The 72,089-nt window shown below is 44.1% G+C and overlaps 1 protein-coding gene across 3 annotated transcripts; it reads left to right on the forward strand.

The window, feature by feature from the left end:
* The first annotated feature begins 7,556 nt into the window (after positions 1-7,556).
* Positions 7,557-28,421, forward strand: LOC125458366 (T-cell leukemia homeobox protein 3-like). Of its 3 annotated transcripts, XM_048543605.2 has the most exons (4): positions 7,557-8,187; positions 10,903-11,140; positions 27,175-27,398; positions 28,284-28,421. In XM_048543605.2, the coding sequence occupies exons 1-3, from the start codon at positions 7,785-7,787 to the stop codon at positions 27,383-27,385; spliced, it is 852 nt and encodes a 283-aa protein (XP_048399562.1). In that variant the 5' UTR covers positions 7,557-7,784; the 3' UTR covers positions 27,386-27,398; positions 28,284-28,421. The 3 variants fall into 3 exon arrangements, with proteins under 3 accessions (XP_048399562.1, XP_048399561.1, XP_048399563.1); XM_048543604.2 differs by having other exon boundaries at positions 27,175-28,421; XM_048543606.2 differs by having other exon boundaries at positions 10,906-11,140; positions 27,175-28,421.
* The last annotated feature ends 43,668 nt before the right edge of the window (positions 28,422-72,089 follow it).

A 72,089-nucleotide genomic window follows, 5' to 3' on the forward strand; every position in this document is an offset into this window, starting at 1 on the left:
AAAATGCAGGTTCGCCCCAGAAAAGGCTCAGATATACCTCAGCGCGGAAATCAGATAAAACTTTCGGTTCCTGTGGCTGCTAACACAAGCATTAAAATTTGTCACTGCCTGTTCCTGAAGTAGGATTACTTTCTCAGAGGCTGACGATTTCCTGTCAACATTTTCACCAACAGACCCTTTACAGAATAATACAGATATCAGTTTAAATACATTCTAATAAAAACATACTAAAGTCACTTAAATATACTATTACTTACCGCTGCTTTTTGTGATATTGTCCTATAGCTGACAGTTTAAGATTCGTTTTAAAGCTCCTCATTTATTATTCAAGCTCTTTTTGCATATGACTGGTAATGTCTGCTAGGGCCAGTGTGAAATTTTACACAGTGAAAATTAATATCACCAGACGCATGCAATAAAAATATAGCCCGGGGCAGGCGTCCCACCATAATACATATGCCGCTCTGTGCTCGCTTCAATTATCTCTAACAAAACCTCTTCTTTCTCCGGGCTGTCTGTTTGTGTTTGTTCTTTATTATTTTGGCATTCGGAAGCTGCAGCCAGAGCCTGGGGCTGCTTCGGGACCTCTCTCCGAAGGCAAGAACCGTTGGCTGCTGCCCGCTAGGTTGCTGGTCCCTCTCTGAGAATCCAATTAGCCGCGGCCCAGGGCGGAACTAAAAACCACTGATCCGTACCTGACACTGTAGCCGACCCAAGACAAGCGGAGCAAATCTAATCAGAGCCGGTTCCAATATCCCTCCAGTCGGGATGGCTCTTTCCACGTTCGGGACTGAGGATTTCATAACCCTGACCTTCCTTGCTCCTGGCAGCTGCCCTCCCTCTTCACTATAACATTACCCAGAGCTTTCTCTAAGTTACAGGCGTGTCACCATTTCTACATCGAATGGTTTGACGCTGAGAATCATCATTTGTGCTGGGCCGGTGTGAAGTCGGAGATGTTGTGGAAATCCCAGTGAAGGGCTATTTGATTGGAAGCTCAGCAGGACAGGGAAAGGATCGTCTCTTGGTCAGTGCTCAGGACGAGCTCAGTCGATCCATGAGGACGAGCTGAACGCTAGAGACAGCAGTGAAAATTCCTCTCAAAACTACTTGAGACACTCGACTCACACTCACTCACACACACACTCTCACACAATCTCATAATCTCTCTCACACAATCGCTCATACACACTGACATCATATAAACACTAATACACGCTCAGGTTTACAACACACATTCATACACAATCAGTCGCACTCACGTTCACACGTTCTCAGTCTCGTACTCACACGCACACACTCAATTACTCATTCACATTAACAACCATAAACTCATTCACTCACACTCACTCATGCTCGCCATTCACTGTCTCAATCATTCTTAGCTGTTCACACTCCCCTTTCTCATAGGGTCATGGAGGCACATAGCATAGAAACAGACCCTTCAAAACACGTTCTCAAACTAAGCTAGTCGCACTTGGCTATGTTTGGGCAATATCCCTCTCAACCTTTCTTATTTATGTATCTATCTAAATGTCTTTTAAACATCGTAACTGTACCTGCATCTGCCATCTCGTCGTGTACAACATCAAAATGAGGTCTCAACTCTTACATTCAATGGTCGAGCAATGAAGGCAAACATACTAAGCCGTCTTCACCATCCTGTCTACCCTATCTAAACCCTGAGGTCTCTCTGTTCGACCTTACTATTGACCGAATTAGTCTTGCTGCTGTTTGTTTTACGAACATGCAGTACGTCGCATTTATCTAAATTAATCTTCATCTGCCACTCCTCGGCCCATTGACTCAATTGATCGAGATCCCTTTGTAATCATTCAATAAGAAACTCTGAGGTGGTGAGAGCAATGTATACTCAAGGCGAGGCACAGCCTACTGGACGCCTAGCCATTCGCTTTCTCTACCGTGGGTGTACTTCTCTCCCACTATTCCACTGCTGTCCGCTCAATGGGCGCCATCCAGCCCTGTCCTGTGCTGTTCCCGAGGATAGGGCAAGACGAGGAGGCGAGACTAGCGCTCGGGCTAAGGGCACAAGTCTGTGCCACCCAAACCACCCACGCACCCCACCCGGCCCCTATCCCACTACTGTTCCCCCCTCTGCTCCCCACATGAATAATATCGGGAGCTGCTGCTAAATTCGCTAGTGTCGTGGGGCGCAAAGGGCAAGTTCTGGGGTCTGACTTCACCACCCCCCCCCCCAACTATTTGTGATGATTCCTACAAGTAGATTCCCCCAAAGTTTGGTCAGACCTGAAGCTAATTATAAAACTAAAATGTACAGACATGGGGCACAGGTTTGTAGATTGACTCGGTGTGTTCGCATGGGGCCGGGGTTTTTTTTGGGGGGGGATCCCCTTAGTCTCTGCCGACCCTTTGAACATCAATAGATTTACTCAAAAGAAAACAAAATGAGAACACAGGGACAGTATTTTCAATGAACTTTACTAAATTGTTTAGAATCTACAAATCCGTTTGTAATAAAAAAAACGAAGGAACGATATTTCATCTAAGCTCTAGGATTTCTCCCGGTTAGTCGGTATCTCGCCTCCTGGCGCTGCCTCTAACTTCTAATACTGTCCTGTTTCAAAACCCGTGAGTTTCGTTGTAACTTCTTTTTAAAAAAAACCTTAGGACCTTCTTTTCTTTTTTTGGAAATGTTGAGAGAATCGCCCGCTCGCCATTCTCTTTAATTTTGGTTCGTACTCGCCTTACACTTTTCTTTTCGTTCCTGCCGTTTCTCTCCTGCAGATTTTAATAGTTACTGCGGATTCCTCAAACAGTCACTTCTGAAAATAATCATTTAAGAAAACGACTAGCGCCGCAGGCTCGGAGAGCTCGGTAATAACTTGTTTCTTAGCTGCTAACTCTTCGCTATAACTATTTTTAATGTGTGTTAAATTTTATGTTACGGCTGGGACAGATAACAGACAATGAGGTGCAAAAAAAAGCCCAGATTTATCCTTATGGATCAACAGTAAGAAAATGCTTTTAATATCACCCAGATATTCAGGGATTCGATACAGCGTTTCGTCAAAACCAAAACGGCATTAACTGAATAGAATGGAATACACTAAACTAGCAATGCAAGCCTATTGTAACGAAGCACCAGGTGCAGTTTGTACATAGCAACGTACATTAAGATGGATTTATAGACCTGATTCAAATGTAAAAATGCGTTTAAAAATGCGCTAAACTGTAACCACGGTGTGTCATGATTTATGCATCTCGCAAGTTGACTGTACACGCTCTCTACAATGCCTGTCTGCAGACAGTCTGAGTTTCTGTTTGTATACACTGTAGATGCATTTTTTAAACATCCAATTGCATTACATTCCTTCCAGTGGCTGGAGTTAAATGTACAAAATTAAATCTAATGTCTAATGTTGTTTATAGGCGCTAAATTAAATCCACACATTAACTGTAGTGCCCCTATGTAAATGGACATAAACAATGCCTTTGTACATTGTAAACTAATGATGTGTAGTCGACACAATGTTGGTAAATCTGTGCAAAAATAAGTAGTATTTATGTACACAAATGTATAAACACATCACAAATATTGCTTACTTAATTGTACAATATCAAATGTACACCATAAATATTGTTTATTTTAGAAAGCACTCTTCTTGTATTTTCTTCAGGCAGTGTTTACATATATACGAAATATGTACGAAAAACAGTGTATAAATGTCTGTGAGATAATGAGTATTTGTTGTACATCGCGTTTGTAATAAGAATAATGTCACCATGCGCGTAGTGGGTTTTATTTTCTGCTTTACGAATACAAGTGCACTAATACTGTCCACTTCTTGTAAAACACTGTAATGTTTCCACGTGTAACATCACTCCACGTAAGGTTTATGGAAAATGCAAGTACATCAAATACATACGAGATGTAACTAACGATGCAAATACAGGAACAATTCGTGTCATTTTTTTAATAAGACTGGGTAACAGAGCTCGCGCCAAGTGAATCTTACGGCGCCGGAAAGTTGTGCTCCCGTTTAGCAATTTGAAATTAGCACGGGCTAACGCTTGCTCATTTGAACTTGACATGTTCAAAGTTCCGTGAGTTGAGTGATTACGTTTGTCCGACGGCCCAATATATGTTTTAATTAACCTCCCTTTACAAAGTTAAGGCCAGTCGGTGAGGCTGTGAGGTGTGAATTTTTCTAGGATTTCTCTCCGCAATTGATCCGATTCACAACAACAATATCGCTGATTAATACAGACCCAGCATTTTATGTAGCCGAGTGAAGGTGTTCTGCGTCCAAAGATATTAAAGTCCTCTCTCGATGGTCTCCTCGGTGGCTGAGCGAGAAGCAATCTCTCAGCAAGAGCCCATTAGATAGTCAGACAGAGAGCGAGAGAGATCAGTTCTCTGTGGCTGGTGTCAGGAGCTGAGCGATCCTTAGCCACAGCCTATAAATCCCCAAGATCTTCAACATCACTCTTATATTCACCTTCAGCGAAAAGTTCCATGCTGCAGCAGCAACACGCGGATCACGAAAGAGTCGCTAATTTTAGTTTTGTCAATGTATTCCGCACCCACCGCCCACTCCCACCCCATCCACCCTATCCCTTTACAGGGAAATTAAGTTCTTCGTTGGAAATCTCCGATCAAATATTTTATTAAAACAGTCCTGGGCTCTGGCTGCCGCTGTGAACGGGGTAACTTTTCGGAGATATTGTGGGCCCGGGCTATGTCGTGGACAACGGTGTGAACCTATCGGGATTTGTTCATGCCTAACGCAGTTTGTAAGCAGAGCCTGTTCTCCGACTTTAACAGTCTGCTGTTAACAGCCCAGGAAGAAAATAAAAGATTCCTCCGGAACTTACTCCGATCTCGGTGCAGTCTAGGACTAGCGGAGATAGTCGAACAACCCGGGTCGAAATGCTCTGCTTGTATTAGTGATAATGGGAACTGCAGATGCTGGAGAATCCAAGATAACAAAGTGTGAAGCTGGATGAAAACAGCAGGCCAAGCAGCACCTCAGGAGCACAAAAGCTGACGTTTCGGGCCTAGGCCGGAAACGTCAGCTTTTATGCTCCTGAGGTGCTGCTTGGCCTGCCGTGTTCATCCAGCTCCACACTTTGTTACCTCGAAATGCTCTGCTGACAGCCACCATCTTCTCTCTGTGACCGAGTGTAAAACACCGCTTGGTGTTTTCCACTTTTCCGTTTTTACTCCCAATGTACCTTGAATTCGTGTACATTCTGTGTAAATAGTACATGAGATGCTGTTTATGGAAACAGAGGCTGTGCCTTGTCATTTATACTGTACACATCCAAACCCTGTGAATTAACTCTGTAAAAACATACACCTGTTTATAATAGTGTGGATGTAATCGCGCCTTATACTGTACATTTAATATGGTGTACATGCTAACCTGAGAAGTTTATTCTAGTATTTAACCTAGTGCATTTATAGAAAATATTCAACTCTCTACGTATCCACAACACTGGATTTCATAAACATTGCACTTAATTTAGTAGGCAATTAAATAGGCGATTAAACCATCGAACATTTGGAAAAGTTGCTTTAAGTCACTACATAAAGGGGAGTGAGACTAAGGTGATGGGGTTCACCGACATCAGTTGTAAATGTGTTTATCCGTCATACGCAGGGTATGTTCCAGTACGTTTTGTGATCTGTGTGTTTTCATTGGAAAGGTCCGTACTCCCCGAGATTTTACTTTTCCGGGATCTGCATGTGTTTCTTTTTTGTCGTTTAGCTGACTTAGCACCAGAAACGGTGAAAACGTTTGAAAGGTAAAACCGTTCATCAAACTGTTTCAGATGTTCGGAAAGCGGGTCGTACTAAAAGGGGTGCTTTACAACGATTCAAGGCAAATACAGATCAATTTCTGGAAAAAAACGAGTAAACCTAAATGTCGCCCTGACTGTAATGAAATGTATCATGAAAAATCGCAGTTTAAAATTCCTTGTAAGGAAATTATTTTCAATGGGAGGAAGTCTTTCCCTTGATTTTTGCTAAATATCCAGCATTTCATTCAACTATTATTTTTAATTGTTGAAATGCACTAACTGTGACATTTCAGCAGTATCTAACCGGTTCTGAAGCATGCACTAAACTGCAATCAGCCAAATAACTGTGATCATTCCTGAAGTCGCCTCTATTTGCCTTGCTTCTTTTACCGTCGTTTAAATGATTCAACCCGTTTGTATAATTAAATAGGAAGGTTCTGAAAAACTAATAAACCATCGCCTTGTTGCTGTTTTTATAAAATCGTCAAATGATTCTAACACGCGCTGATAAAAGGCTAACTTTATTGATGTAAAATTGTGCTTCCTCTTTCCATTTCTCTCCGAACAAAGATACCTGACTCGAACGTGGCGCTGGGACTAACCTCATTTGATTCTCAACACTTCGGGTGTTTCTTCTAGCCTGGGCGTGCCTAGGGACCGTTGTCAAATGCCACTTGTCTAATATAAACTCTACATGGATATAAACTCTATCAACTGATTTACCGGCAAGGAAAGTTGTGGGATGTAGAGATTACTCGGGCAAATCTATCTCTCTGTCTTCCGTCCTTAATTTAAAAGAAACTGAAGCCCTTTCTGCTTGTTCCTCCCTCCCTTTCCATCCCCAAATTCCCAGAAATCCGGGAGTCTCCCCGTTCCCCTGCCCCGAACCACCGTCGCAAGCTTCTCCAGCATAGAAATTGGAACAACTAAATGGGTGATTGCTGGAAACCCTCTCTGGAATGCCAGACAGTTTTATTTTAAACAAAACGAATTGCGCTTATAGCTAAACTTTTTTTTAAAAAAAGAAACTGGAGAAGTTCAGCAGATCTGAGGAAAGGGAAACAGCGTGAATGTTTCGAGTCCAACATGACTCGGAATTGGAACTGACACAGTATTGTCTCAGCGGGCCTGGGAAAACGGGGAGCTGGACCGCAGCTTCCTCTGGAGAGCGGACCCGTGTGATTGTCGGCTTGTGATTTATTTTCGAACTTAGTTCTACCCCTTTTTTGGTGCAAGACAGGAGATATTACTTTCATTTCGTTGGGTGGGAATAATAATAATGCCTTAAAACAACGGACAGTCTAGGAACGATGCCGAACGGCCTCTTGTGTCGAACTTCTTAGCTTCCGTGAGATTTCCCTGCGCTCGGCTCAGCGGGCCTGTCTCAGACTCTGGGACAATCTGGAGTCCACGTCGAAAGAAGCTGTCAGACCGCATATATACCCAGAGGAATGAAGGGCTGGGGCCAGTGGGGAGTCCTGCCAGTGAACCTGGAGGTGGGGGCTTTTGGGGTAGGGGGAGGGTATTACAAAGGCGGTTGATCGCCGAATACAGAGCTCATTTGGGAAATCGCTAGCGTTGCCCGGTTTTGTTCGGCACTGAATTTTGTCTGGTTAAATATTCTAGACGAGTCCACACTCTTGAGGCTCGGACCTCGCCCCTCGCTGTGGATTTGCTAGCGATTAGCCAATGACAGGGGGCAGGGAGGAGGTCTTCACTTACAGCCAGTGAGGGGCTGAAGAGGAGGAGGAGGAGTGTGGGGAGATGAACACATCCTCCAACCCAATGGAGAGCCGGAGAGATGATAGCTCCCACCTTCCTCCTCTCTCAGAACTCACCTTGACTCCACAAAGTCCCGATTACCAACATGCTTCCTGGATTTCCTAAACTAACCAAGATTTTCTTGTAAAAAAAATTGTGTGGGTCTCTCTCTCTGTTGGGGAAGGAGAGGGGGACAATTATTTTGGGGGGCTTTGGGGTGGGGTCTCCTTTCAGCGATGGATCAGTCTGGGACCACGCAGACCCAGCCTCAACACGAACCCATCAGCTTTGGCATCGACCAGATCCTCAGTGGCTCTGATCAGGAGAGCTGCCTGCAGCCCAGCGCCAGGGTCTCGGAGGCCGGCTACTTGAGCAGTCCGGTTAGCGGCGCCTACCCGGGCTTGGCCACCGCTTACCCGGCCATGGGGGCCACTTACGAGGACAGCGTGTCGGGATCTTATAGTGTTAACCTGAGCATGAACGTCAACAGCCTGGCGTCCGCCGGAGTCATCCGTGTGCCCGCTCATCGCCCAGTCCCTCAAACGGCCATGCCTACCGTACCTAGCGTGGCCGGTCTGAGCGGCCTCAACTTCCCTTGGATGGAGAGCAGCAGGCGGTTTGCTAAGGACAGGCTGACAGGTAAGGGGAGGGGAGGGGTGGAGAGGGGTCTGACTGAAACCCGCTGTCCAGAGGTGGTACATCATAAATCCCCAAGTCCTTCATCCCAATAATTCCAGACACCTCTCCGGCAAAGTACCCCTCCCCAAACTCACACAATGTTAGCGAACAGCCCCAACACTGGTGGCAAAGTTTGCGCATTTTCGTCCAACTCTAGCGCACTTTGCAAATTCTATCTCGTTCGGTCATTCTCCACGATCAATGTTTAATTAAAATTTAAATATTAATCAAAGACCTGCGGATGCTGGAGATCTGAAGCAAAAAAAAACAGAAATTACTGGAGAAACGCAGCAGATCTGGCGGCATCTGTACAGGGAGAGAAACACGAGTTAACATCTCGGATCCAGTGACCCGTTGCCGGAATTCGATTAGTATACAATTCGTCAGATGTTGCATATATTTGTTCGAAAACGCTTAGTGCTAGCACGGAATGACATTGGCTTGATAGAGATTGGTTTTGGTTTTTTTTGGATTTGGCGATACTGATGAGAATTTCAAACGGTCAGCCAAGGGATCTAGCGATGTGTCCAAACTGAATTAGTAAAATGTAATAACAAGCCTGACTCAGATTTAGGCAGCGGGGTAGGAGACCGTTCATGAGGGTTTAATGTGATCTCTGAAATCGTCAAGACTAGGATCCGGTGGTCATGATTGACATGTGGTCATTTAGAATGGTGTCAAATCAAAACAGAGACAATCCTCTCGACTCCATTTTAAACAGGAGACCCCCGACTTTTAATCTGCGCACACCATCCCCCTGCACCCCACCTCACAAGTCCAAGATCCCTCCCCCAACCTTTCCCCTGTCAAAACCACTCAGAATCTGATTTGCTTCAGAAAAATCCTCCGTCATCTTTCGAAACCCCAAATCAGTACAAATCCACCTGGATTAAACCGACTTCAAAATACAGCCGCCCCCAACCCCGCCCGCCCCCACTGAGGGAATGAGTCTGATATCCGACGCTCAAACTCTGGTCCAGCAGAATACAGTCCTGTTCCAGTCAGACCAGCTCCGAGCAGTAAGAGAGATCATTGTATCGACAAATCGCCAGCGAACGTCTTTATTGTAAATCATTTCCCTTTCCGTTGTAGACTAAGTTTTTATTTTAAACACTAATCAGTACGATATACAAGATGCATCTCTTTCCCAAATAAAACGACCCATTCAGTCCTCAACAATCTAGGCAAGAAAAGCGATTTAGACTGTTCCCGCTCATCGCCAAAGAGCATCTCTCAAAGCTGACTGTTTCTATACTAACGCTGGAGCTCCCTGAGGTTTAGAAACGGGGAATCGGCCATCCACACCGTGCCCTCGCTGCACTTTCTTCTGGATCATTTCCCAGCAGCTCCTCCTGAAACACTTAGAGAGCCGAAACCGTCAACGTGACAATCTCTTGTCACCACTCAAGTGTTTGACTTCCTACCAGTCAGGCTCTGTTCTTTGAAAACATTTCGAATTGGTCAAAAAAAGTTTTGTTTGCAGTTTTCAAGTAGACCCTTAGCTGTAAAGAATCCATTTGAAAGACTATATTTCAGACACAAGAACTTACTATCTGCTATATTTTTCAGAAATTCTACACTATAAATGCAAGACATTAAATTTCATTTTTGTTTGTTTTAAAATCTGTTAAATTCAAAATTGAAAGACTTGCAATCGCTAATCGCTTTAGGAAACAGTGTATATGTGATTATGGCTGGATTCAATAGTGTTTGCGGTGAGCGGCCGTATGTGCGTAGGAGTGTGTCCGTGTGTGTGTGTGTCTGAGGGGCTGTATGTGGTCGAGAGTTTGAGGGAGTGTGTTTGAGTGTGAGTTTGAGTAATGTGTAAATTGTGAGTTTGAAGACGAGTATGCTTGTGTAATTTGGAGTTTGAAGGAGGGAGTGTATGTATGAGTTTGAGTGTAGGTCTGTGTGTGGTCGCGAATTGGAACGAGTTTGTGTGTGGGTCTGTGCGTGAGTCTGAAGGAAGCGTCTGTGTCCGTATGTAATTGTGAGTTTGAAGGAGGAAGGGTCTGTGTGTGTGTGTTTGAGGAAGCTTGTGTATGCGTGTGATTGTGGGTTTGAGGGAGTGTGTGGGTTCTGTGATTGTGCGTTTCAGGGAGAGAGTGCGTGTGTAAATGTGAATTTCAGGGAGGGAGTGGGCGTATGATTGAGTTTGAGGGAGTGTCTGTGTGTGTTTGTGAATTTGAGGGAGTGTCTGTGTGATTGTGAATTTGAAGGAGTGTGTCTCTATGTGATTGTGAGTTTGAGGGAGTGTGCGATTGTGAGTTTGAAGGAGTACGTCTCTATGTGCTTGTGAGTTTGAAGAAGTGTGATTGTGAGCTTGAAGGAGTGCGTCTCTATGTGATTGTGAGTTTGAGGAAGGGAGTGTGTGATTGTGAGCTTGAGGGAGTGTGTCTCTATGTGATTGTGAGTTTGAGGAAGGGAGTGTATGATTGTGAGTTTGAAGGAATGTGTCTCTATGTGATTGTGAGTTTGAGGAAGGGAGTGTGTGATTGTGAGCTTGAGGGAGTGTGTGTGAGAGAGAAGCGAGTCGTTTAAAATTTCTTCCTTCGAGGTGTTTACTTCTTCTGGGAAAGAGTCTTATCTTCAAAAATATTTGGGAGCGAAGCCGGTGTCGGCTCTGCCAAGTCTGCTGGAGTTCACTGAGGCGCCTGTTCCCTCTGCTTCTGTTAGCAGCCTTGACTCCATTCACGGTGACACGGCGGATTGGCCACCCTTACCAAAACAGGACCCCCCCGAAGCGGAAGAAGCCCCGAACCTCTTTCACCAGGATTCAAATCTGTGAGCTGGAGAAGCGCTTTCACCGTCAGAAGTACCTCGCCTCGGCAGAAAGGGCGGCGCTGGCAAAATCCCTCAAAATGACCGATGCTCAGGTCAAGACCTGGTTCCAGAACCGCAGAACCAAGTGGAGGTGAGTGGGGGCAGATTAGAGGGAGGGGATAGAGGCTGTTAGGGAGACAACGAAAGAGAGAGAAATACGAAGGGGGAGAGAAGGATAGAAGGAAGTAGAGAGAATGAGGGCTCAGTAAAACTTGTTCACTACTAAACAGGGAAGATGTGATAGTGGGTGTAATTCTCACATTTAAAAATACAAAAGGAGCAGCAAGAATTTAGGCTTTGCCCGCATTAGTTATAACAAAGGAGAGAGAGAGTGTTAAATTAATTATTATAATAGGAACAGAGGAGGGGATTAACATTTATATATAGAGAAGTAATGAAAAGCTAACTTTAAATGAATCTACATAAAACATAATGCAAAATACTGCGGATGCGGGAAATCAATAATAGAGATTGCTGGAGAAATTCAGCAGGTCTGGCAGCATCCATGGAGAGATTCTGACCTGGTGGGTATTCCCAGCATTTTCTGATGATGTTATTTATTTAATAGCGTTTAATAATAAGGAGATCAATTGTACTTATATTTTAAAGTGTTTGGAAAATGAAACAAAGTTACTCAGTTGAAAATAGAGTGGTGGCAAGGACTGAAACAGTAAAATGTCGACATTTAAACGCAGCGGGGAGCGATAGGGAGAGTTACATCAACACAGAACGAGATACCCGTGACCCGAGAGAGTAAAGTAGTATAATTAAAAGACAAATCTGGAGATGTGGAAAATATTGAATAAAATGCAGCGAAACTATCTAAAATTAACGCATTTAAACTCGGGGTAGAAAATAAAATGAATAGAATTACACAGAGATGGTTATAGCCTGTTATTGGAAACAAAGTCAATATAATTTACAAAGTGAGATGTGAAGATAAGGAATTGAAACTGCAGAGATTGAGAGTGAAATTATAATACGTAGAATTAATAGTTAAAATAGAGAGAGAGGCAGTGAAATCAATGTAATGAAATATGGATTTCGATTAAAAGTGACATATTTAAAATGCAGGAATGGAACAGAAAATTAATCGAATTAAAAAGCACAGATTGAGTGTCACGGTAACCGGAATTAAATTACAGGGAAAGAGAACATAATTAGTCCAGTTAAAATATAGAGATGGAATAAAATTATTACATTTAAAATGCAGGTATGGAACGGGCAAAGACAGTATAAATAGAGCTTGAGTCCAGAGAGAAAGTGTCACATTAGTAGAGTTAAAATACGGGGATAGAAAGAATTCTTAATGGAGTCAAAATAAAGGGATAACTCATTAGTGGAATTAAAATATATGAATTGGGATTAATGTAACCAGAATTATCAGAGAAAGATTGGGAATAACAAAACCAGAATTAAAATAAAGTTTTACGTTAACAGAACTAAATTACTTGGTCCGTGAGTAACATTAGCCAATAAAAATACAGAGGTAGAAAATAACATTATAGAAATAAAATAGATAGAAAGAATGAAATATTAATAGAGATTTAAAAGGTCTTAAAATTAGAAAATTGCATGATAGAAACTAACAAAGACAAAATACAGCAATACAGAGTAACATTAACAGCATTAAAATACAGGGACAGAAAGTATCATTAATAGATCGAAAATACAGACGTAGAACAATGTTAATAGAATTCAAATGTGGTGTCAGGATTAAAAGAAGAACTAATTTCCAAGGATAGAGTAACATTAGCAGTGTTATAATAAAGGGATACAGAGTAACAGCAGTATTATAACAAAGGAATACAGAGTAGCATTGATAGAATTACAATATAGAGATATAAAGTAATGTTAACATAATTAAAATTCAGGAATAGAGAGTAAAGTTTAATATAATTTATAGGGTCGGAGGGTAAGATTAAATGAATTAAAATTCAAAGGTAGAGAGTAACGTTATTAGAAGTAAACTCGATAGATTGTCACAGAGTTTGAATATATAGACAGAGAGAGAGATTGATAGAATTAAGATTCTAGGGCGTAAAATTAACGAGAGAACCTTGTTTAAATGTGGAGCTATGCTTGTAACAAAGTGAGTGACACAGTGTGAACTTAATAAGGTAAATGATTTGCAGAGAGTAACATCGACTCAAAATCGAGTTTGATAGTAAACGGAGAACACTTGAAAAACAAAGAAGTGATGTACAAGTTGTTAATTATACAATTTAATAGGGAGTGACAAGGATCGAGGATAAAATTGTAGCAGAGTTCACATAGTGCGGACTGATGTGAAGACAGGCGAATATTAACATATTTTAAAGTCCAGGGAAGTGACGGAGAATAAGTGATATGAACCAATTTTAACGTAGAAACTGAGAGCAATCGAACAAAACAATGGAAATGTGGGTAAAATTCACAGTAACAAATCGTGAATGACGCCGGGAATGTCGAGGTTCGTGAGAAATTATCCGATTTTAAAACCGCGTTCCAAAGCACTGAACTGAGACAAGGAATCGCCGTGTTTTGAGCCGGTTTTAAAATTCTCCTTTATCTATGATAGGAGAGCGGCCTGTGTTCCTGAATTCCGGAGCTAGGGTCCATCACATAGGGTTTGCAAGAATTAGGTTTGCGGCTCGTATATAACGCCAAGTAATCCTGTAATAACTTCCATATTATAGGAAGATAAGTACAAAGATCTTTTTGTTGTCAGCGTTGTTGCTGGACCCACAGTAACGTATCTCGGCGTTATTGGTGTCTGTTCATTGCTGAAGCCTTTCTGGAATATGGAGATAGAGGATGTTTCTGTGTCTATGCCAGAGAGGGTGACGGACAATGGATAAAGCGGAGACGACAGCTCAGAGGTGCGCGGTTAAAAAATAAAATCGCCCATTTCTCATGGGCTATGGGAAACTGAATCTGACCCCAGCTTTTGTTTTCACAGAATGTTATTTTTGATTTATGTAATTTTCATTTTATTTAATAATTAAGCTAGACTCGGCTGACCTTGAAATCCGATTTTTCACCGTAGGGCTATTTTAATAAACTTTCTCAGCAGTAATAACCCCTCTTGTCGGCGAAACTATGACTTAAGATGAGTTGGAATAAGAACGTTGTACTTCAGCCGCGAGGAGTAGATCTACAACACAATCCAAAGAGATAAATAAATATAAGCAAATCAGGACATTTTCATTATTTAAGCGACGAACATCGGCCAAAGTTTTTATTCAAATTTATTTTTGAACAAGAAGCCATTGGGTGAGCAGGACTGCTGTGTTTACATTCGACTGTTTTCTCTCCCTGTTAAGATGTTGATTCGGAAATTGGCTGCACCATTAGCTTCCCTTTATGTGGGGATATAAAGTTCTGGAAAGTGTAATGAGGAATGTTTAAAACTAATTGTAAATGGGATTTGCAAGCTGGTTTATTTATTTTCCTGCCCTAGGTTTTGTTTATTCAAAAGGAGGAATAATCTGGGCCAGAGAGACGGCAACTGTGCAGAGACTGACACTAATGGCTTGTTAGCGGGGACTGACCCATTTACAGCTCTCTGTCTGACGAAATAGATTCTGGACAAGATGATAACATCTGTAATAACATCAGCAAACAGCAGCAACAGGATTATAGACCAATCTGTTATCGGAACTGCAGCCTGCAGTTCTCCGGCCGCCGAACAGGGGACTGAGGAGCTGGGAATGGGGTCTGTTATTCTCCACCTGAAGGCCAGGGTGATAGAACCGGTAATTCCAGGCCCCAAGCACAGCGTCATTTCTTTCTGTCTCACCCTAAAATGGGAAAATCGCCCCCAGTGAATGTTTGCATGCATTTTGCTGCAAAAATACGACGGCTCAGGTGCATTACCTTTCCTACTCCTTCTCAGTTTGAACGGGACGGAAACAACAGAAATTGCAAAAGTGACTTGCAAAATCAGACAGTTTCTATACAGAGAGAAACAGTGAACATTTCAAAGGCTAGGCTTTTCGAAATCACTGTAGATTCGCTGAGAATTCTCTGCACTTTCTGAGTTGATTTCACATTTCCACCATCGGCAGTGTATATTATTAGTTAGATGACGGCTTTAAATTGAGTGTTCGTACGGAAAAAAAACCGGAACAATCGGAATGTGAGCGTGAGTTTGACAGTGTATACCTGCTTATGTTAAACCAAGTGCGTTAGTATGTGTGTCAGCGAATGTGTTAGTGTCGGGTTTTAGAGTGTGTGTGTTAATGTGGGTGTGTCCGAGTGTGTGTTAGTATAGGGTTTTAGTGTGTGTGTGTGTTAATGTCGGTGTTTCAAGTAAGCGTGTTAGCGGAGTGAGCTAGGGTGACAGTATTAGAGTATGTACGTGTCGGCGAGTCGGAGCGATGGTGTTAGTGCAGTGTGCCAGTGTGTGTGTCAGTGTGTATGTTAGTGTTTGTGTGTGCGTGAGTCAGTGTGATGTGTCAATATGTGTATTACTGTGAGAGTGAATGAATGTTCGAATAACAGTGTTAGACGCGTGTTTGTGTGGGCGTGTTAGAATGAGTGTGTTTGTGCAGTTTGTGAATGTGGGTGTGACAGGGTAAGTGATATAGTGTAGTGTGTTCATGTGAGTGTGTTAGTGGACTGTGCTAGCATGAGTGTGTTAAATTATGTTAGTGCTTTGCATGAGTGTTTGATATAATGTGTAAGCATTTGTGTGTGTAAGAGAGAGAGAAAGAAAGTGTCCATTAGGTACAAGAGTGCACTCCAGTGTGTAAGAGTGTTTGGGAAATAGAAATAGAGTGAGACTTTGCTCCCATGTGTGCACAAGATATTTAAGTGTGCATGTCAGTGTGTACGCACTAGTGTATATGTGTTTGCACATGACAGTGTGCTCCTTTGCGTGTGTGCACATGCACATGTGAGTGTCCTTATGTGTGAGTGTTTGTATGTCCGTGTTTGTGAGCGTGAGAGAGTGTGTGTGTGCATACATTTGTATGTATCTGTGTGTATGTACGCACACAAGTGTGTCTATATGTGTGAGCACGTGTGTGTCTGTGTGTGAGCATGAGAGAACAAATGTATGTGTGTGAGCACACACACATGTGCTGTGCTGTGTATAAGTAGTTACATGTGTGAGCCAGAGTCTGCATGTGTGCATGTCTGAGAGACAACAGTGTGCTCTGGTGTTTTGTGTGATTGACAGAGAGAGAGAGAGAGAGAGAGAGAGAGAGAGAGAGAGAGAGAGGAAATATGCTCCAAAATGCACTTCAGTATATGTAAGTTTGTTCTCTGGTGTGTATCTGTCTGTGTTTCGGAAAGTGCATGCTCCTGTGTGCATGCATGTCTGTGCTGTACTGTTGTGTGTGTTTGTGTGTGTGTGTGTGTGTGTGTTTGTGTGTGTGTGAGAGAGAGAGAGAGAGACAGGGAGACTGACTCTGGTATATAAGTGTGTGTTATGTGAGGGTGTAGCCCAATGTGTATGTGGGTGTGCATAAGGGACAGAGCAAATGCTCCTGTGTGTGTGTGTGTGTGTGTGTGTGTGTGTGTGTGTGTGTGTGTATGCGCGCATGTGACTGAGCAAGCTCTACTATGTGTGCGTATCAGTGTGCATGGTTGTCTTTGAGCATGTGTGTTAATCATAAGCAGGAGCAGACCATTCAGCCCATCAGCTTGCTTCACCATTCAATGAGATCATGGCTGATCTGATAATTCTCAATTCCAATTTCATGCCCTTTCCCCATAACTCTCAATTCCGTTACTGATTTTCCTTTACTGTCTTCCTCTATTTGAATAGTATTTAGCTCCGCTATTCATCCTGCCAAACTGCTTAAACTCACATTACATTCATCTGCCCAGGTTTTTGCCCACTTGTTTAATGTGTCTATACCCCTTGATAGACTCCTTATGTCATTCATATCACTTGTTTTTTTTGTGTCACCCACAGACATAGTAATAGTACATTCACTTTCTTCATCTAAGTTTTCAAGGACTTCACCTAGTCAGCTGGTTTGCAATGGAAAGCCATGGCAACAGCACACATTCAGTACCAGCTGGGATCACCATGAATGTCCTGCGTTCTCAACCTCACCCCTTCCCTGAGGTGTGGTGACTCCTGGTTTAAACACACCAGCAGTCTTTTATATATGGAAAATAATTGTGGTCTCAGCACTGATACCTGAAGATTAGGTTGCTGTTCTGAAAATGCCCTCCTATATCCAAATGCTCTGTTTTCTATTTGTTAGCCAGTCTGCTATTCATGCCAGTGCATTACCTCCAGTTCCATGGACTGTTACCTTATTAAGTAGTCTAATATGTGGTACTTTTTGGACACCTTCTAGAAATCCAAATAGATTCCATCTACTGTTCCCCATTTATCCATCCTGCTTGTTACCTCCTCAAAGGATTCTAGTAAATTTGGCAGGCACGATTTCCCCTTCATGAAGCTATGTTGATTCTGCTTAAGGGAACATGTGGGTGGATTTGGAGCGTTAAAGTCGGTGTCTGTGGCTGTGTGCATGGGAGAGGTTGGGTTAAAGTACTTGTTTCTGAGAGCATGTGTTTAGCTGGTTGTGTGTAAATTTGTTTGTGAGGCATGTGTCTGTTTCAATGGGCTGGAAGTAACTAATGTTTATTCTAGTTCACTGTTGAATGAATAAACAACATTGAACCATATCCTTACAGGACAGGTGTGGGTGCAGGGTGGAGGTATGTGATGGAATATTTTACCTATGATAGTGTAAATACAGGGTTTTGTGTTCAAGATTGTGTTCAATACACCAGGCATCTCACACATTCCAGGATTCGCCAGTATATTGAGGCAATATACCTGCTAATCTCTCTCCTTTATTACCCTCTCCTTTATATCTAAATAGGCTAATGAAGCATTATAAAACGACAGGTGTCAGATTAATACTCACTAACTTGCCCCCTTAACTCTTTATCCTAAACAAGGAGTATTCCAGCTTAATAAAACTGTAAGAACAGTGGATGCTGTAGAATCAGAAACAAAAACAGAAGTTGCTGGAAAAGCTCAGCAGGTCTGGCAACATCTGTGAAGATAAATCAAAGTTAACATTTCAGGTCCAGTGACCCCTCCTCAGAACTAATGATAGCTGGGAAAATGTCAGTTTATATGTAGAAGATAGGATGGGGGAGGATGTTAGGAGCAAACAATAGGTATAGAGCCCAAAGAGAGAGAAGAACAGTTGGACAGACAAAACAGTCGATAACACTTTGCCTAGGATCTAGCTAGGCACCCTCCTCGCCAAAATGTCATTGCCTCGTTTATCTGTCCAACTGTTCTTCTTTCTCTTTGGGCTCTATACCCATTCATTGTTTACTCTTTAACCCCTTCCCCACCCTATCTTCAGCATATAAACTGACATTTTCCTTGCTACCATCAGTTCTAAGGATGGGTCTCTGGACCTGAAACATTAACTTTGATTTCTCTTCACAGATGCTGCCAGACCTGCTGAGCTTTTCCAGCAACTAGTATTCCAACTTACATCTGCCTGATTTACAATTCACCCTTAGTCTTAAAACTGCCAAACATTTTGTATTTATTCACAAACCCAAACACCACATCATCCCTGATATCCAATTTCTGACCACCCCACACATCCCAATTACTGACCACCCACACCTCAATTATTGACCATCGCCCATGTTCCAATTATTGGCCATCCCCACATCCTAATTACATCCTATTCCCATGCCACCCCCTGAATGCTGGCTAGCTCTCTGCAAACCCAAGGAACAGACATGCTGGTGAAATCTCTTTCAACCCAATGGGTTGTGAGGTAAATTACTGCACAAAGGTACAATAAAGATAGATAAATCATTGAGAATTCGATGGAGGGGAGAATGAGCAAATGCAAATGGAATCATTCCATATTCAAAGCAATGACAGAGGAAGAGGAAGCCTTGCAGAATTTCAAAGACAAAGGAAGAAGTTGTAGAGTTACATTTGAGGCAGTGTGAGTGAGTTTAGAAATAATAGAATAAATTAGATAGTTGGATCATCTCATTTCTAACTGGAGAAATGGACAGGATGGTTCAGACTCCTGGGAGATTTGAAACAGATCTAGAGCAGATGGGCATCCATTTAAGATGGATAGATCTGACCTCAAAAGAGTTGGGTTAATGTCTTAATGAGATGTTTATCTTGTGTTATGATGGAGAACTTTATTTTAGGAGGGGATAAATGGCAGAAAAAAAATTAAAGATGATGACAAAGGTGCACGGAGGACTGAGGGAGGCAGAGTGTACCAATGTAAAAAAAAGTTCAGAATTGTGAATCATCAAGATGTGAAATCAAGTGAAGAATTAGTGTAGGAGCAGAGAATTGGGACAGCACAATGGCTCAGCGGTTAGCACAGCTGCCTCACAGCACCAGGAACCCATTTTGATTCCACTCTTGGGCGACTGTATGTGTGGAGTTTGGACATTCTCCCTGTGTCTGTGTGGGTTTTTGCTGTATGCTCCAGCTTCCTCCCACAGTCCAAAGATGTACAAGTTATGTGGTTTGGCCAAGCTAAATTGCCCATAATGTGCAGGGATATGCAGGCTAGGTGTGCTAGTCATGGGAAATGCAGGATTACAGCGTAGGGGGATGGGTCTGGGTGGGATGCCCTTCAGAGGGTCAGTGTGGACATGTTAGGCCGGCTGGCCTTTTTCCTGTAGGGATTCTATGAATTGCACAGATTGTGAGCTGCAGGTACAGGTTTTCATCCATAATTATGGCAGCAGCAATAGAAGAGAGTGCTGTCTCAAAAAAGTGGAGGATTGAGAGTTAATTTCTTCGCCTCAAAATATTCAGAAAAGAATAGGGAAGGGGATTAAGACGGAATGGAAGGTCTATCGATTAAACAAGGAGAGTACTGCAAAAGAATGTTGTACTTTAGGATTCAAAGTAAAAATCTGTTTGGTTTGAATTGATGTAAAATACAGGAAATACTATGCTGTGGAATTACATGTATCCAATAATGGTGAAAATGAGTTACTGGAGGAAATTTACTGGACATTGAGAGAAAGATGTAAGAAGTACAAAACAGTGATCATGAGAAACCTCAGGATGGTACAGAAGCCATGTAGAGGACAGAGAGTGGGAGGAACTCCTGAAGGATGTAAAAGAGAATTTTGTTGACCAGTATGTGTCCAGCTCAGTGATAACTGCTGGATTGAGAATCACGTTGAATGACATGGAAATGAAGTTTGCATGGAATGGTCAAAATATCATTAGACTGATATTGTTATGGAGAATATGTCATAAACCAGACCAAAGCCCCTCCAAATATATTAAGAATGTAGTCTAGACCCTAACATTTGCTATTTTAAAGATATGGTGTTATGTTCCAGATTCAATTTGATTAGTCAAACTACTCAACGTTAAGCAAAGCACAATTTATTCATACACTATAGATAAAATACAACAAACGAAAGAATAAAGAAAAGAATTGGCTTAGCTATAACTCTGTTTTAAAACTTAACAGAATAATAGATTATTTAGCTACTAAACAGTAACTGTTCCAATATAGTAACATCCCGTAAACACATCCTTGGCAAACAGCAAATTCAGAAAACAGATTGTATCACATGCAATTCCAGCAGTGCAGGAGGAAAAGCATCAAGAGAACTCTGAGAGGGTATAGCAGGCAGAAAAGTATTGAAGCAACAGACCCAGCACAAACCACTGCTAAAAAACTAAGAAACTAAAAATCTTAGTTCTGTGAGACCTTGACCACACCTATTCAGGTTACTTTTATTGTTCCAACTTTAAAAACAACTAGAGACCACACAAACTGTTTATTCCAGTGATTCTCTGGAAACTGCCTGGCACCTCTGCCTTCAAACCTCTCTTTAAAAAAAAAGATAAAATAACCTCTTAAAGCCATAATATAATCACATATGGTACACACCATAAAGCACAAAAACTATGAACCAGCAGAAGACTAACTTAAGTGAGTTGAGTGGAAATATGGGTAATGTCCATTGGAATCAAAACTTGGCAGGCAAAACAATAATTAGTATTGTAGACTGATACAGTTCAAAATTGGACCATGTGAGACATTCAAACAGGACACAGTTCAGGGCACCATAATCTAATTAGCCAAAGATATAGAGGGTAAAATGAGACAGAGCTGGAGGAAAAATGTCACATGTAAGGCTGAAAATGCAGAAGCTAACCAAATTTTGTATAAAAGGTAGAGAGGAGAGCTCAAATGTAAGGAAGAGACAAAAAGAGATTCTATGACTAGAATAGCGGGTAATGTGGAAGGAAAATCTAAATATTGCTTCCCGATCAATAACTTAAAAAGGATGGTCAAAGGTAGACTGTGCCAGATCTTATGCAGTTAGAGGACATGATGTGAAATGAGTTCTTTGATCTAGCAATCAGAGAAGGGGACCATAATACCTTTAGAAAATAGACAAAGAGAAATATTTAAAGAGTGACCATTCCACAAATTAGAAAATTCATCTGGCCCAGAGGAAATAATAGTTACTATTGGAAATGAGGATGCAGATGATGGAAGTTCTGGCCACAACTTTCCAACATTTCTTGAATTTTGTGTGGTGCCAGAGGTGGTCGTGAGGCAAATATTACACCTTGGCTCAAGAAAAGGGAAGAAATCAATAAATCTTGAAACTTCAAGCCAACTAACCTCACATACTTCAGTGGAAACTTTCAAAACAGAGGTTTGAGCCAATATTAATTGTCACATTGAAAGACATGGGTTAATCAATGACAGTATTGTATTTTTAAACTGAATTGTGTTTGGCTAACTTGATAAAGTGTCCTGATAAGGTAGCGCAGAGGATTAATGAGATTCATGCAAATGATCATGAGCACATGGACTTTCAAAAGAATTTGACAAGGTTTCACATAATAAACTTAATGACAAAATTAAGGTCCATGGGACTAAATGTACAGTGTCACATGATTCCAAAGTGAGTAACAGTGCACAGGGAATAGCGGTGAATAGTTAGATTTCAGGCTGGAGGGTACTGTCAGTGATAATTATCAGGGCCTTGAATTAGGGCCACTTATTTATTAAATGCACAAATATATATTACAGATATAATATTATTCTGGATAGAGTTTGCAGATTGTATGGAATTCATAAATGGAATAGACTCCAGGAGGACAGAGGCTGGTAAATTGGGCAGATAAAATCTGGATGAAATTTAATACGGAAATGTAGAGTGATGCATTTTGATCACATTCATGAGAAGTGGCAATATGAATTGATGGTACAATTCTAATGAAGATGCAAGAACAGAGAGACCTGGCAATGTATGTACATCAACCGTTGAAAGGAATCCTCAAAGGAAAACCTTTTCCAGGAGTTTGGACAAAGATCAGGGAAATGAAAATAACATAGTGGGGGATGGGAAAATGGCATAGCAGAGGACTGGGATCAATGGGACAGCAAAGGAATAGGATCAGTGAAGCAGTAGGGGAATGAGATCAGTGAGGCAGCAGAGGAATGGGATCAATGAGGTAGCAGGGAAATTAGATCAGTCAGATCACAGGAGAATGTAATCAACTGGATAGTAACTCAATTGGTAAGCAGAGGAATAAGATCAATTGGATAGCACAGAAATGGGATTAATCAGAGAGCAAGGGAATAGGAAATATGGGATAGCAGAAAAATGGGATCAATGGGACAGCAGGAAAATAGGATCCATGAGATCATTGGCCAATGGGATTCATCACGTAGCAGGGAATAGGATCGAGGCAGCAGGTTTATGTGATTAATCAGATCACCAGAGGAATGAGATCAATGGATATCAAGAGAGTGGATCATTTGAATAGCAGCAGAAATGGGATCAATGAGCTAGCACGGGAATAGGATCAATCAGATTGTAGGGGAATGGGTATAAGTGGATAGCCAGGAGTGGGATCAATCAGATAACAGGGGAATGAGAACAATTGGATTTCAGGGGGATGGGATATTAGAGGAATGGAATCAATGTAATTACAGGAGAATGGGATCAATGGGATAGCCAAGAAATATGCTCAATTGGATTGTAGGAGAATGGGGGCAATGGGAAAGCAGAGGAATGGGATCAATGGGACAGTGGGGGAATGGACTCATTTGGATAGCAGAGGAATGGGCTCAATCAGCTATCAGGAGCTTAATTGAATAGCAGAAAAATGGGATCAAAGGAACAACAGAAATAGGATCAATAGGATTGCAGGAGAATGGGATCAATGAGATAGCACAGGAATGGGATCAATGGGGTAGCACAAGAATGAGATCAATCAGTTGCAGGGGAATTAGATAGTAGAGAAATTGGATCAGTGAAATAGCAGAAGAATGATCCCAATGGGATAGCAGGGAATCTGTAGGATAGCACAGAAGAATGGGGTCAATGGGATATCAGAGGAAGAGAATCAATGAAATAACACAGGAATGGAATCAATCAGATAGCAAGGGAATGGGATAACAGGGGAATGGGATCAATGGCTAGGAGGAGAATGGGGCCAGTGGATAGCAGGAGAAAATGGTATGAGAATGGGATAAATGAGTAGCAAGAGAATGGGGTCAATTGGATAATAGTAGATTTAGATCAATGGGATCCCAGAGGAATGGGATCAAAGAGATAGCAGAAGAATGTGATCAATGGGATAGCAGGGGAATGTGTTCAGTAGGATAGCAGCATAATAGGCTTAATGTGATAGCAGGAGAATAGGATCAATAGGATGCAGGGGAATTGGATGAATAGGATAGCAGAAGAATGGGATTGATCAAATTAGAAAAGACTGGGATCAATTTGATAAGAGAGGGAAATAAGATCAATCAGATCACCAGAGGAGTGGGATCAATTGGATAGTAAGAGAATGGGATCAATAGCTTAACAGAGGAATTGGGTCAATGAAATTTCAGGAGAATGAGATCAATGGGTTAGCGGGGAATAGAATCAAACTAATTACAGGGGAATGGAGTCAATGGAATAGCAGAGAATGGGATCGTTCAGATAGCAGAGGAATGGGATCAATAGGATAGCAGAGGAGTATGGTCAATCAGATCACAGGGAAATGAGATCAACTGGATATCTGGGAATGGGGTCATTCAGATAGCAGAGAATGGGATCAATAGGATAGGAGAATAAGGTCATTGGGATAGTGTAGGAATATGATCAATGTGATAGGAGGGGAATTGAATTGCTCAGATAGCTTTTGAATGGGATAAATGTGACAGCTGGATCAATTGGATAACAGAGGAATGGGATTAATCAGATTGCAGGTGAATGGATCAGTAGGATAGCAAGGGTTCAATGTGATTGTATGGAATGGGATAAATTGGATAGCAGAAGAATTGGCTCAATGAGATAGCAGGGGAATGGGAATCAATCTGATCACAGGCGAATGGGATTCATGAGCTGGAAATGGATCAATTGGGTAGTATGGAATAGGATAGTAAGAACATAGGGTTTTGAGATTGTAAAGGAAGAGGATCAATATGATAGCAGGAGAACAGAATTGATGAGTTAGCAGGGAAATATGATTAATCATATAGTAATTGAATGGGATAAATAGGATAGCTACGGAATGAGATCAATGCAACAAGAGTGGAGTGAGAGCAATCAGATTGAGGGGCATAGGCACAGAGGAATGGCATCAATCAAATCACAGAGGTATAGATTCAATTGGATACCTAAGGGAAGAAATCAAATTAATTGTAGGGAAGAGGATCAATGAGATCACAAGAGAATGCACTCAGTGGGATAACAGGAGAATGGGATCATGTGCTTAAAAGAAGAATGGTATCAATCAGATGGCTGGGGAATGGAATCAATCAGATTGTAGGGGAATGGGATCAATGAGATAGCAGGGGAATGGGATCAATCAGATTGTAGGGGAATGGGATCAATGAGATAGCAGGGGAATGGGATCAATCAGATTGTAGGGGAATGGGATCAATCAGATTGTAGGGGAATGGGATCAATGAGATAGCAAGGGAATGGGATCAATCAGATTGTAGGGGAACGGGATCAATGAGATTGTAGGGGAATGGGATCAATCAGATTGTAGGGTAATGGGATCAATGAGATGGCAGGGGAATAGGATCAATCAGATTATAGGGGAATGGGATCAATGAGATAGCAAGGGAATGCGATCAATCGGATTGTAGGGGAATGGGATCAATGTGATCGCCGGACCAAAGAAACAGCCCGTGTACAGTGCTCTGAATGATCTCTGACTTACATGGATCCATAAGATAAGAGCTTCACCCTCTCCAAACCACCCTGTGTTCAATCACTGATACTTTATGCCAGTTAACAGCAATGCAGGTATCAATTAAATCAAATCAAATAAAAATTAAACACATATAAATTTCTAATATGGCAGAGTCAGTGGGCCACATTTACAGCAAACGGGGTTTGAATACAGGGGTCCGCCTCCCCCTCTCTCCCTATTTATTCCAGTTCCCTCTCCCCATCCCCCTCTCTGATGAAGGGTCTAGGCCCGAAACGTCAGCTTTTGTGCTCCTGAGATGCTGCTTGGCCTGCTGCGTTCATCCAGCCTCACATTTTATTATCTTGGAATTCTCCAGCATCTGCAGTTCCCATTATCTTTGAATACAGGGGAGCGTTTTCCCCCAAGTGGAAATCACCTGGTAATGTTACAGCACTTTTATCGATGCTGTAAAAGCTCTGTCTTGATCGCTGCAGGCGATTTCCAGGATACAGTAACAGGCACAGACTTTGGTGACTATGTAATACTTGGGATCCCTGGGACATCGAATCCCTGTGCTTGTGCTTGTGTCTTTCGAAAGAGAGGAACAGAGTGACAAATAAACTAAGGCAATGCACTGACAGTTCTAAAACAGTGTGGAGCTGGAGGAAAACCGGCAGCATCAGAGGAGCAGGAAAGCTGATGTTTCGGGTTATGACCCTTCTTCAGAAAATGCACTGAAAGTGATTGGTATAAAAGCAGGAAGTGCGAGTTCAATAATCCATGATCTAGAATTGTTTGTCCCTTGGAAACTCACTGTTTGCCTGGGCTTTAGAAACCACTCTGTGTGGCAGGAACCCGTAACAGCGTGCGCTAACACAGGGACACACGCAATGGGCACATCATTTACAGCGAAATATTGACGTGTTTTTCCATGAGTCTTTACAGCCGAGAGTATCATGCATCCAGGCTCTCAGCCCCGTCTGCAGTGTTAAGCTTTTGAAGATAGCTTGACATTCGACCTTTCCTCCTGCCACTCTGATTCTGTCGCACCCAAAGCAGGTTTTCCCTGCAAAAGAGAAATCGGACTGTTCTCAGTCCCCAGCAGTGAACAAGAGCTGCTTCCTCTGCAAGTACTGCATTCAGCAAAGACGAAATCTTTCCCTATCCAGACCGAGATCTGACGCTCTTGGGGGTTGGTGGTTGGGGGTGGAATATGGAAAAAGTCCTGCCTTGGAATCTGTCGCCTGGCTCGATGGGAGACCTCGAGCCTTTCCCTCCGTTATCCGCACGGTCACTGAGTCGGAGCTTCAGCCCGTTGCAGATATCTGTGTTTGTGTACCTGAGCAAAACCCGTCTCGCTGTCGGCTGTAGAGGTGGCAGAGCTGAGCTAAGGAGGAGGGAATGAAGAGGTTAAGGAGGATGAGGGAGTTCGGGAATGTGGAATAGAGGAGGAAGGGGATTCACGAGGATGGAATTTGATGAAGGTGGTGTTTTGAGGAAGATAAGGGTTGAGGAGGAGGGTAGTACTTGAGGAGGGTGGGAATCTGAGGAGGGTGGGGAAGAGACTGGATTTCGAAAGGGCCCGGGGAGAGTGGTCAGGGACAGTTCAGAAACACCTGAAGGACAGATTGGCGGCTGTTAATCTGCTCACCGGGGACTCACTGGACCCCTTTTGAGGGGGATTTTCACAGGAGGAGAGTGAGTGAAGAAAGATCCCAGTCTCATATCTGGGAGCAAGACTGTAATGAGTGTTATAGCCTCTCCCGGTGTGTGTCTTGAGCGCTTTGAATGAGTTTGAGAGTTGGAAGCGGCCTTTTTCGGAAATTCGGAATCATGTGGAGGGAATATTGTGAGGGACACAGTCAGTGAGGAGAACGAGCTGAACCAGGGGAGGTAGCCAGCCCTGGATTTCCTTTGAGCCCTGAGTGAAGAGCTTGGCGTCTGATTTAACGGGAGTCTTGTGTGTTTATCTCACCCAGGCGGCAGACAGCGGAGGAGAGAGAGGCCGAGAGACAACAGGCCAACAGACTGATGCTACAACTACAACACGACGCCTTCCAGAAGTCTCTCAGCGACTCCATTCAGCCAGATCCTCTGTGTCTGCACAACTCGTCTCTGTACGCGCTGCAGAACCTACAGCCCTGGGCTGAAGATAATGCCAAGATCCCGGTTGTCACATCGTTAGTGTGAGACTGAGAGTGAGGTGAGCAGCGAATCCGAGCCCGGCTCTCTCCAATAAATTGATTTGTGGGTTCGTTTTAATTTTGGCCTTTCTTTAAAAGTTGAACTGGAGAGAGCAGCGTATCAGAGAATCTCACACCAGGGATCAGGAAACCAAGGGGGTTAAGGAATTTTTTTTGAACTGAACAGAACTCAAAGGCGACTACGTGAGGATGAATAAACAACAAGGCACTACCGAGAAACAATTAAACAGCGAAAAAAAAACTCAAAGACTGCTTGAAAGCTGGAGAGGGACAAACCTGCAGCAAAACTGCCTGTTGCTCAATCTTCGATGAGATTAAGAATATCTTCGTTTTGCTTCGTTAATAATTATACATTTTAAAATAACGCCTCAGGAAAGAATGAAAACAGGAGCATGACATATTTATTGCTGACATGAAGCGCTGGCCTTTGGACAGAGGAAAGTAACTATATTTTATTGGGAGAGTCACTGAAAACTCTTTTGGCCGCTCTCTTCCTACAATTTAGGATGAGTGTGGGCCCCTTCCAGAGCAGGTAAAGGGGAGAAAGGAGGCCTCACCGGTGAAGCTGAAGATTTACTCTTGGCTCCCTGGATTGCTTATCACATCAACTGACGGGGAGTGCCCGTGCTCAGCAGGTTATGATAGGGAGCCTGGGAAGAAAGCTTGAGAGACTGACGAGGCGAGACAAGGGGGATCCTGAACTAGATCAATCACTGGTGTGTGTGTGTATGTGTGTGTGTGTGTGTGTGTGTGTGTGAGAGAGAGAGAGAGTGAGAGCTCACCGAATGTTATTAACGTGCTTCATTCACCGAGCAGAACAGCGGTCATATATTATTGCTCAGTCTTGTCTTTCTTTGAATTCCCTGTTATTCACTTTACTCCAGCTGCGAACCCACCGCCAGGGAGAGGAGTTGTTCTTCCCGCTCTGTTCGAGAAGCATGCGCCAGAGCATTTTTAAAATGTATGGATTCATGTACGAGCCATCGATTATAGGTTTGACTGAAGGTAATATAATGTATATAACAAGCACTGTACACTATTAATTTGTACTTACAAATGTGTAAATAAAAGTTGGCTTTCTTTACATAAAAAAGCATCTGTATCAGAGTCCACATCCTAAATGTGACCAGTATTATTATCACAGCATTCCAACCTGAGCACTGCGACCCCAACTGGCTTCTCTGACCCCCAAATAGGAATGAGCGAATAAGACCTCAGTCTAGAGCAGCTGTGCACATGAATGCTATCAGAGATAATCGGAACTGCAGATGCTGGAGAATCCGAGACAACGTGTGGAGCTGGATGAACACAGCAGGCCAAGCAGCATCTTGGGAGCACAAAAGCTGACGTTTCGGGCCTAGGCCCTTCATCAGAAAAGGATACTGCTTGGTCTGGTGTGTTCATCCAGCTCCACACTTTATAATCTCACATAAATGCTATTCTGCTTAAATACTCAACCCATTCACTCTTGAAATGAACAATAAACAAAAAAGGGCTAATAGCTTTGCAGAGATAGTAGGAACTGCAGATGCTGGAGAATCTGAGGTAACAAGGTGCAGAGCTGGATGAACACAGCAGGCCAAGCCGCATCAGAGGAGCAGGAAAGCTGACGTTTCGGGCCTAGAAAAGGGTCTAGGCCCGAAATGTCAGCTTTCCTGCTCTTCTGATACTGTTTGGCCTGTTGTGTTCACCCGTCTGTACACCTTGTTATCTCTAATAGCTTTGCACTTGCCTTTACCTCTTCAATGTGGCTAGGCACTTTCACAGTGACGGTAGAAGTGTAGCCGCGGATATGCACACAGCAAGATCGCATAAACAGCAGTATTTATTTGCTACGTTACTACAAGTTCTGATGCTTTTGGCATCAGGGATCAATATTGCTGGAGGCACAGGGGAGAACTGCCCACCTGTTAGTTCAACAGCTCCCTGCGGTTATTTCATGACATGCCTGTTACAGTACAGTTTCACCTGGAATTTCCGTCCTGCGCTCATTAGAGTTTGGAAGATTGGAAACTGTTGTTATTGAAACTTAAGATCCTGCGGTGACTTGACAGGATGTGTCCTCTGGACGGAATCTAGAACCAAGGGGCACAGTTATAAAATAAAGGTTTCTCCCACGTAAGACAGAAATGAGGAGGAATGTATCCTGTCAGAGGCTCCTTAATCTACGGCGTTCTTATTTCCATAGATCACTGCGGGCTGCGTTATTGAACATGTTTGAGGCTGGGTTAAACAGATTTAGACAGATTAGACGGATAAATCCTGAGGAAGAGTCATCGGACCCGAAAAGTTAACTCAATTTTTTTCCTTCACAGATGCTGCCAGGCCTGCTGAACTTTTCCAGCAACTTTGTTTTTTGATCTTGATTTATAGCATTCGCATTTCTCTCGGATTTTGTTTAGACATATTTCTGACTGACAAGTGAGTTAAGGGTAGGAAGGTAGGCGCGCCGGCGGGAACGTGGAACAAAGAACCAAGAACAGTATAGCACAGAAACAAGCCCCCCAGCGCACCAAGGCTGCGCCAGCTCATGACTCTTTTTCTAAGCCAAAAACCACTTGCCTTCACACAATCTGTATCCCTTTTTTCCCTACCTTTTCATGTATCCGTCAAAATACCTATTAAATGTTCCTAAGTATTTGCTTCTACCAACTCCTCTGGCAGTTTATTTTATGTAACTGCCAATTCTTGTGTAAAAACCCAGCCTCTCACATCTTTAAACTTTCCCACCTTTACCTTAAACCTATATCCCCTAGTAACTGACGTTTCTATCCTGGACAAAGGACTCCGACTATCCATTCTATCCATAAAATACTCCTATTATCCCTTCTATTCGGTGATGGCTCCGATCAGACTAACCACGATCTAGGTGCATCAGGTGGATAGCAGCCTGTACTTCTATTACTTCTGTTCTTACGTATTACCAGCCAGGACTATTTGCTGTAATCCCCGGAGTGCGATTTTAATCCATAATGCTCTGCATTGGATAAGGTGAGAGCAACTGAGCTGGGGTTTCTGGCCTCACTTGAGTTCTGCCATCCATGACATTCTTCAACTCCTCCTTGACCTTCCAACTCCGTTTTCTCCCGGCCTAATCCTAGTCAAATCCGCTCACTGTATATTTCATGATCTTTGTAACACCTGTAGTAGGGTGACTCACTAAATACTAACATCAACAAGACTTTGGGTAATGGAGATTTTTAGGTTGAGTTGGTTTTGAAGGGGAGCCTTTCACCTCTTTCAGCATCAACATTTGCACCAGCAGCTCAGGGTCTGAGCTCAGCCTGGGGCTGATAGCAGCACCTCTGCTTTCCACATAGTGGCCGAGCAAATCCAGTGTACTTGAAGCACTGGCAAGCAAACCAGTAAAAGAAAGCCAGAAGACTAGATATTCAAAGATAAAAAAATTGGAAGAGGGTGGTAGGTGAGAGAGTATCTGTGGAAAGCAAGAACTTAGTTTATATTAAACTTTAGATACATTTTGTGTCATTGTTTCCCGCATATTCGGGCCATCAGTATTAGTTTCTTCCCTCAGCAGGTATTTTGCCATCTTTCCTTTTTGGTGAGGGAATTTTTTTTGAAATTTTGTTAAGGTCAGTGATTTGTGCGAAATTCTGTTGTTTTTCAGTGAGATGCTAGCTTGCTCCTGCATTGCCAATCACACTCAGCAATGCACATTATTAATATTGTGCGAGAAAAGGTTTCTAATTTGGAACCTGGAACACATTAAGCAGTGGCTTGAATCCAAGCGATTACTTTCCATCGCTGGGTTCCTCCGGGACTCCATCTCTGAGACAATGGAAGTCAATCTCCAACCGGTATCAGGGAATAAACAAAATCTGAACCAATGATAAATGACTGCAATAATCCGACAGGCGCAGAGCAGGTAAACCTGGGATCAACCCAGCAATTCGGTGTGGGGTGTCGGGGGAGGCGGGGGAATGGTGTGGTGTAAATGGTGCCAGGGAAAGTTTCTGCAGCAGAAAGACTACATTTATATCTGACCTTTCCATTTTCCGTTCTGTTTTTGAGGGTAGGGTGTTTATTTGTTTGAGTCTTCAGTAGAAATGTGCAAACGTGTTTTAGGCTGCCAGATTTTATTTGCATGAGGGCTGTGCAGCTATGAGGCCTGATGAGGTCCAAACCAACGCCCCGTCTCTGCATCGGAAAAGAAGACTATCCCACCCTGCCATTCCAAGTCACGGCTGATCATCTCCTCACTGCCATTTTCGAGCACCATCTCTATATCCCTTAATGTCATTAGAAACTTTTCCGTTTCGGCCGTGAGCCTGCTCAATGATTCTGACTGTCGCTGGGGCTCCCTGTCAGCTATCCTACTACGTACACACAGACACACACACCCAGCCAGCGCAAGCACTGTGAAATGCCAGGGATAAATGTTGATTGTTAAATCATTTAATTAAAATAACACTCAGTTCTCTAAAACAAGCAATGTTGACGAAAGCAGTGGGAACAGTGAAACATTTCAAGTTTATTACCATGGGAACACCAGGGAGATTTACATTTATCTAACTCCTTTCACAGCCCTGTTACAGCCAATGAGGTACTTTTGAAGTGTCTCAACAAGAAGCTAATCTTCACGTAGCAAACTCCCACAGACAGTGATGACAAGCAATGTCAGCTCCTACGATGGGCACCGATGGGACCAGGAGGCTACCTACTAGAGATGTCCTGGCTGTGGCAATAAACAGGAAAACAAACAATCAAATATTCACCTAGACCAACGAACCTAACACTCCAGCTCCCAGTCGTGAACCATTTCAACTCCCCCTCCCATTCCTGAGATGAAACCCCACCACTAAAGACATTTTTCTAATCCCACCCTGCCTTCCAGACAGACCAGTCTCTCCGCGACTCCCTTGTCCGCTCCACAGTCCCCTCCAACCCCACTACGCCTGGCACTTTTCCCTGCAACCCTTGGCGGCATGTTGGCTCAGTGGTTCGCACTGCAGCCTCACAGCACGAGGGACCCAGGTTCAATTCCAGCCTCGGGTGACTGTCTGTGTGGAGTTTGCACGTTCTCCCCGTATCTGCGTGGGTTTCCTCCAGGTGCTCCGGTTTCCTCCCACAGTCCAAAGATGTACAGGTTAGGTGGATTGGCCATGTTAAATTGCCTGTAGTGTTCAGGGGTGTGTGGGTTATAGGGAGATGGGTCTGGGTGGGATGCTTCAAGGGGCGGTGTGGACTTGTTGGGCCAAAGGGCCTGTTTCCACACTGTAGGGAATCTAATCTAATTTAAACCGCAAGAAATGCTACACCTGCCCTCACCCCCATCCCAGGCCCCAAGATGACTTTCCACATCAAGCAGGTGTTCACCTGCACTTCCGCCAAAGTGGTATACTGCATCCGCTGTACCCGGTGTGGCTACCTCTACATTGAGGAAACCAAGCAGAGGCTTGGGGACCACTTTGCAGAACACCTACACTCGGTTCACAGTAAACAACTGCACCTCCCAGTCATGAACCATTTTAACTCCCCCTCCCATTCCTCAGATGACATGTCATGCCCATCCTGGGCCTCCTGCAGTGCCATAATGATGCCACCTGTAGGTTGCAGGAACAGCAACTCATATTCCACTTGGGAACCCTGCAGCCTAATGGTATCAATGTGGATTTCACCAGCTTCAAACTCTCCCCTCCCCCCACTGCATCCCAAAACCAGCCCAGCTCGTCCCCACCTGCCTAACCTGTTCTTCCTCGCACCTATCCCCTCCCCCCACCTCAAGCTGCACCTCCATTTCCTACCTACTAACCTCATCCTGCCCCCTTGACCTGTCTGTCCACCCCAGACTGACCTATCCCCTTCCTACCCCCCACCCATACTCTCCTCTCCACCTATCTTCTCCTCTATCCATCTTTGGTCCACCTCCCCCCTCTCTCCCTATTTACTTCAGAATCCTCTCCCCATCCCCCTTTTCTGATGAAGGGTCTAGGCCTGAAACATCAGCTTTTGTGCCACTAAGATGCTGCTTGGCCTGCTGTGTTCATCCAGCCCCACGCTTTGTTATCTTATAATCAAATATTCTCACCTACTGCAAACCAGGAAATGAAAAAATAACACTTTCCGTTACAATGTGATTGTTCAGGAAGTAAAGTGTATTCCGATAGCAGCCAAAATCAGGGTAAAGTGAATGGTCACTGGACTTGAAACATTATGAAATCCTTGATCAAACCTCCTTTCAACATTGTCATCAGTTATCATCAGGGATAGCGAAGGCATTTGCAGTAACTTGGAAGTGACAATACATTACTGAGATAACAAGGTGTAGAGCTGGATGAACACAGCAGGTCAAGCAGAATCAGAGGAGCAGGGAGGCTGATGTTTTTTGAGGGTTTTTTAACATCAAAACCAAGTGTACAGAAAGGGAGTTTTTTTTGTCCAAAGGGACGACACGGTGGCTCAGTGGTTTGCCCTGCAGCCTCACAGCACCAGGGACCCAGGTTCGATTCCAGCCTCGGGCAACTGTCTGTGTGGAGTTTGCACATTCTCCCCGTGCCTGCATGGGTTTCCTCCAGGTGCTCCGGTTTCCTCCCACCATCCAAAAATGTGCAGTCTAAGTGGATTGGCCATGCTAAATTGCCTGTAGTGTTCAGGGGTGTGTGAGTTATAGGGGGATGGGTCTGGGTCTGGGTGGGTTGTTTCAAGGGGCGGTGTGGACTTGTTGGGCAAAGGGCCTGTTTCCACACTGTTGGGAATCTAATCTAATTCATGGTTACAAGGTATTTTGCAGTCTGTAGGAACCTCTAGAGTGCACCCTCTGGAGGAGCATACACTCACATGCAATAATTCTGTAAATCATCCTTACCCTGCACATGGCTGAAATTGCAGTCAGTTTCAGTGGAGCAATGACAACCCACACTGACAGTTTCACTGTTAATATCCCTACACTGTAAAATCTGAGAGATCTGTTTCAGTGTTAAAACCAGTGCTACTGTACTTTAATGCTTCAAAGTATTGCTATTATTAATACTGCTATTGAATAGCAGTTACACAATAATGAACGTTTTTAGAAAACTTATTGTTATCATTAATCCTACCTTTTAAAACACAATAATGCACAGTCTGGTTGGGTCAGGTGATGTACCTGTAATCAGAAATAGCACTGTCTGGGAGTAATACAGGAATAATAAGCAAGTTAGAGTCAACATGATAAAAGGAACAAAATACCACTGTGTGGGTGGGAGCCATCTGAAATGTTAATACTGTTTAGATACCTGTTTAGAAATGTTAATACTGTTTAGATTACTGTTTAGATAGAGTTGACAGCCAGAGACTATTTCCCAGGGCAGAAATGGCTAGCACGAGGGGTCATAGTTTTAAGCTGGTTGGTGGAAAGTATAGAGGGGATGTCAGAGGCAGGTTCTTTACGCAGAGAGTTGTGAAAGCATGGAATGCGTTGCCAGCAGCAGTTGTGGAAGCAAGGTCATTGGGGTCATTTAAGAGACTGCTGGACATGTATATGGTCACAGGAAATTTGAGGGTGCATACATGAGGATCAATGGTCGGCACAACATTGTGGGCTGAAGGGCCTGTTCTGTGCTGTACTGTTCTATGTTCTATGTTCTATGTTCTATACCCATCAGAGGGTAGAAGGGGTTAGCTGTTCGGTTACAAGTCAATGTGCACTGCAGTAGTTTTTGGGGGAAAAGTAAGTTTACTTGTTTATAAAATACACTTTAGTTCAAAGTCTTTCACTCGATACAGTTTTATTAGTAAGATATTAATTTAAAAAAAGATGGTCTGGATGCTCTCTTTCTGCACCATAACCATTGATAAATTCAGTAAGTCAAAACTGGGATGGTTAGCCCATTTGGTTTGATAGCTAGCACATGATTCAGAGTAATGTCACCAGTGTACATTCAATGCTTGTTCTGGCTGAGGTGGACTGAGGACCTGCTCTTTGACCAGGCCCTGGGAATGCGAGGTGATGGCAAACCATTACTGACTTAAACTGTCAAGAAAATGACTCAAATTAAAGAATCAACAAGAATCAGCTGCCTTCAAGTAGACACCACACATGAATGAATAAATGCCAAACTTTAGTGGATTCACCAGATGGTCCACTTCCAGTTATACTGAGAGGAATATTTACCCTTAACACATACACAAAAACCTCAACATCTCAGCCATTGCCTGGAGGGAAGGAATAAGATCATTAGTTCTCTGTCAGTCCTTGCACATGTTCCAGTGTTGATTGTGGGTTATTGTATTTCAATTATTGCAATGAATAATGTTAGCTTTAGCTAGAGGATCATCCAATCATTGGTGATAATAGGCATTGCACATAACTATCTATTTTTAAATTTACGCACATACCTCCCGGTTAGTTAACCCAGGCTGCTATCACCACCTCAGGTAGCTCTAAGGCACTTAAGATCCAATGAAATGTAATGTAGCAAATTTGTACACAACAAGGTCCCACAAACAGAATGAGGTAATCGTCTGATCACTTCTTTAGTCCTGTTTTCCGAAGAAGAATTATTAATCAGATCTCAAGCCATTTGAGAAGGATATTGGTTTGATGTCCTATATAAAATGGTACTTTGAACAGTATGGATCCATTTCATGTGCTCAGATCTCTAATGTCAGGTGAAAATCCATAACCTTCTGACAATGAAGTCATGCACTTTGACAGGTAGAATCAAAATGCAGACTATTATTCGAAAGAAGAGAGGGAAAAGTGCCGAGGCATTTGTAGGCTTGTTAGCATCAAACGTAAAACATTAGCGCGTAGGTGCAGCAAGTAATTAACAAGGCAAATTGAATTTTAGTGCTTATTGATAGGCTGCTGGAGAGGCCAAACCTGGAATGTTGTATAAAATTTTGGACCTTGTACTTAACGATATACATGCATTTTGAGTCAGTTCAAAATAGATTCACTCGGCTGATTGCTGTTATGAAGTGATTGATTTATCAAAAACTAGACAGGGTAGATCTTTATTCATTAGAGTTACACAAATGAGGAGTATAACATTCAAGATTCTGAGTGGCATGGAGAGGGATTGGCAATAAATTCTCCTCCTTGCTTTCAAATGATCCATCCCATCTCTGGAGCTTCTTCCAGCCTCTGAGTAACTCTAACCATGTCCATTTGCACATTCCTGATTTTCAATGCTCCTTCAGTTGCTTAGGACCTTAGCTCCTGATTTGCAAATCTAAACTGCTCTGGCTCGGCAAGTCACTTTACTCTTCTAAGACACACTATACAATGCATATCCTTGACCAAGCCAAAATATATGCTTAGGTTGCTTGGTCAAAGGTTGCTTACTTACCTGTTCTGTGAAGTGCCTTGAGATATTGTATGACATTCATGGTGCTGTTTAAGAATAACTTGTTGTGAAAGAACAAAGCATCTCCCACTGAGACTATTCTTAAACTCACCAATTGATCTATCTCCTCTTGCCTACAAATTATAAAAAAGCCACCAACAGCATTACAGGAATCAACAATTCAAAATGTTCACTCAAGGGTTAAGAACCTTTTGGATTTCTGTTTCACAAAAAGCTCAGGATGCTGCACAATTTCAGCTCAAAAGACAGACTGATGTTATTTTGTGGGTGAAATATTAAGGAAATAGAGCAGTTATCAGGTCAAAAGCAATAATTTAATTCAATAGCTGAACCAGCTTTAGGAGCTGAATGATAATCTTCTGTTCTGAGGACCTTCAGCTATAGAACGGGACAGCAACGAGAAGGAGTTCACCAATACTGAAACTGGATATGGTTCAGCAATATTGAGACTTGTTGTGATTTAACGATATTGAGACAGGATGTATTTGCATCATATTGCAACAAGATGAAGTGGGTATTGTTGGCTCTGGGAGTAGCTGATCAAAACTGAGTACAGTTGGTTGATAGTGTGGCTGAGAACAGTGCTGAGTCTTTGGGATTAGATGAAGTGGAATATGTGACTAGCAGCAGGTGGATGTAACTGGGATGAGTGGGAAAAATATTGAGAGTGGGTGAACTGCAATGACACTGTGATTGAATAGATAACAGTAGTATTGGGTGGGTGGCATTTAATAATTCTGGTACAGGATGGAGTTTAACAGTGTTGAAACTGCATTGAATGTAATAATGTTGGCATTGGGTTGTATGTGATAATATTGAGGCTGGATGGAATGCATTTAATTTTGGGATGGATAGTGTGTAATGACATTGGGACAGGTTGGTTCATAATAATGTTGGGACTCGATGGAGAGTATTACATCCATTCAGCCCCAACATAGTCACTGCACTCTAAGAAGGATGTGAAGGTTTTGGAGAAGGTGACTCAGTGGTTAGCACTGCTGCTTCATAGCGTCAGGGATCCGGGTCCAATTCCACCCTCAGGCATTGTCTGTGTGGGTTTCCTACGTGGGGTCCAGGTACCTCCCACAGTCTAAAGCTGTGCAGGTAAGATAGATTGGCCATGCTAAATTGTGTCAAGGGGTGCACAGTCTAGGTGGATTAGCCATGGGGGAAGTGCAGGTTACACAGATAGGATAGAGTAAGGGGTTGGGTCTAGGTGGGATGGTCTTCGGAGGATCAGTGTGGACCCAATTGCGTGCTTTCACAGTGTAAGGATTCTAAGAGGCTTACCAGAATATTGCCTGGATTGGAGTGTGTTAGCTATTGGATAGACTGGACAGAGTCGGCTTGATTTTACTAGAGAATCAGACAATGAGAAATGACCTGATAGAAGTATATAAAATTAAGAAAGGCCTGGATAAGATGGATCGTTGGAACATTTTCCCCATAGTGGATATGTCAATTGTGGACAAATAGGTTTAAGATGAGAGGAGTAAAGTTTAAAGGAGATGGGCAAGGTATGTTTTTTATAAAGAGGTAGGTGCAGCAACATGCTGCCATGGGAGGTGGTAGAAGCAGACATGCCAGCAAAGTTTAAGAGGTATTCAGACAGACAAATGAACAGGCAGAGAGTAAAGGTAAATGGGATGAAGTTAAAATTACATCATGGTCAGCATAGACATGGTGGGCCAAAGGGCCTGTTTCTGTGCTGTACTGTTCATGCCTTATGGATGGAATGTAATAATTTTGGGATGGCTGAAGTGTAAAATGTTTGGACTGAATAGAATGTAATAATGTTTAGGCATGATTGAGTACAATGATGTTTGGATTGGATAGCGTGTAATAATAATGGGACTGGATGGAGTGTTAGAACATTGGGACTGTTTGAAGAGTAACAATATTGGAACTGGATGGAATGTAATAATTCTGGGACTTGATGGAGAGTAATCATTTTGGGATGGATAGAGTGTAATAACAATGGCACATGGTGGAATGTAATAATGCCGGGACTGGATGGAGTGTTATAATACCAGGACTGGATCGAGAGTAATAATTTTGGGATGGATGGAGTGTAATAATATTGGAGCTTGGTGAAGTGTAATAATGTTAGGGTTGGGTGCAGTGTAATAATATTGGGTTGGATTTTCTCAAAAATTATCTAAATGTTCGTTTCAATGAGTTTCATGGAAATTTGCTCCCTGTGAGGTCTAACGAGCTATCTCATGATGATCTGTTTCTCTCTTAATTACATTTATGCCCCAACACTACAGCCACCACATTTTGCATTATCATGGGCTCACTGCAGTGCAAGTACTCGCCACTATTGGGATCTTCTGGGAGTGTAGCTTCTGGCACCCTATTTAAAGCCCATCTGTGCATCAGGTCAAGTATATCCAGCCAGGAATGTAGAGGAAAAGAAATGAAAAAAAAAAGACTCTGAGGGCACTCAGGTGACATTTCACTGGAATTAGAATTGCATAATTGCAATTTACATATGTACACAATCATCATCATACACTCTATATATCACTGTGTGACTGGTTGACTATCCTATTCACTATAGGCATAAGAATGAAGCTACTTGTCCTTAGGACCATACCAATGTTAGAACCCTGTCTGAGGGAGTGCTTCTCTTTCCCTAAAGTGTAACACTTCAGCAATGTTCAATGTGGTGGCATCATAGGCTTTAGCCTCCAAACCATCAAAAACATTCACTTTTATTGAACAGCGAGAAAAATGAACAAACAAAAAAGCTGAATTTCCTTCTGGGAATTAACAAGATAACTTGCTTTTCAAGCAATAACAGAGTTACTATCAATGACTGATTACCTCACCCAGCTCAGATCAATTGGACTCAGGTGACTGGCTTGTAGCACCTGACACTGCACCAATCTGTCTTGCTGAAGGGGATGCTCCTTCTGATCAATGACCTAATCTTCCTTAGAAGAGTGTTGCTAATTTCCCAGTTCAGTGTCCATCACACTTCTTCTTTGCCTGCTCTAGTTGTTCAAAGCATGACATGCTGGTATTATACAAGACACTCTGTCTGATCTGTCCTGGAGGCGCTTCCAAGTCTGATTCCAGCATTGGAGCCTCATCTTCAGGAGGCCTATCATCTGCTCCATGATGACCCTGGGGGAAAAATGGGCTGATTCTGTTTGCATTCAGTCAGGAAGCCATGTAACAGAGTCAGCAGTTGTGGTACAGCTGGTAACCCTGTCCCCCAGTAACTATTCTGGTAAAATATCCAGCTCTTGAAACACGGCAAGAACCTGAAAGTTATCAAATGATATAGGCACTTGGCAACTTTGAAGATACCTGGCACAGATGATCATTGCTCACTTGTATATTTATTGATTGGTTAATACATTCGTCACTTTGATGCCTACTGAATAACCTGGCCACATGTTCAGGTTTTTAGGCTGGATATACCACAGTTGGTATATTTGGTAGAAGGAAGCAGTTGGCACAATTGTGTGATTGTGTCCTAGGACGGGCTCAGACTGAGGTAACAATGTGTGTTGCTCATCTGGAGGAAGTGGCATTGAGGTTGATCGATTCTGAGCCTTGTGTACCTCCTCCACATCCTGAAGGACCTTTCAGCTGTGACTTCTTCATGTGGAGACTGTGCAGTAGTCACTGGAAGTCCCTGTGTTGGCTGGTGCATCTGATCCTCCTCTATTTCTCTGCACCTTCATAACACCACAGGCACAGTATTGCTAACATCCTCTGTGGCTGAATAATGGGTCACTGTTCCTATCAATCTGTGTAGGGAATATCAGAAAGAAAACAGAACCTTACTAACATGAAAAATATAAACAAAGGATTATGGAACTAGAAATCTGAAAAGAAACTCACAGAGAATACTGGAGAAACTCAGCAGGTATGGCAGCATCTGTTTCGAGTCCAATGAACCTTTATTAGAATTGAAAATAGCTAGGAGAGGATTGTACTTATGTTGATGACAGAGTGAGTGGTAGTGAATATAGTACATGGAAGCAGTCCCCAGAGAGACAAAGAGAGAGAGAGAGAGAAAGAGATAAGCCAACAAAAAGTTTGCTAATGATAAGCCAAGGGTGAGGGAAATGCTGGGTGAGGCGCTAATGAGAAGTGTAAATGCTTGACAATGAGTTGGCTACACTGAAACAGCTCATACAAAACATGACTCATACAAAATAGGGGTATGGTATGGGTAAAAAAGATGGAGAAGGAATATTATGTTCTGACATTGTTAAATTCATTGTTGAGTCCTGAAGTATGGCACTTGAATGGAAGATCATTCATAGCTCTTTGAAGGTTGAGTCACAGATGGACAGGATAGTGAAGACGACATTTGGTATGTTTGCCTTTATTGGTCAGTGCATTGATTATAGGGAGTTGGGATGTCATGTTACAGCTATACAGTACATTGGTGAGGCCACTTTTAGAATACTGCATTCAGTTCTGATCTCCCTGCTATAGGAAATAAGTTATTAAATTTGAAAGGATGGAGAAAAGATTTACAAACATGTTGTTGGGGTTGGAGGTTTGAGCTATAGGGAGATGAATAGGCTGAGGCTACTTTCCTTGGAGTGTCGGAGACTGAGGGGAGACCTTATAGAAGTTCATAAAGTCATGAGAAGCAAGGAAATGGTGAACAGCCAAGGTCAGGATAGTAGAGACCAAAACTAAAGGGCATGGGTTTAAGGCAAGAGTGGAAAGATTTAAAAGGAACCTTAGAGGCAACTTTTTCACACAGAGGGTGGTGAATGTATGGAATGAGCTGCCACAGGAAGTAGTGGAGGCTGGCATAATTACAGGATTTAAAAGGCATCTGGACGGGTACAAGAATAGGAAGGTTTTGGAGGGATATGATCCAAATGCTGGTAAATGAGACTAGATTAATTTAGGGTATCTGGTCAGCATGGACAAGTTGGATCAAAGGGTCTGTTTCCATACTGTACGGCGCAATGACTCTATGAGGGGTTGTTCTTTCAGCTTAAGTTCCCTCCCCTCTCACAACATTGTTAGGATCACCCTGGTCCTTCCTTACCATCCCACCAACCTCTGTATGCAAAGGATCATTTCTGCCACCTCCAAAGGGATGCCACCACCATACACATATTTCCCTCCCCTCCCCTGCCAGTATTCCACAGGAACTATTCTCTCTGGGACTGTCTGGTCTGCTGTCCTCCACCCCTCACACCTCCCCTCATCCTCATAGCACCTCCCCATTTAATTGCAGAATGTGTAAAACTTGCCCATTTGCCATCTCTCTCCTTACTATCCAAGGTTTCAGACACACTTTTTCAGAGAAACAGTGATTTACCAGCACTTCACTCAATCTAGTCTACAGTATTCATTGCTCACAATGCTGAGTCCTTTGCCTCGGTAGATGAAACACAGACTGGGTGACTGTTGTGTGGAACATTTATGCTCTGACTGTAAAAATGACCAAGAGCTTCCAGCTGGCTGAAACTTCAACATACCACTATGTTCCCATGTCAACATTGCTGTCTCAGGCCTATTGCAGCGTTCCAGTGAGGCTCAACACAAGCTGGAGAAACAACCGCTCATGTTCTGCCAAGGCACCTCACAATCTTCAGGGCAGAATAATGTGTTTAATTGTTTCAGAATGAGAGCAAACTTTCATTTTTGTTTCCCACACTCACACAACTAGGACCTATTTCAGATGAATATCTCCTGGATGATCATCAGCAATCTCTTTTCTCTCTTTCTCTGGATATCACACTCAACACCCCCACCCCAGCCCACCACCCCACCCCATCATTGCACCATCAGCATAAAAAAACACCTTCCTAGCTACTTTCAGTTCTGACAAAGAGTCACTGAACGCAAAACGTTAACTCTGCTTGTCTCTCCACGCATGCCCTGTAGATCTGCTGAGTTTCTCCAGCACTTTCTGTTTTTGTTCTTAACAAAATGAACAATTAATATTTGTAACACGCATAATGAAATCTTGTCACATCCCATCCCCACATCACCTAAGAAAACATAGTATATCAAAGCATGTTGTCAAACACCTACAGTTCAATGTGAGAGTAAAGCTGCTCCATCTCACTGTGCAGCCTTTGAGACCTTAGATTGTCTTCATGAATTGTGGCCTACACTCTGGCATCAGACAATATTTAAAGGGCACCTGTGATGACTGTGTTCAGTTTATAATGACCAACAAGATTGCTTGTAGCCAGGATTTTTAATTGACAAGAATTGGTTCAGTTGCAGAATTCTGTGACTACCGATGTCTTCATCCTATTCTGTGTAAGTGTCTGGCTAATGCAATTGCTCCTCAAAGGTCCTCACATTGCTAACTAATTGAACCCTCTCCATCAGAGGAAAGCAAACCCTCATCTGGCTGACACTGGGTGTACTGGCAGTAATATTTCATTTCTACCACACATTTGCAATTCAGATGAGGATGAACAATAATCCAGGTTATGCTTTACAAAGTGAGTCACAGGCTCAGCTTCTAGTCTAGGCAACCCCGCAAACCTTTATCAGAGATGGTAAGAACTGCTGTTGCTGGAGTCCCAAACAACACAGTGTGGAGCTAGAGGAACACAGCAAGCCAGGCAGCATCAGAGGAGCAGAAAAGCTGATGTTTCGGGTTGGGACCCTATAGAAAATTTTCTTTCCTGCTCCTCTGATGGCGCCCGGCCCACTGTGTTTCTCCAGCTCCACAATATGTTATCCCTCAAACCTTTATTCTCTTTTCTTCCTTGCCCTCTCTGTTGACCCCTCAAGTAAAGTACCATAAGCGTTTTTGCTATTTACACACCCCCATCTTTTTTAGTACCCTGAGATGCACTCCATCAGGGCCAGAAAATTTACATAGAACATAGAACATAGAAAATAGAACAGTACAGCACAGTACAGGCCCTTCGTCCCACAATGTCGAGCCAACCTATTATTCTACTGAGATCAAACAATCCTGCATACTATCATACAATCCATTATACTATCCTCCATATGCCTATCCAAGAGTCACTTAAAAGTCCCTAAAGAATATGACTCCACTACCACCACCAGCACCTCATTCCAAGCACCCACCATTCTCTGTGTAAAGAACCTACCTCTGACGCCTCTCCTATTCTTTCTTCCAATCACCTTAAAATTATGCCCCCTTGTAATAGTCATTCCACCCTGGGGAAAAAGTCTCTGACTATCCACTCTATCCATGCCTCTCATCATCTTGTACACCTCTCATTCTTCTTCACTCCGATGGAAGAAGACCCAACTCCCTCAATCTTTCGTCCTAAGACCTGCCCTCCAGTCCAGGCAGCATACTGGTAAATCTCCTCTGCACCCTCTCTAAAGCTTCCACATCCTTCCTATATTTGTCTTACTCCTAGCCCCATTAGCTTGCTCAACCACTACCTCTTTGGTGATAATGATTATTTCGAGATCCTAAGCTGCCGTAGCCTCCTTATCAGACAGTAACAGACTATAACAAGGGCCACACTGCTCCAGGGATTATACAATACTTCAGATTTTCTGAAGAAGGCTGTGGACCTGAAATATCAGCTTTCCTGCTCCTCTGAAGCTGCTTGGCCTGCTGTGTTCATCCAGCTCTACACCTTGTTATCTCAGTTTCTCCAGCATCTGCAGTTCCTACTATCTCTGAAACAATCTGTAGCCAGTTACAGTGTGGACTCTGTCACAGTCTGAGCCTTGTAACAGTCTGGATCCATTATAATCTTTGGCCTGTCATAATCTGAGCACTGATGCTCTAGACCCTGTGACAAACTGGAACCTATCACCTCCTGATGCCTGTCACAGTCTAGACCCTGTCACAATATGGAAGCTGTTAAACCTGGAACCTGTCTGGGTCATGTTACAGTTTTACTTTGTCACAGTAGCAAACTGGATCCCTAATGGACTAGATGCTGTCACAGTCTAGATCCTGTTGCAGTCTGGATTCTGGCATCATCTGCAGTCTGGTTCTGCCTGGACTCTGTCACAGTTTGAACCTTGTTACTGTCTGGTATTGATCACCATTTAGAGCTGTTACTTTGGGAACCTGTCACAGTCTGAACTTCATACAGACTGGAACTGATCACTGTTTAGACTCTGTCACATGTCTGAACCCTGTCACACATTTTACCCTGTTCCAATCTGAATCCTAGTACAGTCTAGACCCTGCCTCCATCTGGATCTTGATACAGCCTAGAACCTACCACTGTCTGGTCTCTGTTACAATCTAGTCTCTGCCAGTCTGGATTTTCTTACGGCCTGAACCTGTCTCTGTCTGAACTCTGGTACTGTACAATCCCTGGAGCAGTGTGGACCTTGTTACAGTCTGTACTCTGTTATAGCCTGGAAGCTGTTACTGTCTCGACTCTGTCACAGTCTATTTCCCTGTCATTGTCTGGACCCTTCTACAAACTGTCCCCTGTTACAACCCAGAACCTGTTACATAGAATCATAGAATCTCCACAGTATGGAAGCAGGCCATTTGGTCCATTGAGCCCACACTGATTCTCTGAAAAGCATCCCTCCCTGATCTAATTCAAGGGCGAACTATACAGTAAATGGAAAAGTCCTGGGGAAAATTGATGAACAGAGAGGTCTGGGTGTTCGGGTCCATTGTTCCCCGAAGATGGCAACGCAGGTCAATAGGTTGGTCAAGAAGGCATACGGCATGCTTTCCTTCATCGGACAGGGTATTGAGTACAAGAGTTGGCAGGTCATGTTACAGTTGTATAAGACTTTGGTTCGGCCACATTTAGAGTACTGTGTACAGTTCTGGTCGCCACATTACCAAAAGGATGTGGATGCTTTGGAGAGGGTGCAGAGAAGGTTCACCAGGGTGTTGCCTGTTATGGAGGGTGCTAGCTATGAAGAGACGTTGAGTAGATTAAGATTATTTTCACTAGAAAGACAGAGATTGAGGGGGGACCTGATTGAGGTCTACAAAATCATGAGGGATATAGACAGAGTGGATAGCAAGAAGCTTTTTCCCAGAGTGGGGGACTCAATTACTAGGGGTCATGAATTCAAAGTGAGAGGAAGAAAGTTTAAGGGAAAGTTCTTTATGCAGAGGGTGGTGGGTGCCTGGAACGCGTTGCCAGCAGAGGTGGTAGACGCAGACACATTAGTGTCTTTTAAGATATATCTGGACAGGTACATGGATGGACAGGGAGCAAATGGACACAGACCCTTAGAAAATAGATGACAGGTTAGACAGAGGATCTCGATCAGCGCAGGCTTGGAGGGCCAAAGGGCCTGTTGCTGTGCTGTAATTTTCTTCGTTCTTTGTCTTTGGTCACACCCCTACCCAATTCCTGTAATCCTGCATTTCCCCTGGCTAACCCAGAAAGTCTGCACATCCCGGGACACTATTGGGTAATTGAGCAAGGCCAATCCACCTAACCTGTACATCTGTCAACAGTGGGGGGAAACCAGAGCACCTGGGAGGAAACCCATATAAAACACAGGAAGAATGTGCAAGCATCACACAGACAGTTACTGGAGAGTAGAATCAACCTGGATCCCTAGTACTGTGAGGCAGTCATGCTAATCCCTGAGCCACCTTGCCGCCCCAGTCACAGTTCTCAACCTGTCAAAGTCTGGAACCTGCCACAGTCCTGAACCTATTACAGTCTGGGACCTGTCTCAGTTGGAATATATTACTTTCCGCTCCTGTTCACAATCTGATGATTCAGATTTAAGAGGTGTCAGGAACAGGAACATTTTTACGGAGTAAATTGTATTAATGTGGGACCTGGTGATAATGAAGAGGTGGGAGTGCAACCAATGATTTTTAAAGAAAATTAGAAATAAACTTGCTAGATAATGGAATCTGACTAAGCAAGTGGGTCTGAATGACTTGCTGCACGAGGGTAAGGCAGGGCTCAAAGAGATGAACATTCTCCTTCCAGGCAATAAGTGACTCTAATAAGTGCATGATCGCTATCACAGTTTAGTCTCTGCGAAAATCTGTCAGTGATCTTTCTGTTCACTGTTACTAGCTGCCTGTTGTTGCTTTTTCTAAATGCTAGACAGGGTGGCACATGTAAATTAAGTTTCAGGCCATAATTTAATTTCACTTGTTCCTAATTGTGACGCTTGAAAAGCAGAGGTTTTTAAAAATGTCTGTTAAATCGGATATTGCCATTTCAACTACAGGACATCACGGAAATTACACAGAGTTACGTCCTTGAGGAAAAGATCCAAGATTTTGTATCAACTCCTAATACTAATGGCCTAGAAATGCTGACATTTTCCATCAAATAATAGGCAATAATAAGTTATTTTAAAACACATTTCACTGTCCCTGTGTAAATCATCAATACACTAAGGTCCACAGGGATTAGGGAGAATTTGAATTATAATAGTCGTTAAAAACCGGCTGTAGATTTGAGAGATAATAAATGGAGCTATAATTCACAACACTTTTAACATAAAATCTTTGTAATGCTTTTAACAACCTTTACAAAGCTTTGTATTAGTACTTTCAACAAATGGCCTTATTGACAAGTTTATTTGATTAAAACTTGTGTTTTAAAATCAACTGGGTCTTCGATGCCATTCAAAACTGCAAAATAGCAGTTCCCTTTTCTCCTGGTTCAGATCAGAACCAGTTATTACAGACACAGGAAATGCCTTCTAGTCCATCTTATTAATTTGCTAATAATCTTTGTTCAGTGCTCCATCAGAAATAAAATACTGTTTTAATTTTAACTGATCTCAATTTAAAGGATGTGGGTGAACTTTGCCTACCAGTTCCATCTACAAAAATGCATTTCGGAAATCAAATTTGTATAATTTTTGAAAGGTCGGATATATGACTTATTGCTATTCCACAACAGTATCTATCCCTTCTTTTACATCAATGAATTTCATCAATCCTTGGTTTCCGGATGTATATTCAAACAGAAAAATTAAAACCTGTTTCCAAGGAATGACATTAACGCGGTGCTTTCAAGAATCAGTCTTGATGTTGTTAAAATGATTGAATAAATCACTTTGTGCTTTAGATGTGGGAAAATGTAACAAAGCTACAACAGTCGCAAGTCTCAAAGTAGTTTGTCAACACCAGGTCATCACAAAGTTAAATTGCAGCTGTTCCCAACAATATTCCACTGTAATAAAAACCAAAAGAACTGTGGATGCTGTAAATCAGGAACTTTAACAGAAGTTGCTGGAAAAGCTCAGCAGGTCTTGCAGCATCTATGAAGAAAGTAGCAGAGTTAATGTTTCGGATCCAGTGACCCTTTCTCAGTTCTGCCAGACCTGCTGAACTTTTCCAGCAATTTCTGTTAATGTTCCACTGTATACAGTCACAATATCATTCCAATCTTGCCGTAAAGGGAAATATCGTTAAAATGCTATCATCCATAGCGCTGCTGTCCTATTAAAGGGAAGACAGCTGGTGGTGGTTTAATCTGATGGTCACCACAGGCAAGGCTAGAGGTTGAAGAATTAGCGGACTTCCATGATAACCTTAGCGAGTGCAGGAATTGAAATTTTCCTGTTAGTTTTACTGTAGCATCACAAATCAGCCATCCAAGCTAAGCAGACCCCTTGATCTAAGTTGAAACACTGGCATCTACCTGACGAGGTAGAAAAATGCCCTGTACACAAAAATGTTGGATAAATCCACCTGGTCAGCTAACGCCCAATTAGTCTACTTTCAATCATCAAAGTGATAGAGCAAACTATTGACTATCCAATAGCAAGTGTCGAGCAATAGCCTGCTTGTGATGCTCAGTTTGGATTCCACCTGGGCCACTTAGCTCCAGACCTGACTATGACTCTGGCTCAAAGATGTAAAATAAAGCTGCATACCCCAGGTAAGGGGAGAGTGACTGCCCTTGATATCAAGGTTGCATTTGACGAAATGTCACCACAAGGAGTCCTAAAAAAATTGAAGTCAATGAAAATCAGGTGGAAATTCTTGCATTACAAGACATAAGCAATATTTACGCTTGACCTGATAAATGATTAGTAATATTCATGTCTCAGAAGTGGGTTGCAGGAGCTGGGTGATGACCCTATATAATATGATGAAATTGCACCATCACCCCTTAACAGTCAATGCCATTAACATGAATTTGAGGGATTGGGTTGAGAAACATCCACCATGAGACATAATGACTTTTCCTGCCATATCATACCAAACTTTCCATGATATTACCCCACTCCATGGCTTTGATTGTGTCTGGTTCCAGCCCTGTCACTAAACCGGCACAACCTCTGCACTGCCCACTCTCTCATTCGCGACACTTCACCGCCATTCCCACACCTATCCCAGCACTATCAGATGTGGCCTCTTCTATTCACTCAGTTCCTCCATTTAGTTCAGTCCAGGAAAAGATAGCCCATAGTGGGTGAAACGAGCCTATACATATAAAGAGATGCAGGACATTAGAATCCTCAACTCACACAAAGAAAGAACACTTGACTCAGGAGATCAGAACAGCTCCTACAGGAATTCTGAGACATCCATGTCCTGTCAACTAAGTGCCATTCTTCATTCCACTGCGACCCTCATAGTAACTCTCCCACTATCAGTAACATTCATTACACATCACTACTAACCATTGCCCATGACACCTTCTCTTCCTTGTGTCTTATAGGCATTGATGGGATGCCCATGGTCTCTGTGGTTAAACAACCAGCACTTCCAGAAGTCACCTCCTTGACTTCTGAGGATGGGATTACTGAAGCCTCAGAGGAAACGTCAGCATGGCTACCTCCTGCACCCCTCACCAGCTCAGATACTCAAACAACAGTGGTAGTGTTAGGTTTAGAGAATGTGGGAGCACATGCTGGTGAGTGCCTCACTGGGACAGCTCTGTGGCTGGCCAAGGAGGAAATGGCCCAGAGCACAGGTACTTGGAAGTCTGCTGGAGACCAACCAACCTCTCAGCCCCATGCAGGAGATGATCATGTGGTGTCAGCAACAAGGGACTTCATCCACATGCACAGGGAGGAACACGAGCAGCAGGCAGGAATGTGGGCAGCAATGGCCCTCGTTGCCCAGAAGCTGCAGCAGTGTAGCAAATCATGCAACTGTCCGTCTGCCTCCATGGGCAGGTTGGCAGTTGCCATGGAGACCCAAGTCCTTTCTACCTGCGCCTTCTCTGACCTTTGGAAGTTCATACCAGTGAAAGCCAGCTAGCATCTGGCAAATAGATTCTCAGGCACAAGCTCCTCAGGGAGTCACCCCATCAGACTACTGCTGGACAGGTTCCCTCCATCCTGGCTGCAGAAGTAATTCTAGTTCTAGTGGAATGGAGAGGTGGAAGAGAACCTTTTCAGAGCACTTTAATGGCATGGATGACAATTCCCCAAATGTAACTGTGCCCCTTTTTCATCAATGTCACTAATTTTACCTCACATCTGGTCTCTCTGTGTGGTCCCAAATGTCATTGCCATAACATCCAGCAGCACTTCATGTCCATACAGGATGCTCCATAGATCAGTGGTGGCTCAATGGTTAACACTGCTACTGCATCATGCCAGAGACCTGAGGTTCAATACCAGCCTTGGAGTGGAGTCTGTATGGAGTTTGCATGTTCTCTCTGCGACTGTGTAGGTTTCCTCCTGGTGCTCCGGCTTCCTGTTACAACCCAGAGATGTGCAGGTTAGGTGGATTGAGCAAGGTAAAATGTGGGGCTGGGTGGGGTGCTTCTTGGAGGGTTGGTGTGTACTCAATTGGCTAAGTGGCTTTTTTTCCACAGTATAGGGATTCTATGATTCAGTGTCTGTGCTGAGAATCTGCTGCACCTTCTGGGACTGAGGGGAACAGGGCGTTTTCAGGGCAATGAGTGCAGCTGACATCTTTGTCCCTTTTCATTCCACTTAACTAAATCTTTCATGTCCTCTGTGCCTGAAAGAATTTGTGTGAATGAGGTAGTCAGCAATGCATTTCTCTATGACAGGGAAGTACTCAGCAGACAGGCAGCCAATATAGTGAGATAACCAGGGCTTCGGGATTAGGCAGGTCTGAGAGCTGTACAGTGTTACGTTTTGCGCAGAGTCCTTTGAGAGGCCTCACATCAATAGGTCTTGCAGACCTATCCCTCATAGTCCTAGTCACTTACCGAGCCAACTCCAAGTGTGGCCACAGCCATTTTCTTTCCAATTGTGACTTTCAGTGCCCAGCACAATGGAAGATGATTGTGAACAGCGTTGGCTAGTGGCTTCCCATCTCCAACCCTAGCCAAGCATTCAGATCCTCTTTCTTGGTGCCCTTCCTGTGAACCACATAAGTTTCACAACTCCTCAGAACCCCATCCCAATCTGTCTAAATGTGTCTTCTCTTGGCCACCATCCCTAGCCCGTGGAAATGAGGTCCATGCCAGTTGTGGTCACACACTTCTCCCCCCAGTTGAAGCCAGGATGTTCTGAACATGGACAAACTCCCTCCTGCATTGCTCCCCTTCCCTTTGATGCATTACTATGTCCTCCACTTGTAAATCCTGTTGTACTCTCCCTTCACAATTATCAGCACCTGTCCTTATCCCCAGCCTGCAGCCCCCAGTGCTGAAGAATATGTGCAGACTCTCATTCCTGTGAGTCGCCCTCAAGGTTTTCTGGATTTAGGCACAGTCCTGTACTCTATCACTTAGCATCAATAGCAAGGTGGCATCGGGACAAGGAGCTTATTCCAGGTACCTCTTCATCTCAAGGAGACAGGGTGGTGCCAGTAGGCATCAGGCTAAAGCAGGAACCATATACTCTCCAATTGTGCCTGGGTCTTCCACCTCAACCCTGCATGCTGCTACCCTCAGACCTGAAGGAGGACAAGCTGAGGAGGGTGAACCAGCACCTGACCTGGGCACACCCAGAATGTCTTCTCCCTCTAGCCACAAACAGAAAGGCTTACCCACTCAAATCTCCAAGGCTCCATGACAGAGCAAGCTGCCTCTAACCTCTAGGATTACTTCTTGATATTGTGGGAGGGAAAGACCAAGAAAACGTGATGAGGGCAGAAAAGTGGCCTAGTTAATACTTTGCTGTAAATACATGATCATATTTCTAAATGTTCTAATTTCATCAACTGTGAGTGATTGTTATTTTCACCACAACAGTGAATGTAGAGAGGCTAACCATCCTTAGTGCCTCACAATGTTCTCACCCTATCTGAGTGATGGTTGTCCTTTCCAAAGTTCCTGTACTAACATGAACTTGTGTCAGGATTGAATCAGGTACCAATGGATTTTGTGAAGACTTCCACCTGTTTGTAGACTTACATTTTACTAAACAGCATGACTATATGAAAGATTAAGCCACTAATACACATGTGCAGTTGAGCTTTCACAGGTGATACTGCCCTCAGCTGCAACAAAACATATGCAGTCAGTGAAAGGTCCTGCCTGGGTTGTTTTGGCTGATACTACTGTACAGTGTGATACTGAATGACCCCCTATTGTTACTTGGCAAAACATTGCTGCTCTCACAGATCCTCATTGCCCAGGCTGTAGCCTCCTGCATCCTCCAGTTGTCCAGAACAGAGATTCTGAGGATCAACCAGTATTCTGTGTCTGCATGGTAATAGGAAAAAGCCCCAGGCATGACCTGTGTGGAAACCTGATGTGGAGGTGCCATCCAATGGCCCTCAGATACCCCTGTGAAAGAAGTTGCTGTGAGTCCATTATACGTCATGTGATGACATCTGGCTGCCACCTCTGGATAGAGTACAGCATGACTGCCCTGCTCTGTTGTGGGTATAGTACAGTGCGACTGTCCCTCTCTCCCATGAGTAGAGTATGGTATTTCTGCCCCTCTGGGTAGAGTACAGCATTACATTTCCTATTCACTGGGTAGAGTACTGCCCCTCGGCCTTTTGGGTAATGTACAACATTACTGACCATATCTCGTTCAGTTAGAGCACAGTATCACTGACCATCATGCCTCTGTACCGCATTCCATGATGGTTCTTTCGCTGGATATTCAGCAGGAAGTGGTGGCTTCATATTCACTGGAGGTTGTAGCTGGTGCTGGGCATCCACATGCAGTTTCCTCATCCATTCATGTAAAGTTCTAGTGCAGCGAATACAAGGGCAACAACAGCTTCTGTGCCTGGACTTTGAGAACAGTTCCAATGAGCCTCTGTGGGTAATCTTCGAATCAAAGCAACTCCTCAATAATTTGATCATTGAGCAGTCGCAGTACCCACATAAATAACATTTAACAATGGAGAGCTGGAGTTGCTGGGTATCTGCTCTGGCCTACAGATTGTGAATTATCACCATCCGTTGCTACCAGGCAGGTGGGACAATAGAAAATTATATATTGATGAGATAAAACAAAGAACTGCAGTTGCTAATGATCTGCAGAGAGAAAAACAAAGTTAATGTTTTGGGCCCAGTGACCCTTCTGCAGAATGTGAAATGTCGTCTCTGTTTTCTGTCCACAAATACTGACAGACCCGCTGAGTTTCTACAACAATTTCTGTTTCTTTCGTATTTTGGTGAGGCAAGATTAGGTAATAATGGCATGCAAGTGAATACAAATAGGCCCCTTGCCACACACGAGTGGGATTCTTGTCTTGCTAGTCAGCACTTTGTTGCTGAGCCTGATTGCTTTTCCTCAATCTTGAGAATCTAATATTTCTGATTTTGCTACATTTTCCCAACTGACTCACCATTGCCCATGTCATTCACGGGCTAGGAAAATTCTGCCCCATATTTGGCATTCCACTCATTACATTCCACCTAACCTCAAGTAATTACAATGCACACAGATCCAATATTATTGCAGTGAGAGTATCAGTGCCCTCCACGGTTTTAATGGCTCATAGTGGTTCTGTCGCAACATGTCATTTAGCACAGACACAAAGCCAAGAGGTTTGTCACAGTTGTCAGCAGTGACCGGTCAAAGGAGTGGACATATTGCTGTACAGCACCGTTCTACGTCAATCTCACTCCTGTGCAATGCGATTGCTGCTTACTCAGCAATAACGCTGCACGTTCTTCAGCCAAATGGCTGCATCCCAAAGCCTGAGGGAGACTGCCTCACTCAAGTCCAGCAGGACTGTCATCCATCAGGGCATCTGACCACTATCAGTCAAATGGTTCAGCTGATATCAGATCAGGGGCTTGGACACAGTCCCAATCAGTCGTTTTGGGCTTCCAGCATCAGGGGTTACCTATCATTACATTCAGGAGTGGGCCATGGCCAGTCCTACTGGTCCAACGCAACCATTGGGATGCTGCACAGACATCAGCCAGGGATCTGGTCTCTCCTCAGTCAGAGGTGTTATTCCAAATCAGTCAAAGAGTAGGCCATACAGTCAGCCTTGGATTCTGCTCACTGAAAGTCAAGGGGCCGTTATTAGCACTCACTGCTGTGATAGGTGGGTTGGGAAGTTCATTCTGGGGGATCGAAGGTAGTGCGTTGGGATGCATAGGCCATAATAATTGTGACAGAGGACAACTCAACTGCTAAGGGTGGGAGACAATAGAATATATGAGGGCATAGATTAGTGTAGGTGGCGATGGGTCATGATGGTCACCTTAGCTACAACGGTGGGACAGTGCATCATGATGTTTGGCATAACCGAGCTGTAGACCTGGGGCTCTGGGTGTCATGTGGGAGATTAATTAAATGAAAGAGATGGGTGGGAACGTGCGGAGGATCCAGCCTTGTGGTAATTTAACAAAGTTTTCTGGCCTTGGTTAGTTCTGGCAGATTGGAAAACAGCAAATATGACAACACAAATTAAAAAAGGAATTATACAAAAGGTCAGTAACTATAGGTCTGTTAGATTAACGCCTGTAATGGGGAAAATGCTTGAATCCTTTATCAGCGAAGAAATAACGAGACATCTGGATATAATCAGATATCAAATAGATCTTGCATGGGTTCATGAAAGGCAGGTCATATTTACCACATCGGCAGCACGGTGGCTCAGTGGTTAGCACTGCTGCCTCACAGCACCAGGGACCTGGGTTCAATTTCACCCTCGGGCGACTGTCTGTGTGGAGTTTGCACATTCGCCCCGTGTCTGCATGGGTTTCCTCTGGATGCTCCAGTTTCCTCCGCAGTCCAAAGATGTGCAGGCTAGGTGGATTGGCCGTGCTAAATTGCCCATAGTGTTCAGGGATGTATGGGTTATGGGGGATGGGTCTGGGTGGGATGCTGTGAGAGTCAATGTGGATTTGTTGGGCCAAAGGGCCTGTTTTCACACTGTAGGGAGTCTAAGTCTGAATCTACTGGAATTCTCTGAAGACATTATGAGCACGGTGGACAATGGTAGATGTGATCTATCTGGATTTCCAAAAGGCATTTGAGAAGGTGACACACAAAAGCTGCTACATAAGGGTGCACGGTGTTACAGGTAATGTATTAGCATGAATAGAAGATTGGTTAACTAACAGAAAGCAAAGAGTGGGATAAATGTGTATTTTTCTGGTTGGCAATCTGTGGCCAGTAGTGTGCCTCAGGGATCAGTGTTGGGACCACAATTGTTTACAACTTACATAGGTGATTTAGAGTTGTGGGCCGATGCATGTAAAGTTTGCAGATGATGCTAAAATGACTGGTAGAGCAAAGCATGCAGAGGACACTGAAAGCCTGCAAAGGGATATTAATAGGTTAAGTGAGTTTTAGATTAGATTCCCTACAGTGTGGAAACAGGCCCTTCAACCCAACAAGTCCACATGCCACTTAAAGCATCCCACCTATAACCTACACGCTCCTGAACACTATGGGCAATTTAGCATGGCCGATTCACCTAGCCTGCACATCTTTGGACTGTGGGACAAAACCAGAGCACCTAGAGGAAACACACACAGACACAGGGAGAATGTGCATACTCCACACAGGCAGTCACCCGAGGCTGGAATTGAACCCGGGTCCTTAGCACTGCGAGGCTGCAGTGCTAACCACTGAGCCACTGTGCCGCTCCAGTTGACAGGGATCTGGCTGATGGAGGACAATGTTGATAAATGTGAGGTTGTCTGTTTTGGCGGGAATAACAGCAAATGGGCTGTTATTTAAACTGTCAAAAATTGCAGCATGCTGCTGTGCAGAAGGACCACATATCTCGTGTTTCCCACACCTCAGCCCTCATACCTCCTTCCCGCAATAACAATAAAGACAGAATTCCCCTTGTCCTCATGCACCATCCCATCAACCTCCAGATCCAACGCATCATTCTTCGCCACTTCCACCACCTGCAATCTGATTCCACTACCAAGGACATTTTTCCCTCCCCACCCTTGTCTGCCTTCCAGAGGGACCACTCTCTCCATGACTGCCTCATCCACTCCTCACTCTCCACTACCCCACTACCCCTGGCACCTTTCCTTGCAACCGCAGGAGGTGCTACCCCTGTTCCTACACCTGCCCCTCACCTCCATCCCATGCTCCAAAAAACCTTCCACATTAACAGAGGTTCACCTACACATCCACTAATTTGGTCTATTGTGTTTGCTGTTCCTGATGTGGCCTTCTCTACATCAGGAGACCAAGTGGAGGCTCGGAGACAGCTCTGTGGAGCACCTACGCTCAGTTCACGACAAATGACTACAGCTCCCAGTTGCGAACAACTTCAACTCCCCCTCCCACTCCCTGGACGACATGACCATCCTGGGCCTCCTCCAGTGTCACAACACCACCACCCGGAAACTGGAGGAACAGCACCTCATATTTCGCCTTGGAATCCTACAACCCAATGGTCTCAATGTGGACTTTGCTAGCTTCAAAGTTTCCCCACTCCCAACCTCATCCAAGGCCAGACCCCACTGTCATCCCTGCCTCAGTGACCAGTCCATCTTCTATCCGACCTCTCCGCTGAAGAAGGGTCCTGACCTGAAGCATCAGCTTTCCTGCTCCTCTGATGCTGCCTGGCCTGCAGTGTTCCTGCGGTGTTATCTCACACTCCAGCATCAGTATTTCTTACTATCTCTAGGAATTAAACTGTGATAGGGTTGAGACTGTGACGGGAACGAGACTGTGGCTAGAATGACACTGTGACTGGGACGAGACTTTGATGGGAATGAGATTGTGATGGGGATGAGATAGCATGGCTGGCCTGGTGGTTGGCACTGCTGCCTCACAGTACCAGGGAACTGGGGTAAATTCCACTCTTGGGAGAGTGTCTGTGTGGGGTTTGCACATTCTCTCCATGTCTGCTGAGTGCTCTGAGTTCCTCCCGCAGTCCAAAGATGTACAGGTAAGGTGGATTAGTCACTGTAGCCATGGAGGTGCTCTTCAAAAGGTTGATGCTGACTTGATGGGTCAGATGGCCTCTTTCTGCACTGTAAGGCTTCGATGTTTGGGATGAGACTGTGCATGGTAAGTCTGTATTTTTGGCTCCTGTCATAAATGTAGCAAAGACTATGAGAATATTTGTTAACTGAAACACAAGGTTGTGTATTGTAGGAGAACTGTGTGAACTCCTGATCAACTCAAATTCTTCCTCACATGTTAAATGTTTTCCCATTTACATGTTCAACAAGAAGCTACTCTGTGTGCTCAATTCCACGGTCTGTGAAGCAACATCACAACATTCTTTCCCCAAAAAGAAAACAACGACAGATCTTTAAGTGACAAACACCATGAAAGAACGTAATAGGATTCCTGTTGATTCCCACATTAATGACACCATTGTCTCTGAAATATACTAATGTCTCCTGACTGTACGGGATCCAGTAAGTGTGACGTTTTGCTACAATGCGGAATTGTCAACCCTTTTCTCATGATTATGGCTGCAGACTAACAATGAGGCTTACTGGTATGCTATAACTGTTATCTCCTTTAAAGCCACTCTCAGAACAAGAATGTGGTTGTGGCCTTGATGCTAGAGGAGCATCATGTACAATGCTGCTTGCTAACTTTCTCAACTGAGATGTGTTTCTCCTCAATGTCACCCCATTTATGATGGTTCCCTGGGACTCATGTCTGACTTTGACATTCCAACACGGAACCATAGCCTCGCCTGTAGCTGGGTCATTTTGTCTTCCTGCCCTAAATTCAGACATGGCATCTCCATGCCTACACATTTGTCTCTGTGTTTGGCTTCCATTTTCTCTGGACTTACAAGAATTTATCTGGTACTGATGGCAGTATGATGAGATGATGGCTTGGAGGGTGTGTCCTGACTTACTTTCAGGGATTGATGTTTTGCTGGGGGAGGTCATCCTGCATTTAGCGGTGGTGCTCGTTGGTGCCATATTATTATTTGAATGTGCAGATTGGTCTCCTTACATTTTGAAATCATTGCCTTTCCTCTCTGCGCTGGATCTTGATCAACTGGGCCAATGGACCAAGGAATGGCAGCTGGAGTTTAATTCCAATGAATGTGAGGTGTTGCATTTTGGTAAGATAAACCAGGGCATGACTTAAACAGTTAATGTTAGGGACCCTGGGGATGTTGTCAAACAGAGGGACCTAGGGGTAGATGTACCTAGTTCCTAGAAAGTGGTGTCACAGGTAGACAAGGTGTTTGGGATGGATGCTTGCATTGGTCAGAGAACTGAGTATAGGAGTTGGGGTGTCATGTTGCAGTAGTACAGGAATTAAACTTGTAGAGTATTGCGTTCAATTCTGGTTGCTCTGCTGTAGGAAGGATATTATTAAATTAAACAGGGTTTACAAGGATTGACAAAGATGTTACTGGGACTTGAGGCTTTGAGTTATCAGGAGATGCTAAATAAGCTGGGAGATTTTTTTTCCCCAGAACATAGGAAATGGAGAGGTGATCTTGTAGAGGTTTATAAAATCATAAGGAGATTAGATTCGACCTGATCTGATGACAGAAATTCAAAACTGGGTGGCATAGTTTTAATGTGAGTGGAGAAAAAATTAAAAGAGACCTGAGGGGCATTTTTTCACACAGAGAGTGGTGCATTAATGGAATGGACTGCCAGAGGAAGAGGTAGATGCAGGTACATTTACAACAGTTAAAAGACATTTGGACAGGCAGATGACTAGGAAAGGTTTAGAGAGATAATGGGTCACGTGCAGGCAAATGGGATTAGTTTAGTTTGACATGGATGATTTAGGCCAAAGGGTCTGTTTCTGTGCTGTATGACTCCATGACTATCTCCTCCAGGGTATCCCAAGGACTGAAAATTCACTCATTGTGTTTGCTGCCGATGCACTTAATCTGTTCCTTAGTTGGAGAATAGTGGGGATGTAGCCAGTAATAAAGAAAGAAAGTCACCCACATCCTGTGACAGTAAACAAGCTCATTGACTTAAACTATCAATATGATCAAGAATAGCAATGGGAAAAATGTTGACAAATTGAGTATAATGTGGGAAACTGTGAAGCTGTTCAATTTGGAAGGGTGAATGAAAAAAACTGAATATTATTAAAATGGAAAGAAGTACAGAAAAATGCAACACAAAGAGACTTGGGATACATGTGTATGAAACACAGAAAGCTAGCAAATGGGACCAGCATGTAGCAGCAGGAAGACTAATGGAATGTTGGCCCTTATATTAAGAGTGTTGGATGATAAGAGTAGGGAATCCTAACTGCAACTGTACAAGATACTGGTGAGACCACATCTGGAGCACTGTTAGCAGTTTTGCTCTCCTTATTTAAGGAAAAATATCATTTCATTGGAGGCAACTCAGAGAATGTTCACTAGGATAATCCTTGGTATGGAGGGACTGTCTTATGAGTAAAAGCTAAATAGATTAAGACTCTACTTAGTGGAGTTTAAAAAAAGAGAGATGATCTGATTGAAACATATAGGATTTTTTAAGAGACTTATTAGATTGTATGCAGAAAACATGTTTCCCTTATTCAGGACCGGAGGCATTGTCTCAGAATAAGGGGCCCCAATTTAAGACTGAAATGAGAAGAAATTTCTTCCCTCAGAAGTTTGAGTGTCTTTGGAAATCCAGAGAGCTGTGGGGGAAGACTACTTGTGTACATTTAAGGCCGAGATCAATAGATTCCTGATCAGTCAAGGAATCAAGCGTTATGGGGAAAGGGCAGAAAAGTGGGATGAGAAACGTCGGATCAGCCATGATCCTATTGAATGGTGGATTAGGCTCAAAGATTTCAATGGATTACTCCTAATTATTTCATGATTCTATGGTGTAGCGGTTCGAAAAAAAAACTGCATCATCTTTAAGGTGGAGAATGTTTTTTTCTGCAAAATTACCCACACTGTCAAACCTATCCAGCTCATCCCATTGTAGCTCTTGAGAACATTCAGTGGGGTCATGCTTGCCTGTCTATCTGATAGTGGCACTGTCCCATCCCATGGATCATCACAACCTACAATTTGCCATCTCCTGGCAGTCCGTGTACCGCTGGCCCATTAGTACAATGTGGGAGATGTGTGGTAATCATGCAGAACTTCCATATCTGCATTTCAAAGTCAATCCTCCTGCCCAGTACATTGGTGAACTCTTACTTACAATGAGTCTGGCTTTTGTTACATTGAACATAGAATCCCACTTTGCCGGTTTCCTGTCCTTGAGAATCAGCAGTGGTGAAATATTAGTGCTTGAACGAGCATCTATCTTCAATCATGATTTGTGCTAGCCACTTCTACATGTGATCCCCGCTGTGGTGAAAACTCCCAGTCGCACATATCTGTGAACATAGGACAGCAACATGCCTAATGCATTAGACTGCAGTTGCCCACACAACATTTCCTATCTCGATGCCTAGCTTGCTGTTTCCATCCGGTTACAGTGCCTGTTACAGCCCCAATAAGATTGCCAGCCCTATGTTTCACTCAGAGAGTCCTGTGTCTGAAACAAAATCACAATCTCTGCCTTTGTCCTGACATCTACTGACAAACTGGTCAATACATTAAATGGGGGTGGTGAGGGTGTTGGTTGTCTAGAAGCTACAGCAAAGTAGGGGGTGGGGACACAGGTTGAAATTTTGAAGTGCCAGGCTTAGAGGCGCAAATGTCCACTGTAGAGCCCTGACCAAGTTCTCACAGCCGTACCCTGTCTCCCACCTGCTGTAACAAATCCCTGGTCTGACCGAGAGGTCTCAACAATTGTGAAGCTTGGCAATGGGGTCACAGTGGTGGGATGAAGGTTGCTAAACCCTTCTGTCAACAATCGTTTAAGCTGATGAAACCCTGCTAGTGACCTTCACTCCTAACAGAAACCCTAGCTGTGTCCAAGGTCTCACTGGGTCATTCTGGTCTGTTTTTGATGGATCAGTCAGTGTTGATTTGATGAAGACCTTCTCTCCAGATCAAGATGTGTAATGTTGCTACCTGCTTATTGGGCTCTGTAGCTGCAGGATCTAGCTGATGGTGTCCAGAGCCTTCTAATTCAGAACTGGACATTTTGTTAAGGCATCAAGATGCCTCACTCCACGAGAATTCTATTTCTCAACAATGATCCCTTATATAGCTTTTGTTTGGTATAAAGGCAATGCCTGCATAGCGGTGCCTCAGGCCGGCTTTCTGTTTGCTGTGTGATGTGAGCTTCAGAGTGACAGGGACCACATTGTGACAAGTTTCAGACAATGAACGTTAAGGATGATAGATTTCTCTCCCTAAAGGAAGGTAATAATTTGGATGAGCTTTTACAACAATTGACGATAGCTTTGCAGTTGCCATTATTGAAACAACTTTACTTCCTAGTTTTATTCCTGCACAGCAATTGAACCCATGTTCTCAGTGCTTTAGCCAGCATGCCTGGATTCCTGGGCTTGTCATATTTCCACCACTCCACCATTTTTGTCACCACAGTCCTCTGTATTAAATACTTTGGTCTTTTTCCTTTGTTTTCCCAAAGTCTTGATTTGAAGCTGTCTCCTAGCTTTCGGACCAACAGCTGAAGTCATTCTGCCATTCACACCTCTTCCAGACACACCCTTTGTCTCCTTACTTTTCCTATTTCCACCTCCTTTGGTTTTCCATCAGCCAGCAACCATCATTTAATCTCTCCGGTGCCCCAATCAATGCCACATTTCACCTCCTGTTCTTTTACCCCACTTTCTACCTTGTCATTTATGTTCCTCACTTCTCCTTGTTCTGTTGAAAAGTCTTTGAGCTGAACCATTGAACCTATTTTGCTTTCCACAGATGCTCTCTGAATGTTTGTTGGCGTATTTTTCAGAATGTGGCACAATTCTGCCATCTGGTGGACTCAGTGAAGAATGGCAGCAAATCCAAAATAGAACAGACATTTAGAGATAGCTAGTTAGGAACTGCCCATGCTGAAGTCAGGGATAACACAGTGTGGAGTTAGAGGAACACACTTCTGAAGAAAGATCCCAAACCAAAACATCAGCTTTCCTGCACCTCTGATGCTGCCTGGCCTGTTGAGTTCCTCCTGCTCCATGCTGTGTTATACAGCCGACATTTTCGATGTTACAAAAACACCGGACCTGAAACATTAACTCTGTTTTTTAACTTCGCAGATGCTGCCAGGCCTGCTGAACTTTTCCAGCAACTTTGTTTTTGTTCCTGATTTACAGCACCTGCAGTTCTTTTGGAGTTTATTTTCCATGTTACCTTTGCCAGGAGATGAACAGACTTATCACAGTTTGCCAGAGAGTCCCTGAGATGGTGAGGGTGGAGTTCAGACAAAATTCCACAAATATGAGAGTATTGGGAAGCATTAACTGTCCTGATACATGTTTCAAAAGATTATGAAATGTTCTGGTAACATTCATTTGGCACATCTGTGCATGGCCTCTCAACATGGCTCACCAGTTTAATCGCAATCTCTCTTTGCGTTTAAACTCTCCTGTTCCCTTCAAAGGGATTTACAGACTAAGGATCAAAATGAGGTTTAGGCAGAGATTCGACATAATAACGTTGAGGAGAAATTTCTTAATTGATGCCAGGGCCACTCAGCTCCTGACCTCATTACGGTCTTAGTTCAAACCTGGGTAAAGGAGCTGAACTCCAGAGGTGAGGTGAGACTCACAGCCCTTGTCATTAAGGCTTCATTTGATCAAGTGTGGCAACAAGTATGGCCCTAGCAGAAGTGGAGTCAATGGGAATCAGAGACAAACGCTCTGCTGGTTGGTGTCATACCTAACACATAAGAAGATGGTTATGGTTGTTGGAGGTCAGGTATTTCAGCTCCAGCACGTCTCTGCAGGAGCTCTTCAGGGCCCAACCATCTTAAATTGTTTCATCAATGAACCTCCCTTCACCATAACGTTAGAAGAGGGGATGTTCGCCAAAGATTGCACAACATTCAGCAGAGTTTGCAAATCCTCACATACTGAAGCAGTTCATGTCCATATGCAACAAAATCTGGACAATATCTAGGCTTGTGTTGACAAGTGGCAAGTAACATTCACGCCACACAAATATTAGGCAATGACCATTACCAATGTGAAACAATCTAACCACCAGCCCTTGACATTTAATGGTGTTGCCATCATGGAATCCCTCACTATCAATATAATTGGGGTGCCATTAGCCAGAACTCAACTGGACTCAGCACATAAACATAATGGATATAACACAAAGGATCAAAGGCTAAGAAAGGCACGTAACTCACTTCCTAACTCAGAGCCATACTGCACAGAAACAGACACTTCACAGGATTCCTGCAGTGTGGAAGCAGACCATTCAACCCACACTGGCCCTCAGAAGAGCATCCCCACCCAAACCCAATCCCTGGCCTTATCCCTGTAACCCCTCAATTCCCAAGGCTAATCCACCCCGTACAGAAATCCCCAGACACTGTGGGCAATTTAGCATGGTCAATCCATCTGACCTGCTTATCTTTGGACTGTGGGAGGAAACCAGAGCATCCAGAGGAAATCCACATATACACAGGGAGGATGTACAAATGCCACACAGACAAGGGTGGAATCAAACCTAGGTCCCTAGAATGAATAGGCAGCAGGACTAACCACTGAGCCACCTACGATCCAACTCATCCATGCTGACGTGTTTTCCCAAAATTAGCTAGCCCCATTTGACTGCATTTAACCCATATCCCACTAAACCTTTCCTATTCATGTTCATGTCCAAATGTTTTTTAAATGGTATAACTGTAACTGTGTCTGCCACTTTTCCCTGCAGCTCATTCCACATAGGAACCACCTTCTGTATGAAAATATTACCCCTCAGGTAACTTTTAAATCTTTCTCCTGTCACCTTAAAATTATGCCTTCTAGTTTTGCACTCTCCTATATCAGGGAAAAGAACTTTGCTATTCACCTTATCTATTCTCCACAAGATTTTATAAACCTCCATAAGATCACCCCTCAGTTTCCTACACTGCAGTGAAAATAATCCCAGTTTATCCAGCCTGAACTTATAACTCAAAACCTCCAGTCCTGGTGACATTTTTGTACCTTTTTCCTGCACTTCAACTTAATAATACCTTTTGTATAGCAGGGCAACCAGAACTGTACACAATACTCCAGAAGTGGCTGAACTCTCTACACATATGACTTCCCGAGAGAGGAGCCCAAGGGCCTGGAGTATAATTAACGACGTGAAGGTGGAAGATTATGTGAGAAAAATCACTCCAAGCCATGACAGGCCAGGTCCTATGAATCTCACTTGACAAAACCCTTTCACTGAAAATGGAAAAATTCCTCCCTGGAATTTCTGAATTTGCAGAACCTCCAAACTGTGGAGATGGTGAATACTGAACAAATTGGTAGGATGATGTTAATAAACTTGCAGAAGATGCAAACAATTAGCAAATAAAGATTAACACAGGTAAATATGAGGTAGTAAATTTTGGGAAGATGTTTGGAGAGGTCACTGAGTACTCAGAAGGCCTTGGGGGTTAAAGGAACAATGGGATCTCAGACAGCAAATACCAATCACAGAAAGGAAATTCATGAATACTAATACCCAGTCCTCTATCTGCCCAACATCTGAGCATCTCAGGAACCTGGTTGATTTTCATCCCCACTTGGGGACACAAATTCAAACTGTGGTATGTCTATCCATACCTGGACATTAGATAACCTGGAAAATATGAGTGGGAATTCATTTGTGCCACCATTGGCCACCGAACCCAGCAGAGGGCAGCATTGTATCAGTGATGATGGGAACTGCAGATGCTGGAGAATCCAAGATAATGAAATGTGAGGCTGGATGAACACAGGATGAGGGCAGCATTGTGTTGTATTTGGAGCACCATCCCACATTTCAGTGATCTTTGAGACCATGGACAACTCTCACCTCTGCTCCGAATGAGCAATATCCAACTCTTTGGACTAGTCTGGTCTCTCCCTCCCAGAAATGAAGACCAATCTCCCAGACACTCACTCCAGAGAAACTACATAGAAACAGTTCTCAAAAAAACAACACAAGGTACAGATATTAGTACACAGTGGCAGCTGCCTGCAAACCATTTCCTAATGGTCCCAGACAGCGCTGATAAAGGTGGGACAGTAAGTATTCATATTGATAATTCAGCTGCTCAGAGTTTTGTATGAAAACACAATCTACATTCAAAAATCAGAGATAATGGGAACTGCAGATGCTGGAGATTCCAAGATAATAAAATGTGAGGCTGGATGAACACAGCAGGCCAAGCAGCATCTCAGGAGCACAAAAGCTGACGTTTCGGGCCTAGACCCTTCATCAGAGAGGGGGATGGGGGGAGGGAACTGGAATAAATAGGGAGAGAGGGGGAGGCGGACCGAAGATGGAGAGTAAAGAAGATAGGTGGAGAGGGTGTAGGTGGGGAGGTAGGGAGGGGATAGGTCAGTCCAGGGAAGACGGACAGGTCAAGGAGGTGGGATGAGGTTGGTAGGTAGCTGGGGGTGCGGCTTGGGGTGGGAGGAAGGGATGGGTGAGAGGAAGAACCGGTTAGGGAGGCAGAGACAGGTTGGACTGGTTTTGGGATGCAGTGGGTGGGGGGGAAGAGCTGGGCTGGTTGTGTGGTGCAGTGGGGGGAGGGGATGAACTGGGCTGGTTTAGGGATGCAGTGGGGGAAGGGGAGATTTTGAAACTGGTGAAGTCCACATTGATACCATATGGCTGCAGGGTTCCCAGGCGGAATATGAGTTGCTGTTCCTGCAACCTTCGGGTGGCATCATTGTGGCAGTGCAGGAGGCCCATGATGGACATGTCATCAAGAGAATGGGAGGGGGAGTGGAAATGGTTCGCGACTGGGAGGTGCAGTTGTTTGTTGCGAACTGAGCGGAGGTGTTCTGCAAAGCGGTCCCCAAGCCTCCGCTTGGTTTCCCCAATGTAGAGAAAGCCGCACCGGGTACAGTGGATGCAGTATACCACATTGGCAGATGTGCAGGTGAACCTCTGCTTAATGTGGAATGTCATCTTGGGGCCTGGGATGGGGGTGAGGGAGGAGGTGTGGGGACAAGTGTAGCATTTCCTGCGGTTGCAGGGGAAGGTGCCGGGTGTGGTGGGGTTGGAGGGCAGTGTGGAGCGAACAAGGGAGTCACGGAGAGAGTGGTCTCTCCGGAAAGCAGACAGGGGTGGGGATGGAAAAATGTCTTGGGTGGTGGGGTCGGATTGTAAATGGCGGAAGTGTCGGAGGATAATGCGTTGTATCCGGAGGTTGGTGGGGTGGTGTGTGAGAACGAGGGGGATCCTCTTGGGGCGGTTGTGGCGGGGGCGGGGTGTGAGGGATGTGTCGCGGGAAATGCGGGAGACGCGGTCAAGGGCGTTCTCAATCACCGTGGGGGGGAAGTTGCGGTCCTTAAAGAACTTGGACATCTGGGATGTGCGGGAGTGGAATGTCTTATCGTGGGAGCAGATGCGGCGGAGGCGGAGGAATTGGGAATAGGGGATGGAATTTTTGCAGGAGGGTGGGTGGGAGGAGGTGTATTCTAGGTAGCTGTGGGAGTCGGTGGGCTTGAAATGGTGTTAGTATGGCGTACCTACAAAGAGGCAGGCATAGCTGGGGCCCATGCGGGTGCCCATGGCCACCCCCTTACTCTGTAGGAAGTGGGAGGAGTCAAAAGAGAAGTTGTTGAGTGTGAGGACGAGTTCCGCTAACCTCCCACCCACAGCCTCCAACCTCATTGTTCCCCAACCCCGCACGGCCCGTTTCTATCTCCTTCCCAAAATCCACAAACCTGCCTGCCCTGGTCGACCCATCGTCTCAGCCTGCTCCTGCCCCACCGAACTCATCTCCACCTATCTGGACTCCATTTTCTCCCCTTTGGTCCAGGAACTCCCCACCTATGTCCGTGACACCACCCACGCCCTCCACCTCCTCCAGGAATTCCAATTCCCTGGCCCCCAACACCTCATATTCACCATGGACGTCCAGTCCCTGTACACCTGCATTCCGCATGGAGATGGCCTCAAGGCCCTCCGCTTCTTCCTGTCCCGCAGGCCCGACCAGGCCCCCTCCACCGACACTCTCATCCGCCTAGCGGAACTCGTCCTCACACTCAACAACTTCTCTTTTGACTCCTCCCACTTCCTACAGACTAAGGGGGTGGCCATGGGCACCCGCATGGGCCCCAGCTATGCCTGCCTCTTTGTAGGTTACGTGGAACAGTCCATCTTCCGCACCTACACAGGCCCCAAACCCCACCTCTTCCTCCGGTACATTGATGACTGTATCGGCGCCGCCTCTTGCTCCCCAGAGGAGCTCGAACAGTTCATCCACTTCACCAACACCTTCCACCCCAACCTTCAGTTCACCTGGGCCATCTCCAGCACATCCCTCACCTTCCTGGACCTCTCAGTCTCCATCTCGGGCAACCAGCTTGTAACTGATGTCCATTTCAAGTCCACCGACTCCCACAGCTACCTAGAATACACCTCCTCCCACCCACCCTCCTGCAAAAATTCCATCCCCTATTCCCAATTCCTCCGCCTCCGCCGCATCTGCTCCCACGATAAGACATTCCACTCCCGCACATCCCAGATGTCCAAGTTCTTTAAGGACCGCAACTTCCCCCCCACGGTGATTGAGAACGCCCTTGACCGCGTCTCCCGCATTTCCCGCGACACATCCCTCACACCCCGCCCCCGCCACAACCGCCCCAAGAGGATCCCCCTCGTTCTCACACACCACCCCACCAACCTCCGGATACAACGCATTATCCTCCGACACTTCCGCCATTTACAATCCGACCCCACCACCCAAGACATTTTTCCATCCCCACCCCTGTCTGCTTTCCGGAGAGACCACTCTCTCCGTGACTCCATTGTTCGCTCCACACTGCCCTCCAACCCCACCACACCCGGCACCTTCCCCTGCAACCGCAGGAAATGCTACACTTGTCCCCACACCTCCTCCCTCACCCCCATCCCAGGCCCCAAGATGACATTCCACATTAAGCAGAGGTTCACCTGCACATCTGCCAATGTGGTATACTGCATCCACTGTACCCGGTGCGGCTTTCTCTACATTGGGGAAACCAAGCGGAGGCTTGGGGACCGCTTTGCAGAACACCTCCGCTCAGTTCGCAACAAACAACTGCACCTCCCAGTCGCGAACCATTTCCACTCCCCCTCCCATTCTCTTGATGACATGTCCATCATGGGCCTCCTGCACTGCCACAATGATGCCACCCGAAGGTTGCAGGAACAGCAACTCATATTCCGCCTGGGAACCCTGCAGCCATATGGTATCAATGTGGACTTCACCAGTTTCAAAATCTCCCCTTCCCCCACTGCATCCCTAAACCAGCCCAGTTCATCCCCTCCCCCCACTGCACCACACAACCAGCCCAGCTCTTCCCCCCCACCCACTGCATCCCAAAACCAGTCCAACCTGTCTCTGCCTCCCTAACCGGTTCTTCCTCTCACCCATCCCTTCCTCCCACCCCAAGCCGCACCCGCAGCTACCTACCAACCTCATCCCACCTCCTTGACCTGTCCGTCTTCCCTGGACTGACCTATCCCCTCCCTACCTCCCCACCTACACCCTCTCCACCTATCTTCTTTACTCTCCATCTTCGGTCCGCCTCCCCCTCTCTCCCTATTTATTCCAGTTCCCTCCCCCCATCCCCCTCTCTGATGAAGGGTCTAGGCCCGAAACGTCAGCTTTTGTGCTCCTGAGATGCTGCTTGGCCTGCTGTGTTCATCCAGCCTCACATTTTATTATCTTGCATTCAAAAATACCTGGCTAAACCGCAGTCAAAATTCTACCTGCTGTAGGTGCACATTCAATCTCTAAAGTAGACATGCACTTCATGATTACCAAGAAGGCACTTCTGGTTTACAGAGCTGGTGAACTGAGGCAGGTTTCTGGGAGATTTTCCGTGTTCATAGAAGTTCTACCACCAAGACCCTTCCCAAACCAGGTATGAGGCATTCTTGTGAATTCATTGAAGTCTTTCTCACTGTAAGGTTCTAGGTTCATGAAAGTCTTTTAGGAAAGGCAGTCTCAATAACAAATCAGTGCAGTTTCCAGTCCCAAATCAGAGCAAACAGTTGATCACTGGTAACTGTTTCATTATGTTGTCTGGAAGATAACTACAATGAATGTATTAATGATGTACATGATGGTTTAACTCTAACAAGTCACATGCTAGCAAGACTCTGAGAAACTCTGAAAATATGGAGCTAATGAGCATTCACACCCCACTTGGAAAAGTGCACTGATTCTAGAGCTGCCCCTGGGCTTGATACAGAAGTTACTGATTGAATCCAATAACTTACCCATCTAATGGAACTGAGTTAACAGTTAACTACTGTTTCTTATAAATAATAACATCCTAACTAAAGGCAAAGGTTATGAAACATCAATCATTAAGGCTCTGCAAGTTAAAACTAAGTTTTTAAAATCCCTACATCACACACATACAGACAGACACAAGCAAAAAGCGTTGGTGTCATGGAAGGAAGAAAAACTTACTGGGAAACACTAAATAGCACCAGTCTGCATGCTTTGATGAGGTATGTGAATTTCGTCCCAAGGCCTACTTTCACACTTTCAGTTCTGTTGAAGGTACAGGGGTTTGACACATTATTTGCTCCACCTTAGAGGCAACCAGTGGGGGAGGCACAGTGGCTCAGTGGTTAGCACTACTGCTTCACAGCACAAGGGACCCAGGTTCAATTCCAACCTCAGGCAACTGTCTGTGTGGAATTTGCACATTCACCCCATGTCTCATGGGTTTCCTCCCACAATCCAAAGATGTGCAGGTTAGCTAGATTGGCAATGCAAAATTGCCCATAGCATCCAAGGATGCCTAGCTTAGGTGGTTTGAAGGGTCTGGGTGGGATACTGTAAGGGTTGGTGTGGACTTTTTGGGCCAAAGGGCCAGTGTCCACAGTGTAGGGATTCTATGATTCTTACAGAAAACTTTGGGAGATTGTTTTTAGGCTTGAGTTACTTGTTGCAGAGAGTTAGACACAGCCTGCTCCATCCAATTTAGAAAATCTTCTCCCACCAGATCATTCAAAAACCAGCTGCCCAGGAGCCAGAGAGTTTTCAGACTGATGACCTTTGACATTCACACTGGTTACAATTGTACAAACCAATCAGCTACTTATTGCTGGTTGTATCTCACTGTGCACATACATCCCATTGCCATGCCATCTCATTTCACCTCCTTTACTGCTTGTAAAACAACAGTGTAAACACAACTCACAATGAGTTCCCATCAAAAAGTTGAAAGAACTGTGAGTGATAAAGTTTTGGGTCCAGTGACCCTTCTTTAGAACTGATGACAGTTAGGAAAAGGGTGGTTTTTACACAAAAGATGGAGTGGATGGAAAGTAAACAGTAAGTGGAAAAAGATCCCAAGAAGAGAGAAGAACAGTTGAACAGACAAAGGAATAGATAAAGGTCAGTTTTGAGGAAGGAAAAGCTGCTAATGGGGGCAATTAAACCCTTAAAATTGTTGAATTTGATATTAAATCCAGAAGTCTGCAGCATTCCCAAACAGAAAGCGAGGTGCTGTTCTTCCAGCTTGTGCTGAGCTTCACTGGAGCACTGCAGCAAATCTGAAAGAGAGATCTTGGCCAAAGAACACAATAATGTATTGAAGTGGCAAGCAACTGGCAGCACAGGTTCTTTTTATGCAGAGACAATGTGGGTGACCTGTGAAGTGTCTGCGCAGTCTGTGCTCCACCTCCCCATTGTGGAGAAGACCACATTGTAAGCAGCAAATACAATAGATAGACCAGATTGAGTGAAGTGCAGGTAATGCACTGCTTCACCTGGATGGTGTGTCTGGCCCCTTGGACAGTGAAGAGAGAGGAAGAAGACAGGCAGGTGTTGCACCTTCTGTGATTGCAAGGGAAGGTGCTGTGGAGGTGTGGGGATGTGTTGGAAGTGAAGGAGGAATGGGCCAGGATATCCCAGAGGGAACAATCCTAGTGGAAGGCTGACAACAAAGGGTAGGGGAATGTGTGTCTGGTGCTGCATCTCCCTGCTGGTGGCAGAAATGGCACTGAATGATCCTCTAGATGTGGATACTGAGGGGTGGTTGACAGAGACAAGGAAGACCTCACCATTGTTGTGGGAGGGAATAGTGGGGATGAGGGCTGAAGTGAGAGAGATTGGTCAGACCTCATTAAGGGCCCTGTCAATCATGGACTTGGTGAATCTTCTGTTGAAGGAGATGGCATTTTGGAGGCTCCCTTCTTAAAGTTGACATCATCAGAACAGATGTGACAGAGACGGAGCAACTAGGAGAATGGAATAGAGGAAGCAAGTGTGAGAATATGTAGTCAAGGTAACTGTGTGAGTCATTAAGTTTGTAGTGTATTTCGAAGGCCAGCTTATCCCTGGGAATGGAAACAGAGATGTCAAGGAAGGGAAGAGAGGAGTCAGAGGTGGGCCAGGCAAAGGTGAGAGCAGGATGGAAATTGGAAGCAAAATGGATAAACATTCCTGATTCTGGATGAGAGAATGCCAATTGTGTAATTGATGAAAGAGTTGTGTGGGGGATCCAGAATAGGACTGAAACAAGGAATGTTCCATATACCCCACAAAAAGACAGGAATAAGTGGGGGCCATACACATACCCATGGCCACCCCTTTGACCTGAAGAAAGTAAGATGAGTTAAAGGAGAAGTTGTTCTGGGTATGGACAAATCCAGCCAGGTGGAGGGAGGATGGTGGTAGATGGGAATGGCTCAAGTCTTTTTTCCAAGAAGAAGTGGAGAGCCCCGAGACCACCCTGAAGGGGGAATGGACATTTGAAGGGATTGTAAGTCCACGATAAAGAGGAGACAACTGTAGCACATAAACTGGAAATCCTGAACCTGGCATAAAGCTTCAGATGAATCATGGATAGAAGTGGAAAGGGAGTGGGCAAGGGGATGAAGAAAAAAACCAAGTTCATGTAGTGAAAGATGAGTTCTGTGGGGGCAATAGACCTACCCAGACAGTCCTGTCTGTGAATTTTGGGAAGGAGGTAGAAGCAGGCTGTGCAGGGTTGGGTGACTATCAGCTTGGAGGCATTTGGCAGGGTGGAGGGGTGGGGAAGGGCACCAGATTAAATAAGTTCATGATCATTCTGAACACAATGGCCCGATGTTCTGTCATGGGGTCATCGTTCAGGGAGAGATAAGAGCTCACTCAGGGATAGTCATTCACTCATGGTCTATTGTATCCACTG

This window comes from Stegostoma tigrinum, chromosome 13, assembly GCF_030684315.1.
Source record: "Stegostoma tigrinum isolate sSteTig4 chromosome 13, sSteTig4.hap1, whole genome shotgun sequence".
In the NCBI taxonomy this organism is placed as follows: Eukaryota; Metazoa; Chordata; class Chondrichthyes; order Orectolobiformes; family Stegostomatidae; genus Stegostoma; species Stegostoma tigrinum.

Bases quoted from the DNA above. Each gene is read 5' to 3' on its own strand.
- LOC125458366 (XM_048543604.2), top strand. From the start codon at position 7,785: ATGGATCAGTCTGGGACCACGCAGACCCAGCCTCAACACGAACCCATC. The intron at 8,188-10,902 runs GTAAGGGGAGGG...TGCTTCTGTTAG, and splicing joins TGCTAAGGACAGGCTGACAG to CAGCCTTGACTCCATTCACG. The intron at 11,141-27,174 runs GTGAGTGGGGGC...TATCTCACCCAG, and splicing joins AACCGCAGAACCAAGTGGAG to GCGGCAGACAGCGGAGGAGA.